Consider the following 72,089-nt stretch of genomic DNA (forward strand, 5'->3'; position numbering starts at 1 on the left):
CCTCTGAAGAGCAGGCAACAGGCTGCTTACTGCCTACAGTAGACGTGGGAGGCTGTCAAGGGCTGTTGGGACCTAGTGTCAGATCTGAGGTCACTGGAGGTCTCCATCAGAAGGTAGTTTTCAAAGTGAGGAAGCAGCTCCAGTGTTAAGAATATTCCTCAAACTGATCAGTTCCTCCCTGTTGCTGAAAGGTGCTCCTTGAAGTGTCAGTCCGGCTTAGCTATAAATTACTTGCTGGATATAACTGGTACTAGCCCGTGTTAGTACTGCCAGAAGCTGCTACAAATCCTATTTTCTTCTGATGTAGGAAAAGTTGGAAATGTTTTTCTATCATAGGTTTGTCTAAAACTGTGTCCCGCATTGTAGGAGCTATTTAGAGACATTTACAATTTACAAAACGAACCATATCAGTACTCAAGGATGCTGATTTCTGTTTTCTCATCTTTCCCCTCCTTATTAAAATAAGGACCAGCTGTCTCTGTGAGTACTGCTGCCTGCCATTGTATGACTGCTGGTATTTAAGGAAAGTTGATTCAGATTTGTTGTTTTCACTTATTTTTATGAACATGTGAGGATATTTTGCCTCCTAGGCAACACACTTCCCCCCCCCGCCCCCCCGCCCCCAGCTCATTTTTAGCTCTCCCAACAGTATTAGAGAATACTATTTAGAAACACAGAAGGAAAAACTGGAGAGCAGCTTGCTGAGTGGGTCCTTTAGTTTGAGACTAGACAAATCATTCCATATGAATTTATGATGTGATATGGCAGCATAAAGAACAAATGTAATTTCATGTTGCATTATTATTTATTGGATTTATAACAAAACTGCAATTACAGGGGAGCCTTGCTCATTCAAATGCACTGAGACATGATCACCATGCACACTAGTAAAAGTTTATACTATTGCAATGTAGCTGCTGCTAGCACAAAAATGGGTTCTTTAGAGATAGTGGCAAGGTTTTATTTAGAAATAATGAATCTGTGACTTAAAAATGCATGCATTTAAGTTTCAGAAAAATCTCTTGTGGTGGCAGTGGCCCCATAACAGTGGATGTGGCAACTGACCTTCAGCACAGTGACATTCCTCTAAATCTCTTCAAGTTACTTTTATGAATTGAGGAAACTCTTTGTCTACAGATGGATGTCCCATCTATTCTTTCGGCTTCTGCTTATAAATGGAATTGGTGACATTTCAGATCCCTTTCTACCTCTGCCCGCCCCCCCCCTCCCCCCCCCAAGAAAAAAAAAGCGCTCTACAATATATATGTGCTGAGATCACAGTTAGCAGAAAGGTAAAATAGTAAGACCAGTACAAAGGTGACATGAATTAGTTTTTCTTCCTGGATTCTCTTAAAATATGTCCACCAGTTTTTCAAGAATTGAGAGTCCACAATGTTGGAAAATGCACAGACAAACAAAATAACTTACTCTTGTAAATACAAATCTCCACTGCCTTCCATTTTCCCTTCAATCTTACATCTTAGTCAATAGGTAACAACAGAGGAAGGATGGAGACAACTATGGAGAAGGATCCTGGAGAAGATCAGTCTAGCAGCCTGCCTGCCTTTTAATCTGTATTGATTCTATTTCAATTACAATTATTTCATCTACAGAAATTACAATTGCACTGATCAAATACAACAGTGCTAGCTGACAACTGGCATTTGGGAAGATAGTCATTCACATGCACAATAGTGGCATGACTGTAAAGAAAGAGAAATCCTTGCTAGTTCTCTTCTTTTACTTTGAAAGGGCTGTAAGAGTAAGTGATGATATGCTCTGGTGTTTGGTTTTGGGGTGGTTGTTTTTGTTTTTGGTTTTTTTGAGAAATTGCACCTGAAGTATATTTTCACTTAGAAATCAAGATAGTAAGAAACTAGAAGGAGCTCACAGAAGGATAACGAAAGTCTTTCAACACTAAGGTTATCTAATTCTCCCTTTTCTTACAACATAGTGCTGTTGGATAACTAGAACATGGACAAACGCAGTGGATAGCAGATGTATAGGATCATTCCCGTGTTCAGCTGACAGCTCACTGCCAGAAATGCAGTGTTACTGGATCGACCTTGGCAGAACACTGCAGACACTGGTGCATCTGATGAAGGTGGGGCCATTGGCATGTGCTGAAAGCCATGGATGGATGCATCTAGACTGGAGTGGATTTGCATCTAGACAGCTCAGAGCATGGCTCATATCTGCAACCAGACCAGATAATACTCTCTGGGCTTTCATTCTCTGCGGTTTTGTTCTTGCTAAAAAATCAGCCCAATGTATGTAATGGAAGAGAAGAACATCAGTATGAAAGAAGAGTGAGTAGGCTCAGCTGGAACTGGTCATATTTTGTAAGTATAAGTTAATGATCAAATGTGATTGTAGGGAAACTCGTTTTCTTGAGAGCATACGTTTAAAAAGAGATATTAACACTGTAGCGTGGTAATCAGACACTGCAATATCCATGGTAAAATGCCAATGTTCCAGAGATCTGACATATCCAGCATTTGTTATTTACCTATCCAAAATACTTGGCTTTGAAAAAGCGGTGCCGAGTGCCAGCAGAAGGGTTTTCATTACAAATTCAACACAACATGCAGTTTCAGCATGGAGCTAACTGTAGGGGGTTTCTTTGGCTCCGCTTATAAGGTAGAAAGTATATTAATTGGCCCATAATTCAACCTGAAATAAGGAAAGGAGAAAGATAAGATGAGCTGTCAAGGGAAGCAGCTAGATTCGCTGGTGATTTTTGGGTAGCAAGTTGAGGGAAAGGAGCACTTACCCTTGAGAACTGCACAAAATCATTTGTAAAGTCATTAGTCTTATGAATTATTTTGACTGTTATTGTTATTAATTATTTGTACTGAAGTAGCACTTGGAGAAAAGAGTTATGCTAAAAATCCTATTCTACTGACTTCTGCAAAAGCACACAATAAAAAGGCAATCTTTCCCCTGAAGAGCTTTTAATCTTAATGCCACTCTTCATTCACACTGGGTTTTTTTTTCTCATTTTCATCATTTCATTTGGTATTTCCATCCTCTGTTTTATTCTGATACATGGCACCTGAACCTCTTCCTCAGAGCTGTGTTGGTGTTTGGCAAATATGAAATTCGTGCATCTGCACTCTTTTATGTCTCTGACTATCCTTTGGTTTTCCTCTTCTCAGCATGTGGTTCCTTTTCTCACAGTTAATTTTCCCCTTCTTTTGTTTTCTTGTCTCCTTTTCTGCTATTTCTTCTATTGGCTCAGTCTCCATTTTTTAGCCCTTCTCACATCTTTTCCATGCACTCTTTTTGTCTGACATTTTCCCCTCTTGATTCTCTTTCCAATTTTGGGGGAGATCTGGGAAGAAGTAACTCTTGTCTTTGTTTGTCCGAGCTGCACTTCTTCTGGTGAATTGTTCTACCCCTCCTCACTTTCCACATCCAACAAGAATCTGCCAACAAAAAAGGTTATTTGGGGAAAGCATACCTTTTAATAGAGAAGATGCTTCTGCACCACGACTCAGAGCTGTGCTGGGTGTCATCGATTGCTGGAAGGTCCAACTGCGGGGGTTCTGGTTCTGGAGGGTCTTCAGTGCAAGACAACTACACTAAATTTACTTGGGATATAGCCTGGATATTATAGTTTTATAAATAATAAATAAATAAAAGAGCTTACTTTGTGAGCTCCCTGGCAAAGCTCCAACATTGTCTATTGGATCATGGTGAAGAAACAGAAACAAGGCAAAAAGGACAAAGTTAACTGTCGGCAGCTTGTCCTTCTGCTCTGCTCTTAATTATGGTGGCTTGCCATAGTTTATGTTTGCAATAATTACAGCTATATTGCCAAAGTAGCCTTTAAACAGGATTGTTGTTGTCATAACTGTTATTGTTCAAGAACTGCATTTTTCAATTAGGGGAAATACATGAGATACATTATCTACAACAATCTCTTTTAATGATAACAACAGATATGGAAATTAGTCCAGAGTATAAAATTAAAGATATTTGAATAATTATAGTGTAATCAAGTCAAAATTACTGATGCCTTTATTTGAGGCTAGATTATGTGGAAAACAGCATAAGAAAATACGTGCTTTGAAATCTGAAAGGCGCCAGTATTTGATAGCACATTTGCATATCGTGCACCAAAAAAGTTTGGTTTATGTCTGTCAAAGATTTAAAATATAAATAACAGTCTCTAGGCTAGTTTTCAGAGGCTTGGGTATGTTGGCAGAAACTCCTTCGTGGTTCAGTTTGCTGGCATCTCTCAGATGTTTTGGTACAGTGGATTTGCAGCATAAAGGTGAATTTAATGGTGCTCAACAAAGTGGCTCAGAAATGTCTGCATTATAAATGCCTGTTTATTGGATTTCCTGGGAAAAGTTTCAAATTTTGTCAGTTCCCTTCTCCCCTTTCCTATCTGATGCTACACATACTCTTTATTAAATAAATAAACAAAAAGACCGGAGAGCCCAAGGGAGGTCGGAGACATCAGTTCAAGGGACAAATACTCATTTTCTTATTGTGTGCAAAAAAACCCCAAACAACCCAAACAAACAAACAAAAAAAAAAAACCTGCCCAAAACCCCCCAAACCCACAAAACACCAAAAAACCCCCCAAAACAAACAAACAAAACCAAAAATACCCCACCAAACCAACAACAAAAGAAAAACCAAACCCAACCAACCAAAACCCCACAGCCCGCCCCCCCTTCCTTTTCAGGCTTTGAAGAAAACAACCTCTTCTGTAATTCTTTACCTTTAATAGCAAGTGCTGACTCACCAAGCCAGAAGAAGGAGAAGGAACAGTTCAAAACTCTGGCAGGCTTCCAGCTGGTAAGTCTCAGGCACTGCCTGTGTCAAAGGAGAACTGGAAACAGAGCTGTGAACTCCAGTCTATTTATTTGTGCAAAAAGGATGGCAAGAAAATCATTTGTATCCTTTGACTTCATTGCAGAAGGTGATAAGGCTATATTTATGTTTTATTTTTTTGAGGGATTTAATTCCCAAACATAATGTGAAAAGTTGGCAGCAAAGCCTTTATAAGAATTTTAAATCCTTAAGCCAACTGGCAGATAATTGTGGGTTTTATATTAGCGGAGAGAAAGGCATTAGAGTTCAGCTACTTGTTAAGATCTAAAATAACAGCAGCGACAAGAAATCTTTAGGAAAGTTGCTGGTAAAGTCAAAGGGAGCCCTGAGATTTTTCCTGCAACAGGCAAAGTTGTCTCAAGCAATGAGAAGGCAACTAATTTAAACGAGACCTGGTGAACTGGAAAACATTTTCAATGGTGTTTCTCCTTGTCCTCTTTGGATTTCTCCCCCCCCCCCCCCCCCCCCCCCCCCACCTTATTTTCTGCATAGTTTTTTCAGGACATAAACATGTTAGGTATCACAAAAGAAAAATCTCAGTAAACTCTGCCTAATCAGTAAGAGTATGAAGGACATGAAAAAGGGGTTTTCAGTGAGGTTTTTGAGGAAAAGGAAGCAGAGATTTATTCTGTTAACATGTGTGGATAGGTAATACAGGATTCTCCTGTTTATGTCCGTTTTCCATGGTAGGTGGAAATTGGGCAGAAACAACTAAAAAAGAGCTCCCTCTCACCCATAAAACATTGTTGGCAATAACAATGTAGTTGTATCTGACGTCAGACTTATGAAATTCAACACAAATTTGAACTGCAAAAGGTAGGAAGAAATATGGAAGCCAGAGGTCAAGAGGCATTTTACTGCCTCATGATAAGCTCCTGCTGCATTCAAACAATTTTGAAACAAATAAGAACTTGGCCTAGTAAAAACAAGGCTGCTGTTTTTCATCTTTATTTAGTAAGGAAAGGTAGAGAATGAGGAAGATTTGGGGCTTTGATTCTTGATGCTTGGCTCTGATCCAGAAAGCATAAGAATAATTTCTTTGGGGATGGCCGAGCAGAAATTCTTGGCAGTCTTGGGTAGTAATGGGAAGAGATTTTAACTGGCAGTTAAAATTACTCTGAACTACAGTTAGACTTCCTATAGTGTTGCCTAATGAAATTTTCACGAGCCCTGTACGGTGATCTCCATGTATGGTCTTGTGCTGCATGGAGGGTTCCACCATGGTAATGCTTCATGACCTGTAATGTAGGCTCCTCACCTGCGAATCCCAAGAGTACTGAATTGAAAATGAGCAGGAAATGTTATGTATTAACAAATTGCATGACCTCTTTTTATAGCAGTCGGAACAGTTGTCAAAAGACTAAGTAGCAAGTTTTGGGAAATGGCTAAGAAACTTAATAAAGCCGAGTGGTTCATCGGTCTGGCTGAGGCAGCTAATATTGCGGATGCATTATAGAGATGAAGTTGATCCAAATGAGGCCCTTGGCATGTGCAGCTAATGGGGGAAAGAAGTAAGTGGCACTTCCAAGTTTAAGAACTTGAAGTTCTTATGATATTGTATATATTTAATCTGCCTGCAACTAATTTTAGGAATTACTTGTTTAAAATTTTATTCATTGCCAGTTAAAATAATTCACTAATGAACTCGGCAGTGAATCTACACTGGGCTATATAGTCTTAAATCATGTTATTGTTTTAGAGTATCTGAACTAGTGGATATTTAGGTAATGCCTTTGAAGAGCAAGAGGAAAATGGGAGAAAATATTTGATATTTTTATTTAGATTTTAGTTATTTGTATGAGAAAAGTTTGAAGTCTCCGTTCAGATCAAGTATATCAGGTATTACCACGCAAAGCCCGTTCCTGAGATCCAATGAGGTGATCTTAGTGAGTAACAGAAGATCAGAGTGGGACCAGTGCAAGGCACAGGATCGTGTAATAAACCTTGAATTCAGTTAGGATTATTATAATTAGAGTTTTTCAAGTTGGAAACCAATACCTGGTGTGCTGGGACGGTACCACTGGAAACTGAACGCACAAATAGCATTTGCTGAAGCACGGGATAATTTTCTGCAACCATCTGAAGAAAATCAGGAAGGTTTATTTCTGTTTATGCAGTTTAATCTCCCTCTTGCCCAGTTCCCCCTGCCCTGAGGTGCCAGCCCCCCAAGTGTTACACCAAAAATACATTTGTTTAAGTCAATGGCAAAAATTAATGTGAACTAATGTAAGAAAACATAAGCAGACTCCTACACCTAGACTATAAAAAGAAGATGATACGAGCAAACATATTTGTGTTTATGGTAAGATTCAGGCAAAGCTCTGCACAGCTTCCAGTGTCAATTCCACCACCTTTGAAGTGTCACGGTAGGCTTGAAATGACCAGGAGCAAAGAGTTCATTCCCTAGTCTACAGGAATGGGTTCAAGCCCAGGTTATAACCTCTAATATATCTGTGTTACTCTGTACTGCTGATATTATTTAACTCAGCCTCTTGACAATACATCGTTAAGGGACTGGGCTTCTGCTGCTTAAAAAGATATTTCATTCTGATAGAGAAGTGATTCTAGTGTGAAAAGTCAAGGAATAAGGGAAACTCCACTGTGCTTGTGGGTTTTCAGTAACTGCTGCTAATCCAAGGCGGTTTAGATATCACTAAAATCTTGTTTTTTCTTCTAAAGGAAAGTTGCTATTAACTATTTTGATTGTGTCTTCTAATATCTTCATGTGGTTAGAGAGCGCTGAAAAACATTTTAAAGTTGTTTCTGTTTTGCAGAGTTCAGATTAATCAAATGTGACTTTTTTAAAACAGGAACAAACCAGACTCCCTTGGAAAAGGGAAATGTTGGAAAAGGAAGGTATTCTGTTTCAAAGAAAGTTTGTTATTGCTTTACTTGAACCTAATTGTTAGTGAAGGAAAACGTTGCTCAAAATAATGCTTCAATAAGCACTCTATTTTTTCTTTTTTTGAGCTTTGTTCTTCCTTAAATCGAATCTCATTATTCATTTGAAATGCATGGATTGTTTTTATGAAATGTTAGAGTTAAGTGTCGGGTTATCCTGAGAGCATTATGTCACTGTCACGGATGTAGAGTTCTGTAGAGAGTAACGTTTAACCATGTCATATGCAGTGCTCTGCCAAATAGTCCTCAAGACCTCCTCCTTCCTCATCCTGTAGCAACAATTGGTGAGTGTTTATGAAGTGAACTAATTCAGAATTTATTGTTTCCTATTAAAAATGTGGTTTTCTTCCTTATAGTGAATTATGCAAATGAGACACCATTATTCCTTCCCAGAAAGAAAACAAAACAGAAAAAATAATGAAACGGACTAAAAAACTTGCTTCTCACAATGTGCATGTGATTGCCAGAGTCAGAAATATAATTGACGGAACAATTATACTTTCATTTCCTTGAACCATTCTTCCATGCCATTTCAAATCTAACTTTGGCAGGCCAAAGAAAATAACTGTGTGAGCCTATGTACTGCAATCAGGAGTCTGGCACAACCCTCTACCAAGAAGTCCCTTTGTAGGGGGTTTACTTTTCCACTGCATTTGACAATAATGTGGATGAGAGCTTTGGCTCCGTGTTGGCTTACGGTGGTGAGCCACTTATTTTTTCAGGCAGTCTCCTGTCAACTAAAGATTAAAAAAAACCAAAACCAAAATCCCTACAAATAGCACGTAATAACATTTATGTAAGAGAACTTGCTTCTTCCAGCGGCTAATCGTGTGTCAAACATGAGACATTTTTTAAGCAATGCCTCAATAATAAATGAATTTTTTTAAGCTTAAAGCTAGGTCATTTTTATTCATTTTTAAGTCAATTTCTACTGCTACAAAATGCCTACTTTGTATTGACAGCTGTGAAACAACCAAATGTCAGGTTTGAATCTTGCAAGCTTGTTTTACATAAATTTTCAATGCCCACATGTGCTGACTGAAGGCAGTGGGTCACGCGCACACAAATGAATCTGGGTCAGACTATTAAATTACTGAAGTCCAAATTCCACTCTCCACTAGAGCTGAACATGTCTCTGAAACGTGTGAAGGGCACAAAATCCAATCAGTACAGGTGAGTAGTGCTACATATTCCCGTCTATAACAGAAACTCTGGAGTTCTTCCCTCTTGGGGAATTCTTCTTTCTCCCTTAGAGACAGTCAGTCTTCAGCCTTCCTCTCCAAGCACAGCAGACCAGTGTTGGTACAGCTGATTTCTAAGCAAGGAAATGGGCTTCTTGCAAAAGGTACCAAGATGTGCTGGCACCATTAGAAATAAAATACAGACCCGTGTTACACTGAAATGACTTGGAGACATAGAACAAGCTTTCTCTTATCATGACTTAGATGACTTCAGCAGTGCTACAATTACACCAAAAAGATATTGGCATGCAGTGAAGTAAATAAATGTTGTTTCTATTTAGACTGAACCAAATCCTGCTGAGCTATACACAACATCAGTGAAATGCAGATGTTCGTTTTGCTCATCAAAAACGGTTGTCTCTTAAGTTCAGAAATAAAATTCACTTTCTTTCCATTTTGTCCCTCATGACAGGTACTACTTGTAGAAAGTATATACTTATTTTATGTAAAATTAAATGAAGCAACAACTACAAATGACCTTTTTACTCTCTCATTTGCTCGCATATTATCTTTATATATGTGATTTTGGTATACCTTTAAAATTCCTTTCTGGGTTTATTTAAAATATGAATATCTATGCAACTTATGTTGTAATTATACTGTCATTTAAAAAGTAATGCAGTATTGTATTTTTCCTCACTAAAATGAAGTGTCTAAATAATAGACAAAGTACTGTAGTCATATCTTGAAGCCATGAAAGTTTGTGACGATTAAGCAATTATAGTTGCCACACAGGCAAACACAGATCCAAAATTCCTTCCTGTCAATAGGTTTTGATTTATGCCCTACATAAAAATACATCCTTCACTAACATTTGTGGTGGTGCTTGTCTCTTAGGTACTGATGCCTGTTTACAACAGATCCAAGTTTTGAAGGTATGTTCTTCAAATTCCCATTTATTACAACAAATCACTTGCCATATGGGGTTGCTTCTGCTGTACGTACGAAAACAAATGCAGTGGTAAAATAAGTCATTTACATTCAGACTTAGCAGAAAGTGCCTTAAAATGGTGTTATTTGCATTGTCTGAGGAAGGAACAAGCAAGCTAGCAATAAGCGAACATACCAACAGACTAAACTGTCCTTCTGTGGCTGTGCCCTCCTTGAGCATCGCCCTGAGGCACCTAACCCCTTTCTTCTCACCTAGCCAGGCTCTAGCACTTCCCAGATTCAGGATAGCGAAACTGTTAGGCAGGTCAGGTAAGATTCCTACCAAGAGGTCCAGAGTTTGAGGTTAATGCTTGTCTCTCTCCCAGACCCCTTCTGTGGTGGACGTTGGGGATGAGCGTGCCTGTGGTGGGAACATGGACGTCTCCCGCGCAGCTGTCAGCTGAGCTATTGTGTCTATTTGGTCATCTGAAGCATTTTTTTTATTGTGATCACTGCTTTTCTTCAGCTCAGAAGAGTAGCAGTGTAAAGAAAAGCTTTTAGCATATACCTAAGTCTCTAATAAGTCAAACAGGACTTTAAATAATGCCCATAATGGAGTGTGTGGTTTCTAAATACAGATGGTATATCTTATACGTTAGGGACCTATGGTATCCAAAGGCCAACTAGCTTTCTGCAGAGTGTGTTTTAAGTCTTGGTGTGCCTGCTGGATATTGCATTCCCCAGAGTCCTTCTGTAAGAACAGCAGGAGAATTTTATTATGAAAGTAAGAACTAGGTGGCTCATTACCTTTGTAGTGCATCATTCCCCATAGGATCACCTAATTGGTTGCTGAATGATTCCAGTAGTTTTGCTCCAACACCTTTTGCCTGGGAAGAGATGCTCTCTCTAGATTGATGATTAATTGCATGAATAGGTTGACTTTTTTTTCCCATTGTATTTTCATCCTTTTTGAATTTTTTTTTTAGAAGTAGCTTATTACAGATTATACTCATATAAGTGACATGTAGTGAATTTAACTCCTATTACTTTTATCCATTTTTATGCCTCCTAGGCTTTCTGTAACTGCTTCCTCTTGGAGGTCGATTCTTTTCTAAAATCAGTGTAATTCCATTGACCAGAGTGCTTTCATGCCAGACAATGAGAAGTAAATTTTCTGGAGTCTGTGAAACTATGCTGACATGGCATCTGACCAGATTTACTTAGTAACAGCTCACAAACAGGGCATTAATTGGAAGAGCATGTCAGAGACTTGAGAACAGAAAGAAAAGCAGAAATATTTCCTCCTCTCCAGACAGGCTGAGGAGTTCATGACTCACATGGTAAGACTATGACTGGGCAGCAGTGACACAGTTTCCAGAGCAGTATTTATATACAGCTTCAAAAGAACAAAAGGAAAATGAAAAGTGGAGCTGAGCAGAGATTCTTGCCCTAATACTATTTTATTGCACAACACTTTCCCAGTTCCAGTGCGCCACTGGATTTCCCAGAATCCAAGTGTGCCACTTGGATTCTGCTGTTAAAACAGTTAAAATGTTGCTCTAAATGTCATACGTCCACGTCAGGGATCCTATGGGGCTGTGAGGACAAAGTCTGGTTAGCAGGCCTTCACAGAAATCCCAGGCAGGAGGTCCCTGTTGTCTCAGCCGCATCCTTATGTCAGCCATAGAGGTGATGACTATGGTAAAGGTTAATATACTGCTTGTGTGTTGCTGACTATCTTCCTATGCTCCTTCCTTCTATGGATCGATTTATCTTTTAGGGTTGTTTTTCTAAGCCTAAAGCAATCCCAGTTCAGGGAGAATTTGTCCCAGAATCCCTGTATCTAAAACCTTAGACTGTAACTTTCTGAAAACAAAGGGTTCTGAGATGACATCATGCTGGCAAAATAAGACTCTCTGATTGAAAGATTTTCTAGCTGGAATCTTTTCAGATGAGGAACGTAACGATATATTTATGCCCTATCCATGAAAGATTGAATAGGATAGCAATAGTAGAAGGTTATCTCTAGGGGCAGTCCAAGGACTAAGCTGTGCAAAATTACCTGCACTCAGTTTCTATCAGTGGGTATCCAGAGTAACTCATGGGTTGCCTAGCTCACACAAACTCGTACAAAGATGTCTGTAGCCCAGCCTAATACAAGCGGGATCTTATATTAACAGTGTATGTGTGGTGAGAGAGAAAGAGATTGTTTTAAAAGTATATATAAAATAGTTTTAATATAAAGGACAAGGTTCTGTTGCGCCCTGCTCTGGGTAGATGAACTTGCAGTAAAGGCAACTTTTGCCTGTAAACTGCCATGCACTTGCACAATATAAAATGTCTGGAGGTGTTTCAAATGCCTCTCTGACTGGAGATCTTATGTGGGCAGGTGAGATGGCAGACAGCAGTCGGGTTGGCAGGTTGAAGGGCATGGCCACCAGGTCCTTATGACACTGAATGTGGTGAGAAGTGCTCATGGCTCTTGGTTAATCTTGTGTAGGAGTGGTTTTGAGCTTGCCCCTCCCAGTCTTTCAAACAAGCCTGCCTTGAGAAGGATGGCTTGGAAAAGCTGTATCCTCTACTCCCATTAATATCCCTCTACCCTGTACTGCTCACAGGGACCGAATTTCGACCATGAGCATTCAAAGCTAGTTGTCTAACTGAGTCCAAGAACTCTCTAGTGGCAAACTAAGAAAACTGTAGAAGATACGAGTTTTGGACAGATAGCTCTCTCCCATCCCTGTCAAATGTTTTTAAGGTCAAACAGTTTGATGTTTGTCTTGTGAGCAATAACTAGGAACAGCCAAGTATAAGTCTCTTTATAGGAGTATGTTCTACTATTTCTGTGATGACTGGATATATTTCAGACAGTTTTAATTCACTTCAAAAATAATGCTTCTGAGTTGTTTTCAGCCTTTACCTTTCAACTCACGGATTTCCTTCTCGCTTTGTCTATAGGTTGTAGTGGCACAATCAGAGAAAGGGTCCCAAAAGCCTACCTCTGCTGTGTCTGTTACCTGCAAAAAGAAAATCAGCTTCAACCTTGGAAACACTCATCTATTCACTTAATTGTATGCACTCAAATTGTTCAAGTGAAGTGTGACTTCACTGAGAACACTCGTGTATTTTAAGTTGAGCATGTGCTTAATTACCTTATGAAATCAGGGTCCATATGCATAAAATTTAGCATGTGTGTAAGTGCCTGTGTATTCAGGGCCCTAACGGAAACCATAGTAAAATACAGAGTTGCATTTTACATTCATTAACTGAGCAAAAACCTCATTGAAGTTGGTAGTCATTTTGCTGAGTAAGGCCAAGAGGCATCTGGCCCATACAGCTCGCATCCCCAGCTGTGACTCTTCATGTACAAGAGTTAAAATAAAGCACTGATGCACCAGGCTGCAAGTGAGGAAAGAGAGGTCTAATCAGGCTGCCACAAAAATCCCACTGCAATTTGCCATGTCTGCAAGAAGTTCTAAAACAAGGTTTTAGAATGGAACAAAATACTCAATTTATTCAGCAGAATAAAAGAAAGCAATTCAAATCATGGGTTAATATGAACTTCTAACACAGAGATAGAGCCCAATGTTGTTTTATTGTAAGCAATGGGTGTCTTGCTGAGGGACAGCACAACTCTGACAAAGTACATCTAACTTATGTATAAGTTAAAAACCCCCCAAACATATAAAACAATGTGGGACAATATAAAATCACACCTAGCAAACACGGTTATAATATAATAATTCGATTCACTAACAGACACTTAAGGAATGCTCATGGAGAGAAGAGCTCCAGATGTCATTTTTATATATCTCTCCAGGTTCCCCTTAATATGAAAAATCAGTCAAATATGCCTATATCAATTCCCCAAATCTCAGTATTCTGCATGTACTGAAAGGCACAGAGCTTTTCTTTCTTTTAAATGCTGCTAGTGGGAGAGGAAGGTAAAGGGCCGATCTTTGAATTTGGGCTGGATGCAGGAGTACTTAATAAGTTTATTTCATAGAAAGAAGAGCCCAAATGGCTTAGGTCAATAGGTGGCACCTCCTTTTGCTTGGTGGTTAACCCACACCCCCAAGGTGTGGTATCTTGCCCAAAGAGAGGATCAGATCTCTGATTTAGGGCTCGCACAGTTACCTGGAGATGCTGTAGATGGTTCTGAAATATTCAGAGATAGATGTGTGTCTCTTTTTTTCCTGTTAAAGCTGTGCTGTGAGAAAAGTCTCCCTTGGTGGTAGGTCCACCTATTCAGGATAAACATGCAAACTCTCTCTAAGCTCCAGACAAGTTTAGCTAAGGATGCTATATGTGATAGCAGCAGCTTGGGACTGTCTCATTGCTAGAAATGGGGTGTGAAGGAGCAACCTGCCTGCAGCATTAGATATGACTGAGCAGAACTCCCTGTTACCAATTCACAAACAAGATTTTTCTGGTAAAATAGAAACTAGACCTTTGTAACAGATCAAAAAACAAAGAAGAAAACATATTATTTGGTTACAATTCACTTGGAAATATTACCACATCATATGGCCACAAAAGACTAGGGAGACTATTAAAAGTATATTCAATTGCAAAGAGATGATAAAAAAGGCAAAGGACAGAACAATGCTATCTGAATCTTTGTTATATTATGGTACTACCTTGTGACTATGCAAAGTCGTAAGAGAGAGAAAAGAATGTGATGGTTATTGTGTATGTGGAATTAGCATAGCAAAATTGTGATTTAAAGTAAAAGAATGATACTGTGTGAGTCACAGCAAAAAGAGCAACGATAGGAGACTGGGGAGACAGATGAGTCAGAGAAGCTGTTTGTGTCAGAAGTCTGAAGAAAATTAAAGAAATGCTGAAAATAAAGTCTCTCAAATATTAGTTTAAATCGCACAGTAGTAGTTTATGTAACATGTTACAGAGTTCATGAGGTTTTTTATATTATTTATGGTCCTTCTAATAATCATACAAGCATAATGTTTTTTTTTTAAAAACTATTTTCAACAATGCAAAAGAAACTGTTGAAACAGCAGGTCTAAGAAAACTGAAAGCAAATACTTATTAAATTCAGAGTAGACTCTCGTAGTTCAAAGACATCAATTATCTTGTTTATACTCTGTAATTAACATAGTAAAAGACAGTAATTCTCATTTTTGGAACCAAAGATGTTTCCATAAATTGTGGGATAGAATGATTTTTTTTTTTTAATGTGAGCTTCTAGTGATTCTTGTAGGTTTTTCTTATATTTTCTAATCCCAATATTAAATTAAAGTCATCATCTAGTTAAGGCAGAAGAGAGCAATAACTACAGGGCAAATGAATGATTTTTGCCCCCTCCATTGTCTATCAAAGGTGTAACACAGACCACTGGCATAATCTATGCTTCCAACCTTAAAAAAAATGGTTATAGTCTAGCATAGAAAAAGTCTAGCAGTTGTGACTCTCAACTAAATTACTTTCTGTCCTCTACTCTGAGAAACAGATTTCTCAGTTTGACTCGAGGTTGAAAAGCTCGTTGTCTTTGCTGGGAGTGGAAACTTCACAATATTTCAGTGTTTTCTCCTCCATAGCCCGCAGGAAGGAGAGATGGTGTTTCAGCCAGTAAAAGCTTTGGATGTTTCAGAGGGGAAAGGAGCAGCTTGTAGGGCCCACATTCGGCTCAGACACTGGGAGAGGTGCAAAGCCTGTGCTCCAGCCGAGGTAAAGCATACCAGTAGCAAAAGCACTGTCTGCAGTAGTAGGCTTAGAAAAGATCTAGCCACTGGTTGTAACCTGTAACCTGTAAAAAATGAGATAAACACTAAGTTTGGAAGGAAAAGGGAGGGTAGGAGTTATCAGTCAGGTAGCTTATGCACACAGAAAATTGATGCAGTTGGAGATGGTGGAGTAAGAAATAAAGCAAGAGAAGACACAAGGTGAAATGGAATCTAAGAGGAGGAGATTATTGCTGGGAGTTAGTCAACCAGAATATGGAGAGACAGAGGAGACGCAATAGGAAACAAGAAGAATCCTCCAGGGCACTAGCAAGAATATGCAATAGAATTAAAGAGTTAACAAGAAGTAATGACAGAGCTCTGTCTTCAGTTTGTTTGTTTGTTTTTTTCCATTGTAATTGTATTACTCTTTCTGCATGTTTTAAATTTTTGTGGCTGGCAGCAGTAAAATGCCAAAACTTGCAGTCTTGGCTCCTTTACTGCTGATGTGGTTATTTAATGTGCAATTTATTGCACAGTTATTACTAAAAATAATTGCAATATGGAACAAATACTGGTTTTATGGCAACCACAATGAAAATGAACAAGAACATAGTTTTAGAAAATGAGGTAAGGTTTCAAAGCAAGATGTTTCTGTGTGTAGGCAATTTGGCTTGTTTTACATGAGGATCTTCTTTCTGAGGACACCCCCCACCCCACCTCCAGTCTTTTGAAAGCAAGATGAATAACTAGTTTTCTCACAAAGAGACATTCTGTAACTTTCCCTAGATGCAAGTACGCTTATGAAAGCTTTGAATTACAAAGAGATAAATTGATGCAATTTATCTTAAATGCCCCTTTCTGCAGGTTAGAAAGTGGATCCCCTATTTTTGATGTGTCACACAGAATGGTATGAGACCTGACCTTTTAATGACTTTTTTCAATTCAGTTGAATAATTTCTACTCGGGGTTTATTTACTCTCTTTCTAGTTGCACTGTTACCTATGCTGCCACCATACTCCAAAGAAATTCATTATTTTTCCATTTCTTTACTTTAAACGAAATGTTTGCTGAACCTAATTGATGCTGCAATGTCTCTTTTTGCAGGGCAAAGAGAATTGTAAAAGAGTAATTCAGTCTATTGAGTTATTCACAGCCATTGTGTTTGACTGCGCCCTACTGACATTGTATTTTTTTCTGAAAAATATTGGAAATCATTTTCACTGATGGAACTGATGGGAAACGACGAGTCAATCACATGAGAGACAGTGGATTCAGCAAGCTCAATGGAAATTATTGTAGAAAGTTTTAAAAGTGTCTTTGTCCGTAAAATGTCAGTGCTTTTTTTTCCTCCTCAAGGTTACTTTGAAAGCAAATATTTGGAGGCTGCCATACACTTTTGATTATTCTGAGAGCCAGTGAAGAAAGAAAACAAAAATATCTACAGTAAGAGACAAGCAATGGGAATGACGAGAAAAGGTGAAGAGAAGTGCAGTCAGTTTTGTGGATTTCAGGTAAGTTGGTGTAGGGTTTTTAAGTCTGCTCCTGTAAAATGGGAACTTTGGGTCTTAGAGACCCTGATGGGCCTTTTAGATAAAAGGGGAAACAAAAGTGTTGCCAGTTTCTTGCTCTTTCACCCTGGCAATCCGCAAGAGCAAATGTTTTGTGCCAGTCAGCAACAATTCCTGTAACGCAATTAAAATGCAAATGCATAAGTGAGCCCACTGGCTACTCAGACTATCCTGTGGAGGTTTTGGTTTTGGCTAATGCTGATGTGCACTGTTAGAATTTGGTCCCATCAGTGTCATATTGAGCTCTGCTTGTTACAGTGGCCATGCCCGAAGGCCATGCCCAACTTTCCATCCTAAATTTCTCTTCGTATGAATGAATGCCTCATTTATTTTGGCTAAAGTTTGTCAGTGTGGTCTCAGTCCACGAGCAACTCATCTTCCTCTGCTCTTCAACAATTTGGTTCATTCAGGACATAAAGTCTGAATAAATTTCAGGTATTGGTTTTTTTATTAGTATAGCATAAATTGCTTAAAATATACTAGCTGTTAATTTTGAACGTTAGTTAATTGTACCTTGGTCTTTATTTTACTACGGATTCATAAAGTTAATGAGTACATCCCTATCTTGGTTTGACAGCATATAAAAAGTGAGCATTAAGTGTAAACTGTGGTTTTAGAGTAAGATTCCTTGATAACAGAGAACGGTTTTTATTTTGGTGAAGAGACTATCCCTGAGGAAGCAGATTAGGGAGGGAATTGTTAGACATGAGAGAGATACTGCTGTTCACTTTTCCTCACTGTCTACCAGAACAATCTTCGTGGTCGTGACTGCTGTAATACATTCATGTGCCAGGTATTTGGTGGTGTGAAATCTTTACTTACTTCTGATTATCATTTCTCTTCTCTTTGTAGCCTTAAAAAAAAAAAAATCAAAATTGATGAGAATCAAACTACAGAATATGGGAAAAGCTGAAAGTACACTGCCTTTCTACCAATCTCCTGACAAATGAGATACTGTACTCTTGAGTCTTTATTTTTCAGACAAAGGCTGTGAGAACAGCAAGTGGCACAATGTGAATCTATTCTTGTGTCAATTACGTTAGTGAAAATGGAAAATAGTGGTACCGCAGCCTGTGAATACCCTTGAAATGGTCAAGAGCTGCAAATGTATGAGACGCTCTGCTCAGCACAGCTGGTTTAAGTACTCACACCATCTCCTGAAAAACGCTCTGCCGAGCTCAGTAATTTTCTTCCCACTGTGAGGGGATGTTATAGAGGGTTTTTATAATAAACTTCAACAGAATTGAAAGCCAAAGTATATAGACACCTTGTATCAGAGATGGCCTTATGATGAAAGTGCACAGTACGCCTTGTTCTTGGGATATTTGAATATAGACTTCTACATTCAGTGAAGAGTGTAACAAGGCTGAACTACAAGAAATACCACAGCTCTCCACCCAGAAAAAAACATACAAAATACATAAAAAGCAGGCAATTTAACTCACCCTTCTGACTTCAGGCCTACTGCTGTTCCTTTACAATAGCAGGCTGCATAAGAATAAATGAAATTAACCTGTCATTAAGCAATTTTTCACAGCTCATGTTTAAAAATGACACCTGTATCAACAGGCAGACGTGAAGCACAGCTACTGCTGCAAGCCTGCGAGTCCGTAATCTTATGATTGTGTTGCATGACCATAAAATTGCCTGTGGTTGGAGTTCCTTTTTCTTGTCCTCTCATTTAACAAAGACCGAAAGCACAACACAAAAAGCTTACAAAGCTTGTTAGCAACCTTGTCTTTACGCACAATCTGATCTTTCTCTTTGTAGTCTTCTGAAATTGGGTATATTGGGTATGAAGCTCTTGCTGGCCTTTCAGAAGTAAACCCTGTCTCAATGACAAAGCAATTGTGATTTTCCTGGTTAGATGCTGCAATCGAGTCACACAGTGAGCAATAGTCAGCTAAATTAACACTTGGGCTACTAGTGCCTAGAACTTACCATTTTATTGAAGGAATAGTTTCCTAAGGATCACTAAAAAAGCAATTCTGACAATGTTTCTGGCTTAATAAAAAGTAGGAGGGCAGATAGATTCTGTTCTCAAAAAAATTTTCAGCACAGATTCAAACCCCACCCTGAAGTTCAAATTAAGTCCATGGGTGTTTCCAGTGTCTTAGGTACTTAAATTCTGAAACTGTAGATCCGTTAAATACAATTTTGGAATTACCCTCACTGGAACTAAAATCTCATCTTTCAAACCTCAATCATCTTTGGCTTCAGCTTGATTCTTTTTTTCAAAGCTTTTTCTGTTTGCTGCACAAGATGAAAAGCTGTAAAAAGAAAATGCATAAGGAGAGTGTACAGTAGACAAAGCGTAGTTACACAGCGGTTGAGTTTGAAAGATACGCTCAGTCTTTTGATGTCTGCTTCCAGCATCGTGAAAGACTATCCTCCGCAATAATCTCTTAAGTGCTTTATCTAATGCTGACACTCAGTGTTTGTTGGTACAAACAGTGCTAATATCTTGGCTAAACTGATAGTTGGCAAGTTCTGTTATGCATGTGAGTTCTCTATTGTATATAGAGCATTGCGGGGGGGGGGTGGGGGGGGTGGGCAGGTACCTGCCTCAAAAATGCTTATTCACACAAGAAATATTGAACCAGTCCAAAAAGTTCCTATTCTCAAATTTAAAAAAAGTTTTGAACTAAACCCAAGTGGCATGTAGGAGTTTTGCTGAATATAACTCCTGCATACACCTGTCATGTCCTGAAGCAGTGCGTAAATGCACTTAGAGAATTGTATACAGCCTTCTGGCTATGAAGAATGGATTTTAAGCGTATGATTTCTGATCAGAAAGTTCTTATGAGGACTTCATTTATGGCAAAGAGGAATTTTACAAATGAGGACTTTTTTCCTTCTCTAATAGGGCATATTTGGTTGTGCTATTTTAAATAAAGGCCATTGTGAAAGGAATACAATCAGTTGGAGTGGTAATAAGAAGGTTAGACCTTTTTTCAAAACAAAACAACCCTGGAATTACAATATATAGAATGTGTTTATAAACTGCCAGCAACTTTTACAATACTGAATAGTTCATGGTAAATTCCTCTTTGTGATAACATTAGGCCAAACTCTCTGCTTGTATCAGGGAATGAAGGTTTCCTGAGAGCTTTGGCCCATCACGGATTGTAAAAAAGCTTACTGAAGTGTCTACATTTATATATGTGCTTTAAACCTGGGATTTTATTAGATCAGTAAGGGTTTTGAAAACAGTAAAACTAAATTATGTTCCTGAGGGTCTGGCCCATTCCTTCTTCTTGAGGATGTTATCTCAGTGGTACTTACTGCTGTTTGAAAATAAAATATAGTTTTCATAAGTCATCAGAAATTCTGTTCTGAATGGAGAAATGGGGGACACTCCATTTAATAAGAAAACATGTCTTTTCGTATAGTCAGTTTTCAGTGTAGCTAGTTTCACTGCATGCTTCTGTAGTAGAGGGAAATGGAGGTAAATTAGACTTTCAGAAATTAGGTCCAGATCCAGACTTTCCACTGTTTAGCTGAACTCAGATTTGGGGTTTATACAAGCAGCAGTGACTTGTACTTCAGTTGAGACCTACTCTGTATCTATTTGGAGAATTGGGATTTTTGTTCCATCTTTAGTTGGTTGTGTCTTACAGCTGTGTATCTTGAAAGTACCTACATGGCTTTAAAATTATCCTAACTCAATTAATTGTAATAGTGGTGAAATGGGACTATATGAAACAGAACAGGGAGATCAGATAGCTCAGTTACACAACATTATATTTTTGGAGTACTTCATCCTTTTTATAACGTTGTATGCTTTCCTTTCTTTCCTTTATAGCTGACACTTAGGTGTCTGTTCTGCTTTAGTCTGTAATACATCTTTTGAGGCATGGTGTTCCAAAAAACTCCTTCTGCTGTAGGTATTTATGAGATCAAAGCCAGTACCTATCAAACATGCCAATGAAAACACCTTAAAACCAGTTTAGTGCATAAGTACATTTCGGCACGGGAAAAACCTTACTCAGCTAAGAGCAATAGTTCTCACGTAGAATGCAATGCAAGACAGTTGATATATCTACAGCACAAATTAATTCACTTTATGAAGTGGACTGAGTTAAGGGACATAAAAAGAATTGCATTATACTATTGTGAGTATTGAAAAGCCCTTTCAGGTAGTTTGCATTTGTAATTCTACTTAGAATATTAGATGTAGGAAATGTTCCTGTTGCTCAGTTACATTTAACAAGGCAAATTAGTTCAGGCAAAATATAGCTGCCCCATTCAATTCTAAAGTTAACTTTTCATAGAGTATCAAGGTGCTGCTTGTAAATCCAGACTACTCAATCAAATGCATAATTAAGAGCTGTAATGCTATGAATAAATACATTGCTCAAATGTGTAACATAACAAAGGTATAGCTCATTACTGTTTGCCTAACTTTATATTGTTAAGATTAACAGCATCTAAGCAACATTGCAAACACTACAAAATCCTAAATATTTCTGAATGAGGATTGAGAAAATATTACATGTAAAGTACATCCTGGATAATCTGTGTGGCTAAAATGTTATCTGCAAGTGGAAAATATGCCTGCTTTCAATTTTTTAATCTCCTCCCTAACGTCTCTGTTCTCTGTTCCCTGCATCTCGGTGCGCTGAGCTGGGCTGAATGGTTCAGTGCAGAAGGAAAGCAAAGGACAGTTTATGGGAGGAGAGAATAGCATGTGGTCTCCCTATTCTGTTGGTATATACTTACCATATCTCTATCAAACACAGAGAAATAAAAGAACTCCTAATAGCTCTTCCTGGATGATCATACAGCGCTAGTTGAAATTTAGTCTAGAGAAAGTGCTTCTCATGATACATAAGGAAGCGTGATCATCCTATCAAAACATGAGAGAATATTATTAATCTGTATTAAAAAGACTAATGAAATGGAGTACGATATCCTGCCAGCTGTGGTTTAGAATTCTCCCTTCTTTCATTTGAATTACGAAGCAGGAAAACCCATAATCAGTGCAGGGCATGGAAGTGAGGGAGGAGGAAGTAATTTAAAAACGTTTTTTCATTTCTCAGATCTGAAGGACCTGAGGGACCAGCTCAATTCTTGGTTTAAACAAGAGCAGCCATCTGACATGCTGTAGCTCTCCAGAAAATACAAGTCAAAAAAAGTCTGGGCTGTGGGAATAGAAAGCACATGATTTTTTTTTTTCTTTCATTTTGATCTTTAACGTGTAGGAATTTACTAATGCAGGGAGATTTTTTCCCATGCCTTGTAGACAAGTTACATGGGCACATGAAAGGTCTGATCCTGCATCTGTGAGTTTGTGTGTTCAGAAGCAACTGTTTATACACATACAGCAACTGTTTATACACATTTTGGCACTTCACAGTCGTTACCATCTTCTATAGCATTAAAACAGTTGAGAGGTTTTAGTGATTCTGGACCTTAACTGTGCGCTTTGCAATCAAATAAAAATGGCTTTCAGGAATGGCAGCCAGTATGAAATGTTGATATAGAAACTGTTTCCTACACAAAAAGTCATAACACCACTCTTGAGCATATCTATGTTATGCATTTTAAAGAGCACTGAACAAATATTCCAAAGGGAAAGGGCATATGTTATTGCAGTCCTGGAGCAATACCAGAGTTATAAGATTGATTTTGTTTGGTATTTATTCAGCTATTCTGGATTAAGTATATCATTACTCTGCAACACTGCATTATACAAAGCCCTGATATCCCATATAGTCTCTATCAAAATATACCTCAGGGTATATATATGCTCGAAATAAAGTCAAGATGTAATACCACAGGTCAACTCAACCTATAAAAACGTGCACCAAAAATATGCTGTAGGATTCCTGAACACAATTTTGTGAGACAGTTTGTTAGGTTTCATGTTTTGTCACTGTCAAAGTTTAAGAATGGTGTCCCCATTCTTCAAAATCCCCAGTCCCATGGCTTTTCTTCTAACAGGTTGATACCTGCTGAGATGCGTATAAATGCCTGGTTAATGCAAGTGAGTGGAGCTCACCAGGTTTGATCTGGACCACTTATGTGAAAGAGCACTTTACAAACAAGGCCACTGAGGTCAACAGCTGTACAGGGTTCATCTATGTGAAGTAGTTATGGAGCAAGGGACCCACCACTTCAGAAATGATGAGTCCTTCTCTTGAAGTTAAATATCCACAGTTAATTAAAAGGGCAGTATAATTTTGTGGCAAAATCCCAGGGCAGGTAGGACAGTGGGGGGAAAAAAGGAAAACCTGGAGGTGATCTTGCAAGTGTACTTAATGGTATTTGCACATATCAAATAGCTGATAAAGCACATAAAAAGCCATTCACGTCCTAATATCCTTTCACAAGTCATCACAGTAACTGCATCTGTATGAAGATGTACACCTGTGAGTTTTTCAAGCTTGAGTAGAAATACCTTCATACAAAAATCCCAGAATTACTGTTGGTAAGGGAAGCAAGTACCTTTGTGTCTCATTAAAAAGTAAATCACAGATGAGTGTTCCCCCTTCTTAATAAATCGAGCATCACATTAATGTTCAGAACTATCAAAATTTATTTCACTTTATTATTGCAACAGAACACCAAATTAAGATTTTGGATAAATTCTTTATTTTTTCTGTGTAATCCATGACACTTATTAAATTTCGAATGACTAAAATGTATGGGAGAAGGCTTTTATTTTATGAGCATTTAAAAAGAGAATCTGTTTCACTGAAATGCTGAAACAGAACGTAGGAGCTGATTAGACATGCCTGCCACGTCGCCTAAGCATGAACTTGAACTCAAGGAATCTGGGGAGATGTAATGCTACTGATATTATACATGGCAATGTTGTAACTCAGAAATTAAAACTTGTTTTCAAATTTGGTATCACACCTTTGTACAGTATAATTAGTAAAAACCACCACAACAGCAACTCCCTCCCCCCAAAAAAACCCCAATCAACCACTCCTACATCTATACAAACTTAAAGATGTTTATCTTGAGCAAAATGTTTTCCCCTGATGAATAACTAGCGTAATTGGTTGTCTTTCATTTTGGTGTTTTTTAATTCCACTCAAATCTGAGCTTCTGATATAAATTATTTAGATCAAGAAGTAAACTTGTGTTTCTAATGGATTACTCATGGAACAGAGCATGCAGTAAAATGAATAATGGAGGGGAATTTTTAAAAATTGCAAACTGACCTTTGAAATGTCAGAATTTAGACGTTTCCTGTAATCAACGTTCTGTGATAAATGAGAGCAGTAAATGTAAAGATCCTTGGTTCAAAAGTGTGTGTAATCGAAATCCAATGAGAGATCGATGGCCTTTTGGTGACCTTTTCTGAAAAGGTCAAATGACAACATTTACGGGAAACTTTTCTTGTGCTTGGAGGATGATTATAAATGGATTTATTGCATTTCGGTGTTCTAGTTGTGGAGGAAACCTATGCCTATATGTGTGTGAGTTCTATATATTTATATGCATATGTAATTTTCAGTTATTCACCCTTGTAGGTGTGTAAATTTTACGCATAAATACATGTATACGCATATCTTCATGTGTATATATATTATTTGAAAGTTTAAGTTGTTATTAATGTTCATAAATCAGTGAAATGTTACTTCAAACACATGAAATGTTATCTAGTTATTTTTAAGTTCTTAGGAAGACAGTAGAAGGATCTAACATGAACTCAGCGGGAAATTGTTTTCATTCTGCCAACGGTGATGTGTCGGAAATGAAATCATCAACAAAAGCTTGTATCGCATTGTCAGAATCCACATGACACATGGGAAGCAAGAGTCTCACTTGCAGAGGTATGTTTAGGAATAAGTCCACCGAGGCATTTTGGTCTGAGTAACTGTTGGAGAATGTTCTTGTGCTGATATTATGCAAAGTAGCACCAAAAAGTCCAAAATGATTCAAAGTTGTAAATTAGACACATAGTCATCACCAGGACATCAGCTTTTTGATGTCTGCCCTGCAGTTTTGTAGTTGAAATGATGAAAATATGCCATTCATTTTTTTGAATGATTGATATAAAATTTTTTTTGCGGTGAAAACATATACCTGTGTTCAGCTTTCAGTGAGGACCTGCACTACTTGATTTTTTTATCTCCTTAAAAATTTATGCTTGAAGAAGAGCTATTTTCCATGTTTCTGTGGAAAAGAATGGATTATAAGCTGTCTTACACTTCATTACAAAAGCTTCATAGGCCTGTAGCTTAAACATAATTGCTTAAAAAATTCAATTATTACATCAATCCTATCATAAATTACTGGGAAATCATCTAGCCAACATTAGCTTTGGCTGGACTGTGTTTTACAGTGTGTGAGAATTAAAATCAGGTACACTAGTTGCAGGAAATTAACATTTATTGAAATATGTAAGGAAATGATCAAACTAATTTGTTGTATATTTGACTGTCCAAGGTGTATATTGTAATTTGTAGTTACATGCTGTTACACTTTTACAATTTCAAAAGGTCTTCTCCAAATTCCCAACTGCCAGTGAAAGCATTTGACTTGTCTTATGTAAGATGTTATTTTAGAAAGAAATGGAAGGAGTGGGGGATTCTGCAGCGTATGGATGCTTTATTAGTAAAGCTTGTTCTTTTATGTAGTATCAGCTACGAAAAGATAATTTGTAAGGCATGTTACAGTTCTGTAACTTTTATGTTGCCTCCCAAATGCTGCATGTTCAATGAAAAAGGGCATCCAAATACACGAGAGAGTTTATTGGCAGTTCAGCTCTTATTAGACAGCAGAGCATCCACACAGAAATAGTCTCTTAAATTTTTTCTCACTGTGGAAGCTCAATGAGTATTTGCACTTTTGGACAACTGATAGTTGAACCACAGGGCATAAATCCACAGGGGCACGCTTTCAGTAGTTTTACTGTTCACAGAACTCTCTGCTTCCTTCATGGAAATTCAAATGGAGATCTGAGAGCCCAACTCAGTTGTTCTCTCCTTTTGCATCACTCATCATTAATGAACTAACATGGATAATAATATAATTACTCTGATCATAGTAAACAGGTTTGATGGCTCTGGTGACAAGTAACCTGCTCACACGCTCCTTGCTCTACTGGTTCTCTAAAAATGGGGTGAGGAGGGAAAAAGAAGAGATTTAACAGTGTAAAATATTAGCTATAACCGGACATAAAAATAAATATGTAGGAAGGTAAGCAGTTTTTACCATGACCCCCTTAAGAGTTGAACTGCAGTTTAAATTAAATAAAAAAGACTGCTTCCCTATGAGAAAATAGCAATGTGTCTTGGATGACATATTTCATTGATATGCAAGTATAAAATGCCAAATCGTAGTGATAAAAAGCACAGGTGCTCTGATCTTTAAGTGGCCTGTTCTATTAATATTTCTTTACAGTATGAAGCATCAACTATTTTTGGAACTACCCTAAACTTAAACGTGTCAGTTATTATTTCATACCGTTATTCTGCAATCCGAACCTTGAGCTACAAGTTGTGATGTCTTGTGTTTTTGTTTGCATTACCAGATGATTTGATATTGCAGACAAATGGGAGCTGGAGTCTAATTTTTCCGACATGGCTGACTGATGCATTTTATATTAAATACAGTCAGTAGAAACAGGCCATCAATATCCTATCTCATGATTATTATAACTTGTGATTAAAAGATGGGTTATGTTAAGACAGCTTTGTAACAGTCTTCCTTTGAAAGACAAACTAAATATCTTTAAATTCAGGCAGTATACACAGCAGGTCAAGTTGTCTTTCAAAGTAGTGGAAGGAATTGCTTCCTTTCTTAATAGTTTTGGTCTTCGTTATGAAATGAGCTTTCAATAAATGACTCCTTTAGCAAGAGCATGGATGAGAAAAATAAATTAGAAGAGTAAAAGTCAGTGAATAGGTTAAGAATGCAACCATTTATTCACTTATTTTTGTACTTTGTGTAAATTTTCAGCACTGTGTACAATATGCCTTTATTATGCTAAGGAGATTTGCATTTTAATTCACTGCACATAACAAACCTTTATAAACCTTCGTGTTTTGCCAAAACAACAAATGTCAGAACCTTGCACGCTCCAGCCTATTGTTTAAACAAAAAGGGATGAATATATTAAGACCTTAAATCTATCACAAAGTTACATACTTTGGTATTAACACAGGAGTTAATGTTAGCAATTATACATAAGATGGCATGTTGTTAGGACATTAAATTCTTGGACTGACTTGTCAGGTAAGGAGTAAATATTCAGAAGAATAGTGATGTTCTTCATGTGAGCTAATGTTTTGCATTTGTCTTTACAAATCTTAGTTTGTTTCTAAATATCAAAGAGTGAATCGGGCACTTGGAGATGCAGTTACTGAATTTTGCTTTCATAATTTAGTTTGCAAATGTATATTACATTTGCAGATACCGAGGTCAGGCCTTGACTTAGCTTTATAAATACCTGTCATGGTAAAATATTTGTCCTTCCAACATGAAATGAATTGTTCAGCTGTCAATGGAAAAGAATAGTTCAAAGACTCTTTTTGGCTGGTACGTTTTACTGATAAAATCAGGATGAAGTTTACCTGAGGAGATGTTCCATCAGGGATATATTTTGAAGTGGAAACAAAGAATTCTAAGACTATTTATAAAGTGCTAATGTTGTGAAACAGATTTGAAAGTCCTCCATTGATACATGAGAAAACCTGATTTAATTTATGAAAGTTTTAATGTTTATCTCTTGTTCTCTTCTAATCTCTTCAACCTCAGTGAACTCAAGGTTAAACTTTTCATGTTGCCCCACGTAAAAACTTCTGTCTGTACTAGAATAAGCATCAGCTGCTTCATTAGCTGTGTGAGACTGTCCTGGATTTTATGAACAAATCAATTCCGGTTCAATAAGATTACTATTGGGCTATCAGAAGCTGCCAATAAAGAGTGTAGCAATAATATGCAAAATTCTTTTAAAGTTGTTTTTTTTTGTTTGTTTTTTTTTTTTTTTAAGAAAGTGTACATGCCTTGAGTTAAGATTTCTCTCATAGATTTATAGGCTCTAGACTTAGTATTAGAAAGTGTGTGTTTTGTGAAAGTTCATCTAAAGAAACAAACCCCACCCAGTTGGCTGTTACAGCACGCATATCTGAAATATCATCAAATGCCATCATTTTGCCCTCCTGGCATGTATGTGTCCTTTCACTGTGTTCGGCCAAAGATAATTATTATGGTAGACTAAGAGTTATGGTTTTTTGGGAAGATGGTAAAGATCTGTGAACTAGTATAATCATAACATTTCTGCAGCTTTACCTGATAAAGATGTTCCAGTAGAAAAAAATACTGTTGTAATTCATAAAGGAAACTTTCTACTATCATTATATTTTCAATTGCTGAAAAGATGTATGACATTTAGAAACACCACTTTCAAAAGAGAAAGGTAGTTTCAGTTTTTTTTTTTCTTTTCAGTGGTTCTTGAGATACTTCCATAAAAGGAGTTTGTCATTATCATTTTCCTTTCATGAACAGAATTAAAAATGCTGATGCTACCACCTTTGTGGTCAACGGCTCAATGTCCAGGTGGAGATTGGTGATGAGTGGTGTCCCGCAGGGGTCCATATTGGGACCGGTACTGTATAATATCTTCAACAATGACATAGGCAGTGGGATCAAGTGCACCCTCAGCAAGTTTGCAGATGACACCAAGCTGAGTGGTGTGGTCGACATGCCAGAGGGACGGGATGCCATCCAGAGGGACCTGGACAAGCTGGAGAAGTGGGCCTGTGCGAACCTCATGAGGTTTAACAAGGCCAAGTGCAAGGTCCTGCACCTGGGTCAGGGCAAGCCCCGGTATCAATACAGGCTGGGGGATGAAGGGATTGAGAGCAGCCCTGCCGAGAAGGACTTGGGGGTACTGGGGGATGAAAAGCTGGACATGAGCCAGCAATGTGCACTCGCAGCCCAGAAGGCCAACCGTACCCTGGGCTGCATCCAAAGAAGCGTGGCCAGCAGGTCGAGGGAGGTGATTCTGCCCCTCTACTCTGCTCTGCTGAGACCCCACCTGGAGTACTGCATCCAGTTCTGGAGCCCTCAGCATAAGAAAGACACGGATCTGTTGGAGCAGGTCCAGAGGAGGGCCACGAAAATGATCAGGGGGATGGAACACCTCTCCTATGAAGAAAGGCTGAGAGAGTTGGGGTTGTTCAGCCTGGAGAAGAGGTGGCTTTGGGGAGACCTTCTTGCAGCCTATCAGTACTTCAAGGGGGCTTACAAAAAAGATGGCGGCAGACTTTTGAGCAGGGCCTGTTGCGACAGGACAAGGGGGAATGGCTTTAAACTAAAGGGGGGTAGATGTAGACTAGATAGAAGGAAGACATTTTTTACGCTGAGGGTGATGTAGCACTGGCACAGGTTGCCCAGAGAGGTGGTGGATGCCCCATCCCTGGAAACATTCAAGGTCAGGCTGGACGGGGCTCTGAGCAACCTGATTTAGTTGAAGATGTCCCTGCCCACGGCAGGGGGGTTGGACTAGATGACCTTTAAAGGTCCCTTCCAACCCAAACTATTCTATGATTCTAACTTTTAGCTTCGTAGAAATAAGCAATTCATATTCATACAACACAGACCTTGATGTAGAAATTGTAGACATCTATACATATGTGGTGGCTTGCTGTTTGAAGCGATATGCGAAAAAATGTATTCAGGAGATGCACTGAATTCTCTCAGGACCATTTCATCAGTTTGACCCACAGAAAAATTTCACAAAAGAAAATAAATACTTCCTGCCTATTTTATGCTTTTACCTCTATAAGCACAAGACTTGGCTCAGCTTAGATGGGAAACATCAGCCTGATGTAGTATAAATTTTTCATTAGCACAGAACAGTTGAAGAAACTCTTAAACAACTTCTTACAGGTAGGTTAGCACACAGAGGAAGCACGACTGATGCAAAGGGAAAATGTCCAAATACACGTATGCCACAAAAAGCTTTTGCTATTTCATAGCTATCTATTTTCAGCTCAAGTTAGTACATATGTATGTCTTTGCATGGGTTTTTGCATGAGTGTCAGTCATAGAGGGTAAAAGAAGGCTTGGGTTTTATTCAGGTGAAAGGCAACATGAACTTCTCTGAAAACTGTTAAAACCACGAGGTTTACGCTTGGCTAAGAAAGCCAATACAAAAGAACACACCCCTCTATACTGAATTTAGCACAGGCAAGATACTTTAGTGTGCACAGAAGTGCGGCTGTTTTTCTAAGTTTTAATCTCCATCCCTGAGCTACTGTTGTCCAAAATGGCAATAAAAATGACCTTCCTTACCTTTTGCTTCTCATTATTGAAGGTGAAAAACGACAAAGCAAACAAAACAAGTGGTTAGAAATCATACTGTCAAGTCTGACAGAACTATTTCATTTGACACTTTTACTGGAATCTGATTCAGAAAATACAACTACAGAGAAGAGGAAACACAAACGAAGTTAGGAGATACCATATAGTTTTAGGAAGGAAAAAGTAGGATTCTTTAAATTTTTATCTTTTCTTGGATGGGGCATAAGCAGTGCTTATATAGTCACATACGGCTGAGGTGATGATGCAGGTTAGACTGCTTATGGGGCTACCAGTAGAAATCGCAAGGATTAAGGCTTGAAGGACTGTGGACTGCTGCAATATGATCAGTGACTAGTGGATGGTGATAAAATGCTGCAAATTACCGTGTGTGAGATTTATAACGGTTTTCTTCAACTACTCAAAGTTCAGACCTGCAGCTGAGTGTGTGAAGCAGATGTTTGACTGCTCCTGTGATTTGAGACCAGTATGGTGATAAACCGTCTGACATAAAACGAGCAGCAGTGGATTCAAACAGGGTTCATGGCAGATATATATACAGTAACATATTATATGTGGGATGAGCAATTTACTGAAGATTCAGAGCTCGAGTTCTGACACTAAGATATCAATCACATGAGATTTGTATTGAGAGGTGTTTGCTTTCTGCCTACAGATAAAAATCTCCTGTGAGTGACTTGAGAGATTTGCATGTAAACCTGCTCTACAGCCTAAATGCGAGTCATGGGCTTTTCTTTCCTGCTTTGTCATGAAAAGTATATTTAAAAATATATTTGTATATACTTTATAAGAAGTATATTTGTATATACTTTATATATGCTTATGTACATAAAAGTATATTTAAATCTCAGCTTGGGTACTGTAGGTAACTACAGTGGTCTTTGTTGTACAAAACATAATGAGATTTTTTTGTTGTTGTTAAATCTGCTGTTTCTCTAAATATTCCACCTCGAAGATGTACCATTTCAAACCTCAGTTATTCTTCCAAGACTGTAATGTATGCAGACGGTATAATGCATCATGTGTGATGGACACTGAATCTGAATGTAAAGGAAAATTCAGATGTTTCATCTCTATATCCATGTAAAACTGTGGTATCAATATGCTGAAAATTTGGTAGGATTAAGTTTAATTTTTTCTTTTGTTCAGGGCTATTTCTGCTTAGAACTGATAAAGTATTATTCTTCCACTCTATGCTATTGCAATTCTTAAATTTTCTCTTTAAATCATTGATTTTGTATTTTATATTTTTATTTTATATTTTATCTGTGTACGCATGAGAGTATTTGAAGCACAAGGCATTCTCTTAATGTATTCAGCTGTGGAAACAGAAGCTATTACATTACTAGATTTGCTGTAAAGAACACTGACATCCATATTGGAGCAAAGGTAATAAAAATGTTAGTCTAGATTGTAAAAGATACGGTAGATTTCATTGACATAAAATCTAGTAATTGGCATTGTTATATAATGGCAATTAAAAAAGCACTATAAAGAATAAGGTCTGATTCAAAGACTACCAACAAGGCTAACTGTATGAGAAAAACAAATGTCCTGTGAAGGAAAGATACCACGTAAATGGAAAAAAGAGAATATTCCATTATTTAATATACAATCCTGTAGAAGACACAGCATAAGCAGAGCTTTCTGAAAGCTACGGCAATTTGAAACTACACCACGGAGAAATCCAGATGGGTGACAAAACCTATATACAGATCTGAGATACTAGATTGAAAAGTGTATTTACCTTCTGCTCTTCCACCTAGTTCAACATGATGGAGTATGGAAGTCAAAAGCATAGAAAACTGTGGCTTATTTAATATGAAGATGTCTGTACCTCTTCTTGATCTTTCTCTTAGCACGTATGTTTCTCACTGTTCCGATTCCCCCGCGTTCTCACACACACGATGAATGAATATGTAACTTTCTTTGAGCTCTTTAACTTTTCTACCATCTTCAGAGGTCTTTGAACTGACCCCTTCTAGGCATTCCCAAAGGACTTAGGCACTGCGAAGTCCTTTTCATATCTTTATGTGAAGATACTTTATCTCCCTTTTGTTGTTGTTCTAATCTGGTCTATTTCTATTATTCACACAGGACCTTTATCTGCTTTTGTGCCCAAGAGGTGGCAGATGAATGTAATTTTTCTGTCGCCTCCAATTCCACCCACCCCTATTATCTCTTTAAGACCTTAAGGATTTTTTACTTAATTCTCTTTTCATGTATCATGATCATTATCTTGAATTCATCCCATTAATTACTACCATATATCTTTATTGAACCTTATAGTCTGAAAATGAAACGTAGAAAAACATTGTGGGCTTGATCACAAACATACTCAGTTAAACGTAATCTTTTCATGTGATTTTCAGTGAATTTAGAATTAGGTGATCATCTCCCTTTGAAACAACTTTTCAACTAAAAAAAGTAGCTAGGTTTCCAGAAAAAGTTGTAATGTTATTTTCTGGATCAGTCCTGAAGTTCATTGTTCCAGCAAATCCCTGGAGGCTGGATAACTAAAGGAGCTTTGGATCAGCTGACTGAAACTAATGGCATTAAATCAATTGCTACAAGAATATATTTAGGCTGAGCATTAATAATATGGGAGGCTGGATGGCATAATGATGGAGCACTGGCCTAGGATTCGGGAGGTCTGGACTGCCTTCTTGGCTCAGCCAATAACTTGCTGGATGACCTCGGAAAGTCACTTTACTTACTTTTGCCGTATTAAAAAGTTCCACGTGGAAAGTGCTTTGAACTGTTCTGATGTCAAGTGTTATAACACCACCATATATATTGGAACCATGTAGGTGAAATCTATTAAACGTCAAGCAGAATGAAAGTGGTGACTGCCTGTGGTTAAAGAACCTTTTATGGAAACTGCTTGAGAATCCTGTCAAATCTGTGTTTCTGTAACAACCTCATACAAGAAGTGGAAGGAATATGAAGATGTTGAAAGGTGTTTTGAGTCTTGCAAATAGCCCTTTATTGTGATGAGTGGTTTAATAATGATATATGGTACAATGTAAGATAAAACTAAAAGGACATATCAAGTAGGATTCTGCAGGAATTTATCCTGGTTATTGTAGTAGTCAGCCTTTTCATTAGGGCACAAAATACGACACACCAGGAAGGAATATAGAGAGTATCAATGATGATGGAGAGTGCTGCTCTACTGTTTTAGATAGCAATTTTATTGATAGGTACCACTGAGAAAGCTAATGTACTTCATACCGTATTTTTTTTATGGATCAGAGTTCAACTGTCAGTAGGAAGATCAGCTGCACGTTACCAGTGGCAAAAAGGCAGGATTTGGGGCTACAGCAGGAGAAGAAATCATCAGAGAGAACTAAGCAAGGTTCGATTTTTGAAATTGGCTGGACTTGGTCTCTCTTCACTGGGAAGCTAAGAATGAGGTGAATCAAACGGAGCCATTAAAGGTTATCTTTGAGAAAGTGTGGAGGATTTATGAAGTCCCAGACCCTGGAAAAGGGCAAATGCAATCCTTATCTTTAAAAAGGGAAAAAGGAGGATCAGAGAAATTAAGGACCAGTCAGCCTTCCCAGAAAAAAATACTGAAGAAACAATCAAATAATTTGTAAGGAAAAAAAAACAAACCCAAAACAAAAACAACCCCAGAAAGTGTGAAACAACAAAAATCTGTCAAAAGCAAACTACCTGAGTTTCAAACCAACCTTTTTCTATGAAAAAATAGAGCAGCTCTAGTAGAACTAGCCAGTGTTGTGTACTTTGACCTTTGTAAGCATAACATGGCCGCTTCAAAAGTAAACTGGGAAAAGTTGCCTGTAATTAAACTGCCCTAAGGTTGGTACAAGACTGTCCGGAAAGCCATGTTCACAGAGAGGTTATTAATGCTTCACTGCCAAACTATCAAGCAGGATCCCCTGTACTCTGGTTGCAGCAGTACTCAATGTTTTCATCAATTACTTGGATGATGAAACAAAGGCTATGCTTATTAAATATGCAGACAATACCACCCTAGGCAGCTTCAGGCTTGTTGCAAAAATAAGAAAAAAATTCAAAGAACTTGATAATTTAGAGAAATGGCCTGAAAAATAGAGTGGAGTTGAATAAGGGCAAATACGAGGTGCTGAACTTACGTAACAATAGCCAGCTGTGCCAGTTCAGAATAAGCTGGGTGGCTTATTCCCTGCAAGGGAAGATCTGGGGTCTTAATGGCATCACTAGTGGAAACACTTAAACACTGTCAAGTTGTGGTGCAAAATACAAGCACCCACTGGATGCACAAGAAGAAACATGCCCTGCAGGATAAGTGAAGGCATCCTGGTGAAATCCTATGTCCATTTTCAGCACTACGCTTCATGGAGGATGAGACTGGAGAACGGCAAGTGTAATGCAATGAGAATGACTGTACTAGTGAAGATTTAATGAACTGGTGTTATTTCACCTAAAGAGAAAAGGCGGCAAAGGTGCTATATGATAACTGCCTTCAAATTCAGAAGAGATTTCTGCAAAGATAGGGAATAATTTTTCTCCATGTCCAAGTGAATGAGACATGAAGTAATGAACTAAACCCGAAGCAACCGATTTAGATTGGACATTAAGAAAAAGTTTCTAACAGTACGGGTAGTTCAGTGTGAGAATAGATTCTGTGCTCTCCCCAGACAATCCCCATAATTGGAAATTTTTAAGAACAGGTTAGACTAATGTCTGAGTGATCACTGTACAGTTGACTCGGGCCTAAAGCAGCCATACTGTCCACAATCCTACTTATCTTTGGGGAGGGTAGACTAGAAGTCGGAACAGCTACCTGGGAGTAGGATTTGGGGCTTCATTCATTCCAGTCATTATTTTTTTTCTGGTGCATATTCTGTCTTCTACTTCTGTTGCTACCTCAGTGTAATTTATATACAGCTAGGCTATGATAGTTTCATTAGAAGGGCAATGTAAATAAAAGTGGTGAGAAAAATATATTAATGTTTGTAAAGTATTTTATGAGCCTCAGCTGAAAGGCAGTATATAAGCACAAACATTATTATGGGAAATCAATGAATAAAGTAATAAACCAAATTGAAGAAAAATGAAACAAAACCCCAAAAAGTGCTATACTATGCACACAAAACCCATAAAATATATATTAACCTTAAATAATAACAGCCCATTTTCAGAAGTTGGTTTTTTTTAAGTAATTAGGTCTTTTTCATTTACCAAAGTTGAAACAATTAATCACAGACCTATGTAACCAAAAGTCCAGTTTATTTCTTATTACCTATTCATATTGCAATCCTAGCATTTGAGATGATTACATACTATATATAAACACATACCTACTATGTAATCATTTAAAGTGCTGTGAACAGCATATAGGTAGTTCAAAATGAACACCATATGCACAGCACAATACATTAATAGCATTCCAGAGTATGTCACATCATGAGAGTCTAATCTGTTCCTGAAATGAATTTGACTTATTCATTAGTGAGATGAAGAAAACTGATTACAGTGAACTATTTTCTTTTACATCAAACAAGGGATAATCTTATCCTCAAGATTTTGGGTTTTTTCCTTGAAGAAAAAAACATGTTTTGAAGAAGATCATGTTTTTAAAGCAGCTGCAACCAATCAATAACACTTGAATCCTATGGCATTATTTTTATTGGTGTTACTTAATCAGTTAATTTTAAGATGACCTATTCCACTTCATAGTAAATAAATATGAATTTCCCATTTCTGAAATGGGAGTTGTTTCTTTGGTACTTGTCCAGCACTCTTTGGATAGTTAAAGAAGCAATAAAGATGCAGAAGAGTTAACTGCAGAATTTTTTTAGTTGAAAAATTAATGAATAGTTCAGGCAACAGGGTTTGAAGGAAAAAGTAAAGGATCATAGCTTAAAATGAGCAAATTCATTAATCAGAAAGAAGGTAGACCGACAGTCAACCTTTGTTTGTTCATTAATGTTTGCAGGATATATAAAAATACACAAATAAAAATCCTGTGAACAGCCTGTTCTTTTCCTTTCATAGCCAGGTTATTCAAATCTGCACTTTGTCTAACACTAATCCCAGCTGTAACTGGAGACAGTTCCAGATGCAGCAGCAACTTAAGAAGGACATCAGGAGGGGGTCATAGAGGTAGTTTATGAAATGAATTAATGAGAGTTAATAATGTATTCTACATTTACAAGTCCTTTCATCTAAGGCTCTTGGAGCAATTTATAAACAATGCTGCACTGCTGCAACAGAAGAAATAGTTATTGCATAAAATTCTCAGGAGTACCTAAGCCCTATTGATGTGCTGTAGTAACTAGGCACCTTAGAAAAGAAGACTTCAACACCTGAATTTTGATGAATTGAAAAGCATTTAGATGCTTTCAATGCCTCCCAATTTTCTTTACTTTATTAAAGAAGATACACGCATAGAAGAACGTGGTTCTGTTCTCTCACCCAACTGGGAGCTGTTGGCACCAACAAAGCTTAAATCCGTGATGTGCTGAATGTCTTCATAAAATAATCAGTAGGAAATGGGGACATCTTGTACTTGCAGCATCTTACAGGATTTCTATGGTCAGAATCAGGCCCAGAAATACGACGTACGGGAAGTCACGTAATTGTGACAGAGAATCAAGACTATGACCATGCCTATACTTTTACCACAAAACTATCTTCCTGCGGTCACAGATTAATAAAATCCAGGGTAGGGCTTAGAGAAAAACAACAAACAGATTAGCTTTTAAGGATAAGTGAAGAAACCAAATACAAAACTTGGGCTACCTAGGCTTTTTCATGCAGAGAAACAACATTACTTGGAATACTTGACCATGTAAAAAGCCAAAAAGATTGAAGCAAAAGTAACAGGTATTGTCAAGAAATAATGCTGTTTGCAACAGTATTGTAAAAGGAAGCGAAAAAAGGATAAAAAGCCAGAATTATTTACTTTGGTTTCTAACCTTAATTCCAATATAAATACATTACATAACATAAGAGAAATTCATTATTTTGGTGGAGAGAGGATCAGACAAACCATTTCACTTTCTTTTGTTTTCTTGTTTCTCAGACACTTCCCAGAGGACTTGGGAGAACTGTCAGAACTGTCATGAGATGGTCTTTTGCCCTCTCGCATAGGAAGAAACAGGTCAATTGTATGTGTTCATCAAAGAAAGTTTAAAGATTTTCTTTTTAAATGAAAATTCATCTATAAGCCCGGTGGCTGTGGCCTAAAACAAAGGCAATGCCCCCAGTGAATGCCAGGGGAGGGCTACCTGGAAAAGAAGAGAAGTCTGTTGACATTTGGTGAAGGGAAAAAGGAGTAAGTGAAAGGATCGATAGGCAGATATGGAGCAAGGTTGTTTTACATATGTGTGGAAGCACTGACCAAACATAAACTGGTTACAAAGCTGTCAGGACTAGGTTCAAGAGCCAGTGGCAAGCCAAGAGGGCCTGGTGGAGCAAAGGAGACCGAGGCATAGGCAGTGGAGGCACTTCACAACACAAGCTCTGTAGCAGTTTAAATTGTTTTACTAGTGAACTCTCCAAATTTAAGCCTGGATCTTGTTGACATTTGGATCTCAGCAGTTAGGACTCCATGTATGTTTTAGGACAATGGCAGAGATACATACTTTGCACATAAAACAAAGGATGGGAAGTTTTATGATCTTAGGTCTGAGTGGTCATTTCATCACAAGTCCTAAACCAACAGCTGTTACGACTATCATCTGAAAGATGGGTTTCTTCAACAAACGTCATATAGCTTGAGGGAAGAAAAGGAGAATTGTCTCTGGAATGAAGCAGAATGACGACTCAAGGGGCTGTTTCTTGAGACTGTACAGAACAACGGACTGGATCACCGCTTTTTGGTTAAAATTTCTTCAAAGTATCATAATCTCTCAATGAGTGAATGCAATGAATTCTGGGAGCACAGTTGGGTTCTCAGCTGATGGAAATAGGCAGAAGGGGTCCATGCTGTCTGAGGAAGCTTCCCAAATGTCTGGGTTACTTGAAGTGAAATATAGTAAGACTTCTTGGCAGTATTTGGTGTTGGGCACTGATGTAGAGTACAGCTGCTCAGAACTGATGGTTTTATGGTTTCAAATAGTTCACTGGGATGCAATTTGGCTGGTTCAACAGGTCTTGGCTCAGGACTTTACTGTGTTACATCATGTTTGTACCAGTTCTTGCTTTTTGGCATTTAGCTGTAGCTTTTGCCCTCTATCCGGTAAAGGATAGCAGGAAATTGTGAAGATTTAAGTGGTAATGAATCAGCATCATTGTCTGGAAGCTTGAAAGTTGCTGACCACTGCCTCAAGCAGAATAGTCTCTTCAAGAGAGTGACTGGTTGTCAGACATCTTCACATTTAGGCAGAAGACCAGATTCAGGCTGTCATTTGTCCTGTGGGTTAGAGTGGAGATGACCCATGTTCAGGAAGAAATGTGGGGCAAGGACTTCGGGACTTCAGCATTTCCTGATCTGTCTGGTTGTGAGTCTGAATACTTCATCCCGATTCTGACACAGGTGTTGGTGAATTTCTGCATGATCCCCTGTACCAACCTATAAATGAGCATAACATCATCTCGATCTGGCTCTGTTTTTACTGTCAGGTGAAAGGATCGGAATTAAATGTCTTAGCTAAGACCTATTCTGGACTTGATTTATGCAGAGAACACAATCAAAATTGATTGAATACGACAGTGTTAATCTATTCTTCTGATGTTAGAACGTAATCCAAGACCCACAGTTTCAATCGGTATCAATGAAAAATGGGGGAATACACTGTGATTTCTTAAACTAAGATGCTATTTATCTGCATGTTCCTTTTGACTCAAATAATGTCCAAGCTCAAAAAAAAATCAGGAGGCTGTGCTTAATATGTCTAAGTCAACTACACCCCCATCCCTCTGAGGAAAGACAGTTTTACAGTTAAATCGCAAAAGTTTTTATGAAGTGTCAAACTTCCCTGTCAATACACTTTGCCTAGTGCTTGCTTTAATTCCTAACAGAGTAAAATATGGTGTTCCTATTTGATAATATTTGGATCAGACTTACAGTGAATCATAGTACTACAGCACAGTCTTTTTTTAAAAAAAATTCTTTTATAATTCCCAGTTCTTTTATAATGTTGACACAGTTCCATCTATCCTGAATTCCTCTCAGATACACAAGTCCTCTGTAAGGACTCTATATTTCTAGCACTCAGATGTGATGCTCTTGCTATTCTCCTGTGGCATCACATCCTAATGCAGTTTTCCCAGTAAGAGGAAAAGAGCTGCAGAGAGCAGAATAGCCATGCTTTCTCTTACTGCGAGGCAGAACTGAAAAGTAAAGTATCATCCACGGGCTGGAGGGAACAAATAGGCTTTACCTTGTAGTTCATTCTTCAGGCTCCTTCCCTACCAGTGCAACTGCAGAGCTGTCATCAATGTGGCACTGACTAGCGCACATCTGAAAGATGCTTTTTTTTTTTTTCTTTTGAGATCCACTTGAAGGAAACAAAACCCACTCTATTTTTTCACTTCAACGCGTTTACCGGTAGATGGTGCTAGCAATTGCTCTATTCACGATGGTGCCATATGGTACTGACATTTGAAAAAAGCAATGTTTTATGACAGTAGCAAGAATTACTTCTCTTTGTGAATCTATATTCTGTCAAAGAATTTACGTTAGGCCTTGCTGAAGTGCTGTCATTTTCATTTAAGCTAAAGGTCCTCTGCAGCAGTCAGCTGCACAAAGGGTCTCACCTCGTCAACAACAATTTCACACAAGTGTGAGATTAGCAGTGAAGCTGCTGAAACTAAAAGATACTTGTTAAATACAGCAAGGGTCAACTACAGAAGTTTGATGCTAGATGCTTCAAAAACAAGGCTTCAAGGTGCAAGGAAGAAGTGCAAACACTTATTAGGAGTGACTGCTGCCCATGCTAACTCGTGTGCTTTGGAAACCAGGAGTTTGGCAATGGTGCTCGGCAGCTCTCACGCTGTTCTTCAGTAGAGGTGGAGCACAGATGAGGGAGATATACTTAAATCAAAGTTATAGGGCAGGAGCCTGCTGATCATCAAGCTTCCTATTAATAGATGGCACATTTGGGAGGTGAGTTAAGAAGCCTAAAATCTCTCCCATAAATCAATACGCTCAAAACTGGCTGAGACAGGACCTTTCTGTGATGCGCTAGGAAGATGCTCAGCCAGGCCCTAATGTTAAATTCTCCGCAATTTTAAGGTCCTAAACCAAACAAAGGAACTGTTGTGGTTTAACCTCAGCCAGCAACTGAGCACCACACAGCCACTCGCTCACTGCCCCTGCCCCGGTGGGATACGGGAGAGAATCAGAAAAGTGAGAAAACTTGTGGGTTGAGATAAGAACAGTTTAATAATTGAAATAAAATAAAATAGTAATAATAATAAAAGAGTATACAAAGCAAGTGATGCATGATGCAATTGCTCACCACCCGCCGACCGATGCCCAGCCAGTCCCCGAGCAGCGGCCCCCCCGGCCAGCTTTCCCCAGTTTATGTACTGAGCATGGCCAAGGAATGTCCCTTTGGCCAGTTTGGGTCAGCTGTCCTGGCTGTGCCCCCTCCCAGCTTCTTGTGCACCTTCAGCCTTCTCAGTCGGTAGAGCATGGGAAGCTGAAAAGTCCTTGGCTAGTGTAAGCATTACCTAGCAACAACTAAAACTTCGGTGTGTTATCGACATTATTCTCATCCTAAATCCAAAACACAGCACTGTACCAGCTACTAGGAAGAAAATTAACTCTATCCCAGCTGAAACCAGGACAGGAACCAAAGCCCACAGCCACCCTTTCACCAAAAATCACAGAGCCACATTATTTCACTTACTGTTTGTGTAGGTGGAAGAAGGCAGTACAACGTACTGCCTGGGGGAAACCTACAGGTCCAGTTCTGAGGGCTAAGCACCCAACAAAGACAGACTACAGGGAAGGGAGAGGGAGGGCTAAGGAGATGATGAACCAAGATGGATTTTCCTTCTAATAATCGGGTCTGATTTTTAATAAGTACGCATTTAGCACCTGTCTACGTTCCCTAACCTGGTGGTATATTATTCTGGTGTATATTGAAATATTGTCTGGGCATATAAATTTCACAAACATAGTAAGGGAACCAGGTCTTTGGAGACCTTCTGAGCTTAGCAGAAAAGGTAGGAAAAAATGTTATTACCATTTTACAGGTGAAGTTTCAAGACTTAGACAGATTGAGAGTTAGGTGGGAAGCAAGTTTTCCTAGACCTCAATTTTAGTATCTAAATTTAAATTATCCATTTTCCTTTTCCTCCTGTAAGATAACCAGAGCTCTATTCTCCAACTAATCATAGCATTTTCAACAACTACCTCTTCATGAAAACCTGAAAATGTAATATCTGCAGTTTGCTGGCTTGATTTTTCAAACTGCGTAGCATTCAGCAGTTCTCTGGCGTTTCTGGGATTACTAGCTCCTCAGCACTACATCAAGCTTCTTATTTAAGTTTCTGAAGTGTGAGGTTAGGGTCCTAGTTTTAGACACAAATTTTCACATTGAAAATTGTGGTCAGCAACTGCATAGACTTTAAAAAAAAATTATCCTGACAAGGGAGTTCTCCTCCTGAGTTTTAACCCTGGCAAGTTTTTAATTTCTCTTTCCTCCTTTCCAGGGAAAGGATTCATTAAAGACACAAAGCACTATAAAACTGTCAGATCAGATGCATGATATGTATAATTAATGGCGTAGAACAAAGCGATAAACCCTACCCTGAAAATCCTAAATTTTTTTTTTTTTTTTTTTTGAAGTTGCCTCCTGCTTTCACCCTTCCGATTCCTGTAGGACTGTGTAATGTGGTTTAGATGAAATCAGTTACTTCAGGGCAAGAAAACAGTGCCAGTGTTTCAGTTTTCATCTGAACAGAAACATTTTGGACCCTGTGAAAGAATCACTACTAGTTCATGGCTTTCCCTTGGCCTGCACGTTCGCTTTCCTGTTTTCAGAAACTACTTGCTCGAGATGTGAACTGATTGTTGCTCTGCCATACTGTATCAGAAAGGTCACATTGCATTGCATTCCTGAAACACAACATGATGAAGGCAATCAAAAGTGAGGGGCTCATATCTAATGGCACATTTGACGGGTGCAACAGCAAATGTGGGCATTATGTTTTCTTGAAGGATTGCTGAGAAAGCAAATCATGTTTCTGATGCCTACCTGAAAGCCATATTATGAGCCTTTCATTTTTAATTAGCAGGTATTCATATAGAGAATCAGGATATAGATTTTGCATAGTTGATGAGTATATGAGTTTAATTTTTTTTTTTTATCAAATCTGAATTATTTTGGAAATCCTTGTTCACCAAGTTGCTTTGGTAGGCAAAGGGGAGTTTTTCTGATTCTTCTGGAGAGCTAGAAAAAGATCCCATTTAAGGGTCTGATGGCACATAATCAGCTCCTGTAGTTGTAGGTAAAGGTACCACTGGACCTTTATTCTTGTTTAACTTCCTGCTGTTCTTAGCAACTTTCAATAAAATATAGTAAATAAGGGGGAAATCACTCACACATAGAAAAATTATCACAAAGGAACCTGAAGAATAATATCCATCAGAATAATTACTTTAAAATTACCACTCAAGGAGTCAAGGTACCAAGCTCCATATGGGGAATCTTAAATTTGAAATGGTCTCAATCTGCTGAATAGTTTCATTCATACAACCCAAATGTGCCTTGCAGAAAGCCCAGCTGCAATCATGAAGATTCAAATGGAGAAGAAAGACGCAGTTTAAGGCCCGATAAATGAAGAAACATACAACCTACAGGGGAAAAATCCAGTAGAAAATACTTCATGTAGCCTACTAAAGCCTATTAAGCCTTTCATAATTATACTATGGGCCCTTACAGAATCACAGAATGGTTAAGGCTGGAAGGGACCTCTGGAGGTCACCTTGTCCACCCCCGCTGCTCAAGCAGGGCCACCTAGAGCTGGCCACCCAGGACCATGTCCAGTCAGCTTTTGAGTATCTCCAGGGATGGGGACTCCACAACGGTTACACTATGGTGAAACTTTTTGAACCAGGTATCAATCATATACCGAAGAAATGCTCACTTTTTCCTGACATGGGAGCTGCTGAAAAAGTCTAGTTAGTCTCTAGCATGGACTGAGCATAGCTCTCTGGCACAGTAATACAGCTGTGCCTGTGGGTATTCAGGTTCTGTTTGAAATTACTTTTAAAACTTGTCAGATGATAATTGTTTAGAGGAATAAAATAAACAAATCACAATGATGCTCTTGATCTCTTTCAGGCAACAGAACATTTTGGCTTGCATCTCTGAGGGAAAATTGGAAAGTTTAAGAACTTAATTTTCAAATGAACAGTTTGAATTTTTCTTTTGGCATAGATACTAATATATGCACTATGTGTATGCCAAGTGAAGTATTCTGCATGTCAGAGTATCATCGCAACCTTGGGAAAGAGGACTCCTTTTCAGAGAAGGGCTCTAGGGAGTTAGTTCGAATTTGAAAATTCTCTGTATTTCAGCACGGTTGTGTATGATATGGAAGGACAACTGTCCTGGTTTCGGCAGGGATAGAGTTAATTTCCTTTCTAGTAGCTGGTACAGTGCTGTGTTTTGGATTTAGGATGAGAACAAAGTTGATAACGCACCGATGTTTTAGTTGTTGCTAGGTAATGCTTACACTAGCCAAGGACTTTTCAGTTTCCCATGTTCTACCGACTGAGAAGGCTGGAGGTGCACAAGAAGCTGGGAGGGGGCACAGCCAAACTGGCCAAAGGGACATTCCATACCATGTGACATCATGCTCAGTACATAAACTGGGGAAAGCTGGCCGGGGGGGCCGCTGCTCGGGGACTGGCTGGGCATCGGTTGGCGGGTGGTGAGCAATTGTACTGTGCATCACTTGTTTTGTGTATTATTATTATTATCATATTATTATTATCATTTTATTTCAATTTTTAAACTGTTTTTATCTCAACCCACGACTTTTTTTCACTTGTGCTCTTCCAATTCTCTCCCCCATCCCACCGGGTGGGGGGGAGTGAGCGAGTGGCTGCGTGGTGCTTAGTTGCCGACTGAGATTAAACCACGACAACAACGACAGAGGCAATGCTACAGAATGGGATTATTTGTCTGTCTGCACCATAGGATCCAAAGTCTTGCAAGAAGAAGCACCATCCATTCTGTGAAGTATGAATGACAAAAATTCCTGACCTTGGGAAAGATCTGAAGTGAGTTACGTAAAGGAGATGCCATTGGCATCGCTTCCTTTCTTACATGACCTAATTGCATGGAAGAGGCTGACCTAGGGTTAGGTAAAACTGGAAAACAGTTGTGTAACAGTGTTTGATGTTGTTTAGTATTTGCTGAATTTGTTGTTTAGTGTTTCTGTTGGGTAGTAGACGTACAAAGTAGGGTATGTGAGCTAAAGGGAACGTTTTCTGATGCTCGATGCAGCGACAATAAGGAAGTCAGAGAAAGTCCACTCTACGCTTAAAATCTCAGTTCATGCACTGTCCTTTTGAAATCCAAGCAGGTTTTGCTAACCCGCTGCATTTAATCTCAGTATCTACTCTGTCATTAAGGCACCGATTTGTTCTTTCTTCTGTACTGAAATTGACACTGTTCTCATGGAAACTATCATCGCTTCTGGAGAGGACTGTATCTAGACTTCTAAACCTTTCTAAGTGGACATTAATGGCATTATATGACTTTAATATAAAATAAATAGAGAAATGCCATAGTTTAGCACAGGAAATGAACTGAAGCTTACAATGATTTAGTTTCCAAAACTTTGATCAGAGAATTTAACTTTGTTATGACATCTATTTTAGAAACTCATTTTGAGAGAGATGTATAAGCACACAGAGAAAACTAATAACCATTTTGGTCAGGAATGCTTGAAAAAAAATCTGCTTTCACAGACTTTTATTACAGCCAATATACTGAGAGCCTGTATTTGTGTGGCTGAGGAGACGTGTTTTACCTATGTTTTCTGGGGCAAGTGTGCAATACACTTTTATTTCTGACTGTTGTGGTTTAACCCCAGCTGGCAACTAAGCACCACACAGCCACTCGCTCACTCCGCCCCCTGGTGGGATGAACAGTAAAAGTGAGAAAACTCATGGGTTGAGATAAAGACAGTTTAATAGGTAAAGCAAAAGCCGCGCACGCAAGCAAAGCAAAACAAGGAATTCATTCACTGCTTCCCATGGGCAGGCAGGTGTTCAGCCATCTCCAGGAAAGCAGGGCTCCACCATGTGCAACCGTTACTTGGGAAGACAAACGCCATCACTCCGAATATCCTCCCTTCCTTCTTCTTCCCCCAGCTTTATACGCTGAGCATGACGCCATATGGTGTGGAATATCCCTTTGGTCATTTGGGGTCAGCTGTCCCAGCTGTGTCCCCTCCCAGCTCCTTGTGCACCCCCAGCCTGCTCGCTGGTGGGGTGGGGTGAGAAGCAGAAAAGGCCTTGACTCTGTGTCGGCACTGCTCAGCAGTAACTAAAACATCCGTGCGTTATCAACACTGTTTCCAGCACAAATCCAACACATAGCCCCATACCAGCTACTATGAAGAAAATTAACTCTATCCCAGCCAAAACCAGCACACTGCCAGAATGTCTGTTATTAATTCATCGAAACTAAAGGCAGAGCGAGATCTGGAAAAGCATTTTTTTAATGGCTGTAATTCAGGCATCTAAAAATAATACATCCAGGTTCTTTCTATAGCCTATTGTTTCTGTGTTTTCTTTTTAGTTCTTTCTTGAATGAGCTAGTAATTTTTTTCTGTGTTTGGTAAGGCTACTATTTCACTATAACTCTCTACATGAAAAAGTACTTAGAAACATCTGCTCTGAATTTGTTTTTTATTTAATTAACAATTAAATGCTTTTTTTTTTTTTTTGCGGTGAACATAGCAACTTGAGTTGACCTCGTTTATTCTATTCAAAAATTGAAGTACTTTAATTACATCACTGCCTTCCTCCTTAGATCATTTTAAGATTATGTAGTTTCAATTTGTATAGTCTCTCTTCATATTGTACATATTTTTAATCTGAGGTTCCAGTTTATTAACATCTGTACCACTTTACAGTGCTACAGGATGCTATTAGACAACCATGTTATGAGGACAGCAGACAGATTTCAATTTCCTCACCCTTAGAAACAGGGCTCCAGGTACCAGGGAGACATATTCCTCCTCCTTTTTTCAGACTCTTAGTCTTTAATACTCGGTACTTCATCTTTATTCCAGACACCAGTATAGCAGACGAGCAAAGTAATTGTAAACTCTTTTCATACAGGGCTTATCTTCCCTCCTTGATGTCTGCAGTTTATATCATACATCACTTTGTGGTCATAATCTGTCCTGGTTTCGGCAGGGATAGAGTTAATTTCTTTTCTAGTAGCTGGTACAGTGTTTTGGATTTAGGATGAGAACAAAGTTGATAACGCACCGATGTTTTAGTTGTTGCTAGGTAATGCTTACACTAGCCAAGGACTTTTCAGCTTCCCATGCTCTACCGACTGAGAAGGCTGGAGGTGCACAAGAAGCTGGGAGGGGGCACAGCCAAACTGGCCAAAGGGACATTCCATACCATGTGACGTCATGCTCAGTACATAAACTGGGGAAAGCTGGCCGGGGGGGGGGGGGCGCTGCTCGGGGACTGGCTGGGCATCGGTCGGCGGGTGGTGAGCAATTGTACTGTGCATCACTTGCTTTGTGTATTATTATTATTATTATTATCATATTATTATTATTATTATCATTTTATTTCAATTATTAAACTGTTTTTATCTCAACCCACGAGTTTTTCTAACTTGTGCTCTTCCAATTCTCTCCCCCATCCCACCGGGTGGGGGGGATTGAGCGAGCGGCTGCGTGGTGCTTAGTTGCCGACTGAAGTTAAACCACGACATAATCGTACAATGTACAAAACAACAGTTTTCCACTGAAAGAAAGTAAAATTCTTGCCTTTGTTCCGAGCAGGGCTCAAGCACACCTCTTAGGGTCATAAGCACCCCCTGTCCGACAGGACTTTGTTTTGCCCTTTCTGCATTTTGGGGGCAGGGGGTGCTATGTACCAGAGGGGGGTTCAGAATGAGGGGCTGGGGCGTCCCCACCTCGCAGCGACACTGTGCCACTTGTGCGCAGGCAGAGCGTAAAGGGTTACAGCTATCAAGCACAGTAACGGGTTCACTCACCTGGCAGCTGAGCCCAGCCAGCATCTGCTCCACTTGTCCTGGTGAATGCATTGAACTATTCATAGCAAGTTCATCAATTACTACAGAGGAGCTTAAGAGCCCTTCTTCCACCTAGTTACTTAATCATCCTCATCCCAGAGTGGGTTTTAGCTACAATGCCTGGAAATTTAGACAAGTAGTTTCACATCTTGTAGGAGATGAGATTGAAGATTTATAGCGTGAGCTATCAAATGATGAAAGAGGTGGTAGCGGTTCCTCCTCCTGCTATGTTGTGAAATCTAATCTTACACTTCAGTCTCTGAGAGCAGTCTGTTTTGTTCCAGGTCAGGCAAAATATTTTGTGTGCAAATGACCTTTTTGCTTAAGCAAGGAAAATGGATCAAATATATTTGTTTCAGATTGAACTGATTTAATTTTTGGTTCAGTTTTTGAACTAACCTTGTGGTATTGAGGACAAAATATTAAGCAGTGCAGCAAAGAAGGTTACACTGTAGTTACAATTCATGCCTGATACACATGAATTGGTATCAAATACTGGTACGACAAATGAAGCGTTAGTGACTGGACACCTTTTTAGTGACTTTCTGAGCCATGAATTCCACGTGCTGTGGGCACATATGGGTTTCTTAATGTGTGAGGAGCTGGCTTGGTTCCTTGTCCCATAGTTTTTAGGTGCATAATGAAATTAGAGACCTAAGAAAAGAGCATGAGAATGTATTTTTGAGTATCAGAAAATACAGCCTCAGTAGCAAGCCTTTCTGGGACTATTTATTTACATATAGTTAAGGTCTGCACACTGTGTGTGTTATGTGGTGATTGCTTGTAGGGAAAAAAATACATTTTTATACATAATGAAGTAGTGCACAGTTCATACAAGCAGATACGCTGGAAATTAAACCATGAAAGAAAGTATCTATCTCTTTACACTATTCTCAGCGGTGTGCTGGGAATATATGGTTTCCTAGATTATACCTGGGCATCTCCAATAGGTACATTATTAGATGTTTCATACAGAACTTCACTGGCTGTGCAAAAACCCCAGGACGTATCCTTACAAATGCAGCTTCAGTGAACTTTTTAAAAAAACACCATAGTTTTATGCTGCATTATTTTCAATTTATTTTCAGTTTTCAGTATAAATAGTAATAAAGAAAACATTGTTTTCTTTAATATCACTTTCCTTTTGTTAGCTTCCTTGTTCAGACAAACAACCAAGGCAGCATCACGGGAACAGGAGTAAACAAATAATAAAAACACCCCACAACTCCGTTCTTGTAAGCACGCTAGTTAGCTACGTACAATACCTTCAGCAGCTTTTGGCAGAAGGAAAGTAGATGATACATTTGCCTGCAGAATTTTTTTTTTTCTCAGACTGAATGCTTTTTTTCATTTAAGACAACTGAGTTTCAAAAGATGTTTTATTTCTATTCTTTTGCCCAGTATTGATTTAAGAAAAGAAAGCCTTGTTACAAAATAAATGCAAATGGCTGAAAAAAAAAAGTATCCCAATATGCTGCCAAAGAAGTAAAATGCATTATCAAGTGATAAATGCAGGAGATTTTTTTTTCTCTCCCTCTCCCCCCGCCTCCCTCATCACAATTATCTACTTATGAAGTGTGCCAGATTGACAGCCCTGGAGACAAAATGTAACACTGCATGGGCCAAAACGGTATTAGATACCTGCCTGTTAAGATGCTTCAGCTAGGAACAGAAGTGATCACTTCAGAAGTATGTCATCTCAAATCATTAATCAGACCCACTCAGCCCATGACTTCCCTTCCGAGTTGTCCAACAAAGACACCTTTCTACCAGTTACTACATCTGCTGGCATCAAAGAAGGTTTTGTGATGTGAATACATTTTTACTTACAACTGAGTGGAGGTAAACTTTTTTTCCCCCTAAATTTAATTTCTGTTCCTGCTTTTATTTTTCCATTTTGACACAGAATTAGAACATAATAATTACAAAAATACTCATGGCTGTCTATAGCTCTCTAGCTCCCTCTCAGAACACCACCATATGACATCAGAAAGATAAAATGAAATATTTTTAGATGTAGTATTTCTGTATCCTACCAGAATATAAAGAAAATATTATTTCTGATGAAGATTATTTAATCACACCTTATGTTTGGGTGTGTCCATGTGCATATGATCTCTTTTCCCCAGTATGATGGAAAACAGAACCATTAATTCATATCCTGTAAAACTGATAACGGTATGAATTCCATTCTTTCCTCAGAGTGCACAGTTGCACTCGTAGTTATTACTAATTAAGTGGTTCATTAGTATACAGAAGCCCTTACAAATATCTCCTCTCTGCTGGCAGAGCCGGGTAAACTGGGTATGACTGGGATTTGTAGGAGCCTTTCCTATACACCATTCTGCGTTCAGCCCTCTCCTGCAGTCAAGAGTGCCCCTTCCCTGGGTAAAGGATTCCTCCTGCAAGTGCCGGGAGCTCTGCCAGACCCTGTCAGTGTGTCGCATATACAGACCACCAAATTAACAGTACATACAAGGTGCTGGAAGTTTTCCAATCGTCCTTCTCTTCACTTCGTTTTGCTTCCACCAACGGTCTCCCTCCTATCAGACAGGGGCTGCTAGGCAATGAAAGTATGCTGTTTCAACGGGTCTGTGATGAGAGTTACAATGTGCGGTCCTGATTTTTAGAAATGACAGCCTTCCTTAATTCCAACCGAGGTCTATGGGTGTTACAGAAAAGCAGACCCTGCGCAAGCTCAGAAGAGAAAGCAAAGTGATGTCTATTTGTACCTTTCACTTCTTGAATATTTGCATGGATTCTATGACTCGGGTCAATGCAACCTTTCCTACCATCTTTTTTTTTCTACTTAAAAACAGCCTTTTTAGAATAGTGGGCTTTTTCCTTAGGGTCTTTGTTCCACATACGTGTTTGCACAGCCATCGCTGGTGCACTGGAGTAGATACGAAATTGTTCACAGTTCAGTGAAAAGCTATTTTAAAATCAGTCCTGGTTCCGCAGATGCTATAAACATCCATTTTGACCAGTTAAAAAACATGGTTGCTTTTACTAAAAGCAGTGTCTGGGATGATTTTGTTTTGATTGTTCAACACTGTTGGTGCTGAAAGTAGGTAGGTCAGCATTCGAAAGATGGTCCTAAGGCACTCAGATTTTTCTAGTAGCAAGCAAAATTCTCATTAACAGCAATTTTAAAAAGCAATAACATTCATTTTTTGGACTATTAAGCATACAGAGTGTTTATATTTCCAGCAAAGAATGAACTAATGGAAAATAAAATTCTGTCATGCACTAGTGCCACAGCATTGCAACATAATGTATGTGAGGCTGATTACAATTCAGCCTTTCAACAAGATTTATACATGATCAAAGCTTCTGGAGTGAGAACTATGTAACTTAAATGATTGAAAACCATTTTAATGTTTAAGTTTGTCTTCTTTCTTTTTCTTTCAAAGCAAAGCTTGTTTCTTGTTAATGATGTGTTAAACTAAAAAAAAAAACCTGTTGGTCTATATACCTTCCTAATTACAGGCAGACATGTTCGGTGTCACATCCATTCAATACAGAGCCAGCTCAGTTTTTTGCCTTAGGTGTGTGTTGCTGGTAGGATTAACCATACCAGCCTAAAAATATCTGCCCTTTTTGATGTCTAAGTAACAGATCAGCGCCAGGTCACGGAAAGGCAAAACACCGTTCTTCAAAGGAAAGTCCCAGCAGGTGGGACAGGAGTTCCCGCTCCCCGACAGGCGGCTGTACTTCCACCGAGAAGGAGGGCTGAACTCGTCCGCGGGGACTTGACTTTCCACGCTCACCTTCTGCTAACTGTGGTTTCTCTGAGAGAGTGATAATTCACTCTCAGAAGGCCTGGTATGTGGTTATCCATCACTATCAGCACATCTCAAACTGTCAAACACCTCCCATAGGACTCTTTCAGATGTTAGCTTAATGATTTTAAGCCACTAAAATTTCTTCTGAATTTTTATGTCCATGGGCACAATGCCAATGTCGAACAAAATTCTGTACTTTTGAAAAAACTATTAATGAGATAATGAGATAATACTAAACCTCTTATTCAATCAATTGTTAATCAGCATCCAAAAAAGACCCAGGAAATCAAGAGCAGTCTTTTGGTTTTGATACAGCACTCACGAAAACATAATCTCACTCTCTTGCTTTTCCTAGGACCTAGTATACATTTGATATCACTGTAGCAATGTTCAATATCTAGTAACTTTCTGGAGGGCCTGGTACACAATGTTGGTTAATGCTCTGAACATAAACAAGGGGCTTCACAAGGGTCAGAATATGTTCCTTTCTGTGACTACTTTCACAATCACATTGATTAATTTTTTCAACAAACTAAACGCGCATTTTACTTGCTGCTGCTTTAACTCCTACCAAAGCCCGCAAAGCAGAAATTTCAACTCATCTGTGCAATCCCTGTCTCTTAGTTTATTATCGCAGACCCAGATGTGCAGCGGTTCCTTCAGACTTTACAGGTGCAGCGCTAAGCTCTCGCCGCCTAGCAGCCCGCCCTTCAAAGAGACCACTGACAGAAGGGTCACTGCTCCATCGTACACCGTAGTTACAGCTTGGCTATGGAGAATTAATGTGGTATCAGTCTACTGCCTTTCCTCAATGTCACTAATCTTGCACATACGCTTTCGCACAATCGGCAGATGTGGCCGAGGAAAGACACAGACTCAAACTCAGTAGGAAATCTGCTTGGAAGTGATATTAATAGAAAAACCACATACAGGAATGATTTAAGTAACTTCACTTCCTTGAAGAGACAATACTGCTCAGTCAGGAAAAATTTCAAAAGCAAAATAAATGGTATTGTTAGAGACAGGAAAAAATAGTGTCCCCTTCTCTCCTTTCTTCCCCCTCCTTTTCCCGCCCCCTCCAATTTCATCCACTATTTTGATGGAGGAAAATACAAAGTATTTTGCCGTAATATCCATTAATCGGGTTGTCTGCCCTTTTAGCAATAGACACCTAATTTTTTTTAATTTTCCTCGTAAGAAAATTAGTTTTTGCTGATGGCCCCCAAATCTTCCTAAAAAGAAATTTATGCTATACATTTTTACCCAAAATTAAAGAAGAAAAGGACTATTCTGTTTTAGAACTGTTATCAAATATCTTTTCTCAAAAACCTATCACTATCAGAGTGCTTTAGCTGCCTATTAACAAGAAATTATGCTTAAACTTATGGACTAAAGAGACAAGTTCTCTAAATTAACACTTCAAAGTAGTTAGCTGATGTCAAAAGACACACAATTTGCACAGCACTTAACCAATGTATTTTCCTGGCTTCTAGATCTTTCTTTGGAAACCATTATGGAAAGAGTTGAAGTAGCAACTTTTGACGTTGCTATGTTGCAAAATACCTCCATAGCACATTCAAACTCCGCATAAACTTGCAGCCTATTGGTATGCATCAGTTAGAAACAGCAGACTTTGTCTATTCTCCTGCTTTTTTAGTGAGACTGCCCTCGAGGCAACTTGCAACATCTGCTGTGAACACATGAAATCCTTTTCCCACTGAAAAGTCAGCCTGCCGCTTGGTTTAATGGAGCCAAGATACTAGACTTGTTCAGTGACTGGAGTCAGGCACAGCTTGGACAGTCAACAATGTAAAAATCAGCCAGTCAACAAACTTTTGGTATGAGAAAAATGAGAGAATCAGACCCAGAAATTAATGCCACAATTTAAAAAAATATATAATAAAAACCCTGGCCCTCAGTGTTGTCGCAGCCACATAGAATTTATAGCTAATCAAGCCATAATCCCCAAAGTAACATTAATCAGCCTGCCAGCCCTTGCAACATACTTACTTCTAAAAAAATGCATTTAAAATTGTCCTCATTTCTTTTTCTGAAGACCCCCAAGATCCTGATTATGCTTTCACTGAATGTCTCTATAAAACAAACAATCTCTCTAGCCTAAAACAGGCAACACTACTGAGCAGCCTTTTTTCAGTTTCTTGTACAATAGCAATGAATCTTTAGATAAGAACGCTGGTATCACTTTTTTTTTTTTTCTTTTTACTTTCCTTAAACAATTTGTTAAGTTAGTAAACTGATAAAACTCTTGTTTGGTTCATTCCTACTTAAAATTAGTAACAGTTCTAGGCTAATGATTGATAGTTTAGAAACTAGTAATGTGGACGAACATCGCAATTCCCCCTGTGCTTTTATCTACTGGTGTGGCGTCCTTTTTTCTGTTCTGGGTCCACAGTTTGAAGATCTGCCTGAGAAGTCCAGTAAGACCAGTGCAGTTATGTTGTACTAATGACTTTCCTCTGAAGCACGTAACAGGAAAACACAGTTTAGGGCAGGCTTAGGATTGAACCACCATGGAAATTTGGTCCTACTACCGCTAACAGCAAATCGCACTCTGGAATGAGTCAATGACCTTAATTTCATTAGAAGCTACTTCTGGTTTGAGGCAAATTTGAAAAAACCAAACCCTCAGGATCCATAAACTAACCATATGTTTGATTTTTTTACTAATTGCTAATTTTTTAAAAAACTAGTTACTATTAGTTACCGTAAGAAACTGAACTTAGGAGGGAAAGGATTTTTTAAAGGGAGATCAGCTCTTAGCAGCTGTGTCATGAATGCAGGATGTCCATGAACTCGAGGAACATCTCCATTTTAATTAAGCCCATTTTCTCCTCCAAACAAAACATTGTCTCCCCATCACATAACAGAGACTACTGCCAGTCTGCCCTCCGTGTTCCAGTCTCTCCTTTTGATTACTTGTTTGGGTGCCCTTGTGCTACAGCACCTTTTACATTCCTCTGGTCATACTGGTCAACAGCGTTCTTAGCCACAAAAACAAGGAGAAGAGAAAATCGCTTGGTACTTTCTTAGGTCCGAGACATTCACCAGCAAGGAGATTTAAAGAGGATTGAGTAGTGTTTTCCTGTGCTGTAATACAGTGTTTCGTTCTAGCGTCTCTTAGAGCTGCTCTTCAGTGTTTCCATACACAAGCCACTCTTCACTCTTCAGCACACCATGATTTTTACACGGCACTGTACTTCCCAGAGTTTATCAGAAGGTCGACAGATTGAATGGTTATAGGTCTTTATGGCAAGAAAGGGTATTACAAAAGTCACACTGCAAGCACTGTACCAAGGGCAAAAAAGCAGCACTGGAAACCTCTTCCCTTACGGATGTTCCAGTTGAGACATAATCACAATTATTTTAGGAGGGAAAACATCACACACTAAATATGACTAATTATTTGGATGATTTTCTGCTTTGGACAGATTGTGACAATCTTACATAAACACTGGCACCAAGTGTTAGGGCAGTCTGATTTTTGACCCAGATCTGATTATTTTGCAGCACACACAACTATGCTTGCAGTGGAAGATTCCCCCATGTAAAGTTTCTAAACATGGTAAATAAAGCCATCTGTTGTGGAAGCTGGATTTTTAAATTATATGCCCTGTTAACCACTGTTTTGCACATGGAGCTATTCATGACTAAAGATACAACTGTATGCCTTTCTAAAAGGAATTCTGCTCTCCTGATATTACATATTTCTGGGCCAGATATCAGAGGTCTAAAATAACCTTTATTCTTCTTACATTTACTTGTATCAGACTGATTTCAATCTTTTCCCTTTCCATTGACCTCTCTTGTTTCTTTCCACCTCCTACTTTCTCTTGATCTCTATTATAAATACAAATGCAATAAATGTTTTATGAAAAGTTTAGTTAATGAAACTGGCTAATATTTGAAAATATAAATATGTTATACATGTTATATATAGTAATCAAAATATCTCATATGAAAGATCTCATCAGCCTCTAGTCCAATGTAAGCATCTTCTCTGTAGAGATGAGTGAGAAGCACTTAAAGGAATTAAGGGGGGATTTCCATGGTAAGAATATTCACGATTTTTTCCAGACCTTTCAATAAGTGTTTAAGAAAAACATTTTCTTCCCCATTGATAACTGAATTTGAAGACCCCACTTGTTTAGCTAAATTGTTGTTGAGTCAGCAAGTGATTACACTGCTATTTCCAGGACTATTCTTCTGCTCCATGCACTCTCTTTGGTCACGAAGAGTACTAGTTCTGGTTAGAAAAGCGGGGAGTGAACAGAAATTTGTGCTGCAAATTAGCATATGGAAGGAACACTATATGCTGTTTAATCAACCACTTTATCACTTATGGGGTCCATATGGGTTACTTCAATAGGGTTTAATATTTGTCCTTTTTATTCTTATGAGAACAGATATAACAGACCAGACACTGATGTCTCCTTAAGAAAATTGGGGCACCATCTTGGATTCACGCCAGCTAAGATTCTGCTCAGCGGGCTCACTTTTTATCTAAGCCCTAGAAAAGTTAAAAAAAAAAAATACAGTTTAACTTCTAAATTCTTTTGCGTGGTTTATTATTTGTGGAACAATGGTGCAGTATTTTCTATGCCAGTATCTTGCCCTGTTAGTCTACTGCAAGGCTTCACGGTTCTTGGTGATTTTGGGATTACGAAGTCTGCCAGTCCCGTGATTTGCAAACACGAGGTTAAATCTACGGAACAGTAGTGTGGATAACACTTACATATAAATAGACATACATTTAAATAATATATGTATTTTGCTAATGTAGAAGGCAACGCTGGATCTTGCATTGCAAACTGTAATTTTCAGCAGTTCGGTATGACTGAAACATTTGCTTTGATGACTTTAAAATATCAAGTATCTGTAGAGATGGATGAGACATATAGACCATCTTGTCTATCTTTTAGTAAAGCACAGGCTTCTATGTTTACCCTGATACCTCTGTGTTAGAAGTATCAAACACCCTAATTGAGGTTGGACAGCCTAATTTATGTTTTTTTAATAGTTATATTCTCATAACGCACATCTTCACATCGCTTTGAAGATAAAGATTATCGGAGCTTGTTTGAATGGTCAATTACCCTTGTTGTTAAAAATTTGCACTTGCTATCTACACGTATTTAAACTTTCAGTTTATGTCATATCTATTAATGAAAATACAATTTTATGTAGAAAATTGGAAACTGGAAAAGCGAAAAGAAATAATGAAGAAATGGACTGGAAGAGACCTGAGGCAAGGCTTAGAATTTCTGAATCTCAGAAATGGCAAGAACCAAATCGGCACTTTTCATGTGAACCACGTAAGTTCAAACATTTCTAAATTTTTTGACCAGGTGAATTAAAAAGGCACAAATTTATATCTTTAAAGTGGATTGTTTTATATTGTGGCTACCCTCACTGACTTCTATTTTAACCTGAATATTATTTCAGGATGAAATACACATTTTTCATTCTAGTCTAAAAAATTTGTTTCAAATTGATCATTTCAGAGAGGGCAGATAAAAAAAAAAATCAATGTCTTGATAGAAAATGGAACCAAATGCCCTGATTTAGTCAGATATAAAGAAGTGGTTGAAACGCAAACATAGAAAAATGGCTAACTTATTTGCCAGCTCTGTTTATTATTCCTTCTCATATTCTTTTTCTGTGTAATTTTGCTTCTTTTTTTGCTAAAGGCTTAATCCTGCTACTTTTAAAATGGTACATTACCTCCAAGATCAAGTGAGATCCTGAGGGAAGTATTTAAAAAGAAGGAAAATGGGGCTATTTATACTTCTTGCCATTTAGCAACTAACTCAAATGTCTAAATCAGATTAATAGTTTTCCTCAGTTTACCACATGACTAATAGAGAGAGGACATTCCAGTAGGCAATTCAAAATGCTAAACTATGTTCTTGCTATGAATAGTCTTTTGGAGGTCCTACATTTTTTCCCCTAGACTGCATAAAGAACTTACAGGGGTTAAGATAATTATTTAAATTTAGGTGATATTAATAGCCCTGAAAAGTATTGGTAGGCTCCTGAACAAATGATACCAGCTGATAACAAACAGTACACCATTATGACATATGGACAGTTAATCTAGAACTGCTAAGAATTTATTATGCTGGGTCTTGATAAATAAAGTCCTAAGTGGATATGATTCAACCCAACAATTTCTAGGAATTTAGTACTATTAAAAAGAAGTACACTGAAAATCTATATAGTGAACATTTGCCAATTGATTACCATGGTCTTCATTCTGTTTTTTTCACATAATTTTTGTACCAGTTTTTATTACTAAATAATCTACCCCGTGCATGAGAGACTGGAGGCATCTCAAAAAAAAGTCTCATTTCCGTAGAGCTGAGATGGTCCAGATTTAGTTAGATTTTCCTTTTTTTGCCTCCTCTCTGTTTCAAAGTCACCACTAAACTTAGACTATTATTGAGCTTTTTGATGAAATATGAAATCTTGTCCTCCAGGTCTTTTCAGCTGTCTTTTGCTTACCATGGGCCATGGTTTACTGTAGGCCTGGAAGCTGTCCAGTGACCACCCAGAGTGCAGGTTTACTTTCTTCTTCCTTTTAAAAAAAATGTGCAGCAAAAGGGGCCAACATTTCAGTAGTGGGTGACAGAATGGTAGCTCGCAGCTCTGTGCAAGCTGTTAAATTGAAGGCTTTCGTTTGCATGCTTACATCAGGAAACCAATTAGGCCCTTAGGCTTTCAACTTTGTATATATTTAAAGTATTTACTTTCTTTTCATTTTCCAGTCTTCTCATTTTTCCTTGTGACAGGTTGCAGCACTCTTCTGAACTTCTGCTTCATGGCAAATATGCCGCAAAACCAGCGCAGTGACTCAGAAAATAAAATGAATACATAATTTATTAAGCTGTGCAGGATGGGCTTACAGAAAACCAGATTTACTCCCTGTTGAATCAGTTTTCTAAACACTAGGATTATAGTTACAATGCAAAATAAAATTAACTGTTTACCTTACCCTACAGGACAGTAATGAACTTTTTGTTGTTTCTTTATATACTCTTGACCACAATGATCAAAGATCTAAAGCTCCTAGGTGAAACTGCACGCAAATAACAGTTTTTTCGGTGAATGTTAAAACAGTTTGCAGCATTGATTACTGCTGTGTATACTCAAGTTCTTGGAAATCATGTAAAAGAGCATATAGGCCTAAGCAGAGATTTTCTAGAGAGAGGATAGCTGTAAGAGGTTTTTAACCTCTCCCTTCTTTTCCTATTTTCTCGTCATGGTGCTGAAAACCTCCCCCATCTTTTGAAAGTTCTGTCACTTGTCTCATACTTCCAGCCAGTTACATGCGCTAACAGAGCAGGAATAAAACTGGTGCACAACACAACAGGCAGGTGAATGGGTGCGTCTCCCTGCTAGAATCTACCTGTATCATCTTGGGGGGCAAGAATTACACCCTCCCCTATCATATAACATCTTAGAATCATAGAATCATAGAATCATTGAGGTTGGAAAAGACCTCTAAGATCATCGAGTCCAACCGTCAACCCAACACCACCATGCCCACTAAACCATGTCCCTAAGCGCCTCATCTACACGTCTTTTAAATACCTCCAGGGATGGGGACTCCACCACTTCCCTGGGCAGCCTGTTCCAATGTTTCACCACTCTTTCAGTAAAGAAATTTTTCCTTACATCCAATCTAAACCTCCCCTGCCGCAACTTGAGGCCATTTCCTCTCGTCCTACCGCTTGTTACTTCGGAGAAAAGACCAACACCCACCTCGCTACAACCTCCTTTCAGGTAGTTGTAGAGAGTGATGAGGTCTCCCCTCAGCCTCCTTTTCTCCAGGCTGAACAACCCCAGTTCCCTCAGCCGCTCCTCATAAGACTTGTTCTCCAGACCCCTCACCAGCCTCGTTGCCCTTCTCTGGACATGCTCCAGCACCTCAACGTCCTTCTTGTAGTGAGGGGCCCAAAACTGAACACAGTATTCGAGGTGCGGCCTCACCAGTGCCGAGTACAGGGGCATGATCACTTCCCTACTCCTACTGGCCACACTATTTCTGATACAGGCCAGGATGCCATTGGCCTTCTTGGCCGCCTGGGCACACTGCTGGCTCATGTTCAGCCGGCTGTCGACCAACACCCCCAGGTCCTTCTCTGCTGGGCAGCTTTCCAGCCACTCTTCCCCAAGCCTGTAGCGCTGCATGGGGTTGTTGTGGCCAAAGTGCAGGACCCGGCACTTGGCCTTGTTGAACCTCATACAATTGGTCTGGGCCCATCGATCCAGCCTGTCCAGGTCCCTCTACAGAGCCTTCCTACCCTCGAGCAGATCAACACTCCCGCCCAGCTTGGTGTCATCTGCAAACTTACTGAGGGTGCACTCAATCCCCTCATCCAGATCATCAATAAAGATATTAAACAAGACCGGCCCCAGTATTGAGCCCTGGGGAACACCGCTCGTGACCGGCCGCCAACTGGATGTAACTCCATTCACCACAACTCTCTGGGCCCGGCCATCCAGCCAGTTTTTGACCCAGCGCAGAGTACACCTGTCTAAGCCGTGAGCCGCCAGCTTCTCGAGGAGAATGCTGTGGGAGACGGTGTCAAAGGCCTTGCTGAAGTCCAGGTAGACCACATCCACAGCCTTTCCCTCATCCACTAGGCGGGTCACCTGGTCATAGAAGGAGATCAGGTTGGTCAAGCAGGACCTGCCTTTCATGAATCCGTGCTGGCTAGGCCGGATCCCCTGGTTGTCCCACTCATGCCTTGTGAGCGCCCTCAAGATGAGCCGCTCCATAATCTTCCCCGGCACCGAGGTCAGGCTGACAGGCCTGTAGTTCCCCGGATCCTCCTTCCGGCCCTTCTTGTGGATGGGCGTCACATTGGCAAGCCTCCAGTCTTCCGGGACCTCCCCCGTTAACCAGGACTGCTGATAAATGATGGAGAGCGGCTTGGCGAGCACCTCCGCCAGCTCCCTCAGCACTCTCGGGTGGATCCCATCCAGCCCCATAGACTTGTGAGTGTCCAGGTGGCGTAGCAGGTCACTGACTGCTTCCTCCTGGATTATGGGGGGTTCATCCTGCTCGCCGTCCCCGTCTTCCAGCTCGGGGGGCCGAGTACCCTGAGGATAACTGGTCTGCCTGTTAAAGACTGAGGCAAAGAAGGCATTAAGTACCTCAGCCTTCTCCTCATCCTCGGTGACAATGTTGCCCCCCGCATCCAATAAAGGATGGAGATTCTCCTTGGCTCTCTTCTTGTCATTAATATATTTGTAAAAACTTTTTTTGTTGTCTTTAACGACAGCGGCCAGATTGCGTTCTAGCTGGGCTTTTGCCTTTCTCATTTCTTCTCTGCACGACCTAACGAGATCCCTGTACTCTTCTTGAGTCGCCTGCCCCTTCTTCCACAAGCGGTAAACTCTCCTTTTTTTCCTGAGTCCCAGCAAGAGCTCCCCGTTCAGCCAGGCCGGTCGTCTTCCCCGCCCGTTCTTCTTATGGCGTATGGGGACAGCCTGCTCCTGCGCCTTTAAGACTTCCTTCTTGAAGATCGTCCAGCCTTCCTGGACCCCTTTGCCCTTCAGGACTGTCTCCCACGGGACTCTCTCAACCAGCGTCCTGAACAGGCCAAAGTCCGCCCTCCGGAAGTCCATGGTTGTGGTTTTGCTGCCCCCCCTCCTTACTTCACCAAGAAGCGAGAATTCTATCATTTCATGGTCGCTAAGCCCAAGACGGCCTCCGACCACCACATCTCCCACCAGTCCTTCTCTGTTTGTAAACAGCAGGTCGAGCGAGGCACCTCCCCTAGTAGGCTCACTTACCAGCTGTGTCAGAGAGTTGTCTTCCACACACTCCAGGAACCTCCTAGACTGCTTCCTCTCTGCCGTGTTGTATTTCCAGCAGACGTCCGGGAAGTTGAAGTCCCCCACGAGAACAAGGGCTAGCGATTGAGAAACTTCTGCCAGCCGCTTATAGAACGCTTCATCCGCCCCTTCATCCTGGTTGGGTGGTCTATAACAGACTCCCAGCAGGATATCTGCCTCGTTGGCCTTCCCCCTCATCCTTACCCATAGACACTCAACCGTACCATCATCACAATCGTTGAGCTCTATACAATCAAAACACTCTCCTAACATACAGGGCCACCCCACCGCCTCTCCTTCCTCGCCTGTCCCTTCTGTAGCCATCCATTGCAGCACTCCAGTCGTGAGAGTCACCCCACCATGTTTCTGTGAGGGCGACTAAGTCATATCTCTCCCGCTGCACAATGGCTTCCAGCTCCTCCTGCTTGCTGCCCATGCTGCGTGCATTGGTGTAGATGCACTTGAGCTGGGCTATCGATTTCGCCCCCGGCATCGGCACGCCACCCCTCGGCTCATCTCTAGCGAGCCTGGTTTTATCCCCTTCCCCCTTCGAACCTAGTTTAAAGCCCTCTCAATGAGCCCTGCCAATTCATGAGCCATGATCCTTTTTCCCTTGTGAGACAGCTGGACTCCGTCTGTCACCAGCAGGCCCGGTGCCATGTAAACCTCCCCATGATCAAAAAAGCCAAAATTCCTCCGACGGCACCAGCCCCTGAGCCACGCGTTGATCAGGTGTGTTTTCCTGCTCCTTTCAGTATCCTTCCCTGCCACTGTAGGGATAGAGGAAAACACTACCTGTGCTCCCGATCGTTGAACCAGTCGCCCCAGTGCCCTGAAGTCCCTTTTGATCGCTGCAGGACTTCTCTCTGCAACCTCATCACTGCCAGCCTGTATAACCAGCAGCGGGTAGTAATCAGAAGGCCGTACCAAACCAGGGAGCTTCCTAGTGATGTCTCTGACCCGGGCCCCAGGGAGGCAGCAGACTTCCCTGTGGGACGGGTCTGGTCGGCATATCAGGCCCTCTGTTCCCCTCAGAAGGGAATCGCCTATGACAATTACCCTCCTTTTTTTCTTAGCAGCGGCAGTCGTAATGCGTGGGGCTGACTGCCTCACCCTAGGCGACCCCCCGGATGGACCTTTGTCTACATCCTCGTTTGCCTCGCCCTCAAGTTCCAGGGCCCCATATCTGTTGTGTAAAGGCAACCGGGAAGGTGAGGGAGGCCGGGCGGGGGTTCGCCTGGCACCCCGAGCAGGGACCCGTTTCCATCCCCCCCCGTCGCTTAGGTCCCCTCTTTCTACCTGGTGGCAAGAAGGCAGGGGATCCTCTGCTTCTCGCGGAGCGTCCTTCTGCTGCCTCTGCCTCAGGGACGGTAGGGTGCAGCTCCACCAATCTATCTCCCTCTCACACTCCCGGATACTCCTCAACCTTTCCACCTCCTCCTTCAGCTCTGCCACCAGGCCGAGCAGATCATCCACCTGGTCACACCGCACACAGGTGGTGTCTCTGCTGCCCTCCGGCACAGCTGACAGGCTCAGGCACTCCCTGCAGCCAGAGACCTGGACAGCTGTATGCTTGCGTGTGAGCTCCGTCTGGGTTGCCACGTTCCTTCTGGCGACGGCTTTCGGCCGAGTGGAAACCATAGCCGGTCCTCTTCTCGGAAGCCGACGATTACCAGTTGAGTTGGCCTCTGGAGCCGGGAGCGGGGCTGCGCCTTGCCCGCTCGCCTTCCCTGCACGCCCTGCCTGTGCGAACTGCCGCGCAAACTGCCGCGCCACGCCCTTCTGACACGCCCTTCTTGTCCCCGCCCACGCTGAGTCAGAGCTGCCGCTCGTCAGGAACGCCCTCCTCCGGCTCGGGGAATGGCGGTGCTGGGGCTCCCTCTCGCTCCCTGCGCTTTTGCTTTTCGCGGGTTTGGCCGCGGTTTTGCCGCTTCAGGAAGGGTCCTCCGTCGCGATCCTCCGCTCCGGAGCCCTTCGCCTCGGTGGCTTCTTCACCCTTTTCCTGCGAGGCTGCGCCCATTTTGAAGGAATAATTTGATCTAACGCATTTTTCATCATCAAAACCACTTTTCTACGGCAGCAGCAAATCCATTTTGAGAACATCTTTTGCAATAGAATAGAATAGAGAGAGAAACCAAATCAGCAGCTGAATTACTATTTCTGCTTTGAATAGATATGTGAAACTCTTGGAAAAACTTGGTTAAAGTATTCATGAAACCCATGTCACATTAAACATTTAACCAGATGTAGCTGACTCTCATTTGCCAAGCTGCTGGACATTCACACCAGCAAATGAATCATCTCAGTAAATGTTTACTTCAGATTTGTGGAGCTGTGTTATTTTCAGTTTCACTAGGCTTTTCTCTTTGGAATTTCCCAACATTTCAAAAACTGCACAAGAATGAGGTCTGTTTCTCACTTCACAAACTGTGTCAACTTTAAGGCTTCTTGTCTCTCACCCTTCAGGCAAGACCTAGTTTTGCATAATTTACACATTTTTACAATTCAGAAACTTTCTGGATGAAATTCCATCATGATGTTCAGCTCTTTTGTTGTAAAGATAGCTTGGTACTATTTGACACAAACATCAACAAAATCCCACCATGACGAATGATCGTCACTAACTCACTTTGGAAAACGCATTCCATAAAAACAGTCATCACTGTAAAAAAAAAAATTACTATGGGCATTAAGAGTGAGAATACAGACAGGGAAGGGATGAAGAATTAGAGAAATGAGAAAGTTCCGCTGTGCCCTATTAGTTATTAGAAATATTTCAGTTCATATTAGGTATATTTAAAGGACTCCAAGCTCAAACACAGAAAAATACTAAAGCTAACATGAGCTATAAAGCTAATATAGCAGAATGTGTTGATTTAAAGGATAGTTGACAATATAACTTCTGATTTTCCTTTATCATATCTTTATGTGACATCACTTTACCTGATTTTAAATGTAATGCTTATTAAAAATGCAAGATATGTCATACCTGAAACATACACAGATGTCCATGTTCTATGTGAAAATTTTAACTTTGCTTTGTGGTCACATATAATACAGCAATATGTATATTGTTCCTGTCCTCCCACTAGATGGATCTGTTCTGTTCTTTCTCCCATATGTATTCACATCTGTCATAGTGGGAGGTAACTGGTTTAGAAATGGAGAACAGATCCTTGGACTAAATTCTGATCTCATTTACATCACTCAATAATGGAGTTACCAGCCCTCCACGCTGAAAAGCCATTAAAATTGCTATTTCTACCCCCCCCCCCCCCAAGGATTTATTTTAGTTGGATAATTCACATTATAATACAGTTTCTATATATATGCACAGACAGATGAATCTCCTGTAGCATTATGAGATGCATGGAAATATTTGAAATATTTCTATTTTTAAAATATTGCCTTGTGTCTCCTGTTGAATGTAAACAATCCCATCTTTTAAGTTTCTTTTCAAATGACAGCCTTTTCTGCCTTAATCACTTTTTGTCACATAGCTTTTCCGATACTGGTCAATATTGAGAACACAATTACCACTGTACCTAAGTGCATTATAAATACTACCAATGTTAGTCTCATTCCTTATACATCTTATTATCTTGTTCCCCCTTTTTGCTTTCATTGAGCAGAGACCTTCACTGAACTATCCATGACAATTTTGTTCCATTTCAGAGTTGCTACAATTAACTGAGAATCCTTTTAAATCTTAAGAACCCTGAAAATTGTAGGAAATAGACTGTATGGACTGGACAGGCTGGTCATAAGTATTTGCTTCTTTGGTCCTCATCAGATAGTTTGAACAGTGTTGCTCTTTATTTCAGCCTTAATTGTAACTGAAATATTTGCAAAAAATTAGTAAAATTGAAGAAGAGTAGTCATATAAAAGGAAAAATTACTTCACCAGAAAATGCACAAAAGCATAAACAAATCATGTCTGCAGATCCTTTAACATTAAAAATGAGAGAAGGAAGGGCACTCAATGTGTAAGTCGCCTTGTACAGAACCTGGATATTGACAGCAGCAGAACAGTGGAAGCCAGAAATAGGGAGCATACCAAAAAAGATTAATTCTCAGTGGAAAGGTGATTTTCTCCTAAGAACAACCTTTATACTTGCTGTGAAGTTAAAGAAGAGCGTACAGCAGAAAATGACACCTGATAGCAACCACAACTTTGCTGCCCATAGAACTGTTAACTAAGCACACACAGTATTTGCAGCTCAGAAATGTGCAACTTTCCATAAAAATTTCAATCTGTGGGAAACTATGTATCTTGAAATTCATAGAAATGCTTACTCACTGCAAAAACGTTCCATGTCCAAATTAGATGCCTTTCACGAGGCAGTAAAATATTACAAATTCAGTATTTTCACATGCCCACTTTCAAGTTGACTTTACACTACACTTGCAATAATACCAACATTGGCAGACCTCCACCATTAAAAAAAAAAATTAGTATGGGAATACTGGAATCCATTTTTAAGTTCATGTAGTCAGTCACAACTGAGTACTGAAGGACATCTTTTTGTTGACTGTTCTTCCTCCCAGAGGCTGGATCTTTAGGTAACACACATGACAGAGGAGTGGAGTTTTTTTCCACATCTCATGTACAGAGCTGGTGAAGATCTGGGTCTGTGGAGAATCCCAGAGGCTTTGTAAGATTCCTGGTACTCTCAAGAAGCATATTGCTTCTGTAAAGGACAAGAAAGGTAGAAGAAAAGGGGTGATTTTCCTTCGTATCACCCTGATCCAGAACAACTTTTGAAGCCCTAACACCTGACATGCTTTGTGAGGCTGCTGGGCCGTTAGGTGAGCTCTAATTACACAGCCAATGCCCTGGGAACACCCACACTTGATGCTGAGATCCCCCAAGTCCTTCTAGCGCTTCCAGCAAGGTTGTCCCACCACATCCCCTCTATCACTTGCACCTGGGGCTGGGTGGGTTCCCACCGGCATCTCTGAGGGCCTGCAGCACCCACCAAGCTGGTCCCAATGAACAATGCTAATGTCCAGGTGCTGCTGCAGCAAATCAGAGCAGGCTCCCAGCCTATAGAACCTGGGGTGTGCCAATGCCCCTTTTCTCAGTCAGGATTGGCTCCTGCTGGAGTAGGTATGGTGAAGACAGAAGCATATCTTTCCTCTCTGAAAGAAGACCAGTAGCTCAAGCTGGAAGAAGCTGTGGTCTTTGTTGTGGCTATTAGCTTGTGGTAGTGCCCTGTGGTGTTGCTGAATGGAGTGGAAAGGTTAATTGGGCAGCTTTGCAGAAGCAGAGTCAGAGCATTTGTTGCCTCACCTGGAAGGGTGCATGCCTACCCTCACGCTTGTGTGAGCGTGGCTGTGCTGCCTGTGCCCGTCCTACCAGTATGGAACAGGTCACAGTGGCAGCATTTAAATACATAAGCTTGTAACTGGTTCCACTGACGTCTGGACAAAACCCATGGGGATGGTGTCCGCCGAGGGCTACGAAGCACACCGCAGCCACCTTTGCCTCAGGAGGTGCCTCCCGCGGGAGCCTGACGGGCGCGGCCGTCAGCCGCGGGTTCCCGCCGCTGTTGCTAGGACAAAGCGGCGGGCCGGCGGTTGGCGGCTCTGCCATTGGCCGCTGCAGCCGCCCGCGGCGGGGCCGTGGTTGCTGGGCGGATTGGGGTTGCCGGGCGACCGGCTGACTGGGCCCTGGGCGCGCAGCGGGGCCGGGCGAGCTGGGCCGCCGTCTGCGGGAAGCGGGGCTGCGCCGAGGGGGGGGCGGGACCGGGGCGCTGGGTCTGGGGTGAAGATAATTTAAACAAAACCAAACGCCCCGCGTGTGCGTGCCTGGGAGCCGGTGCGGTACGGGGACTTGGCAGCGTTTGCCTTGCTGCGAGGCACGCTGTGTAGCGTGTGAAGCGGCCTGTGGCAGACCACAGCGCCTCCTGGATGAGGCCTCGGGGTACGCTGGGGCAGTGCAGCCTGCTTGCAAGGCACGTCTTAGGGGATTTTTCCTACTAATAGTTTAAAATATTTGTCTTTTTCTGTATCTCGTGCTTTGGATGTTGAAAGTTTGGGGCTTGAAATTTTCATGGAATAATCACACAGAAACGTGGATTTAATTACATGTCATTATAAAGGAGTTCAGGAGAACACTCAATTTTTTTCTCTTAAGAATCCTCACTTCAGGAGAAAGCTTTAGTGGTTAATATGGTCACTAGCTCCTCCAGCTCTGGGTGCCAGAACATTTTATTTCTCTACCTATGACTAAGCTAAGTTAGAGCCCATGCTTTCCTTTTGCTTGCATGAGACTTCAATAAAATGACACAACTATACTCCAAAGCAATGTTACTGTGTATTTATCTTGCAATGTAGTGAGTAATTCTAAATGAAGGTCTCCCTGCAGTGCTCAGTGTGGGTGTTTCTCAGGAGATGGTAATAGCGGCGGGGCCTGGCACCAGCCAGTGGCAGGCCCGAGTGGTGTGTTCCCAAGGGACAGCGCAGTGCTCCAGCCAGGCTGATTACCGGTATTTTGTAAATCTCACATGCAAATACATCTACTGTGCTGTGACTGTTAGGGGGGGTGGCTCAGATGGTCTTTTAAGTGTGGTACTCGCTGTTGTCAAACTGGAAGCTATTTTTAGAGGGGAAGTTTGGAATAAAGAAGCTTGTGCATTGCTCTGCAGGATAATTTAGGTTGGAAGAAGTTTCTGGAGCTCACCTAGTTCAGGCTTGTGCTCAAAGCAGGACCAGCTTCAGAGTTGGACCATACTGCTCAGGTGGTGTGTGTTGACACTAGTGGGCAGCGAAGCACCACACAGCTGCTCACTCACTTCCACTTATACCCAGTGGGATGGGGGAGGAAGAAAGGAAGAACAAAAGCAAGAGAACTTGGGGGGTCAAGATTTAAAAAAAAAAAAAATTGTTTGATAAGTGGAAGAATAGAAGAAAGCAAAACAAGTGGTGCAGAGGCAATCACTCGCCACATCCTGTGGGTAGACCAATGCCCAGCCAGTTTCTGAGCAAAAGATGGCTAACCCTCCCAAACCCCGCTCTTCTCTCTTGTATTGCTGAGCATGATGTTATATGGTATGGAATATCCATTTAGTTCAGGTCACCTGCCTGGTTGTCCCTTCCCAGCCTACTGCACACCCCTCAATCTATTCACTGGTGAGGCAGAGTGAGAAACAGAAGGCCTCAATGCTGTGCAAATGTTGTTCAAAAGCTACAACATTATTGTGTTATTAGTACTGTTTTGGTAAAAATCTCAATCATAGCACTATATAAGCTGCTATGAAGAAAGCTAGCTCTATCCTAGCCAGGCCCTAGCAAAGCCGTCAGGGCCTTGTCCATTTGAGTTTTGGAAATTTTCAGAGGTGGCAATTCTTCTCTGTGCAGGTGGTGCCGGTCTGCTCCTGCTTTGCAATTCCCCTTTTCTTGTATGTAATTGGAATTTCTTTTGCTGCAACCTGTGATTGTTGCTTCTTGTCCTTTCACTGACTGTCCTGGGGTAAAGTAGGAGTCATGTCTTCTCTATAGCCATGCTTTAGGCTGTTGAGGACAGCAGTAAGATTCCCCTCTTAGAAGCCTTCTGATCCTCCAAGGTGAATAAAACCTGTTTCTTCAATCCCTTTCTACACTTCATGAGCTCCAGCCTCCACTTTAGTGGGGAGTTAGAGGTCCAGTCTGTTTTGGCCTCCACTGAGGGCCATTTTAGTGGCCTTCTGCTGGACTTGCTCCAGTTGTCAGTATTTTTTGTGTGTGGAGGCTCAAAACTAGGCAGAGTATTTCAGGTATGGCCTCACAGCTGCCAGGTAGGGGGTAGAGTCACTCTGCTTTCTTTGACCTTGCTGTGCTCTTGCTGATCAACATGCTGACTCCTGTTAAAATCCCTGTCCAGATGGGACACACCTCCCCCCCCCCATCTTTTTTTGCAAAGCTGCTACATAGTCCATCTCCTGACTGTACTGTTTCACAGGGATATTCTGTCCATGGTGCAGGGCTCTGCAGTTGTCTGCTTATTTTATCAGGTTCTATCTTTCTGCCTCTTTAAAGTGATAAAGTGGAGCAGCAGTGCAGAATGAGAGCCTCCAATTTTGATATTGGATGTTGTAACTTCCTTACTCTTCCATAGCAGATGCATGCAGAATATCTGAGTTAGCTTTAAAGTTTTGTGCCTCTTAAAAATGAGGGAGAAATGTCCCTTTCTCAAGTGTCTTTCAGATTACTTTGCAAACTGCAATAAACTACAATGCAAAATCTGAAATATCTGGTTGTGTGAGTTCAGTGTAATGTGCTAGTTGCTGTTATCTGCTGTGGTGAGTGGAACAGAAGGTACATCAGCCTGGCACAGATAATGATTCCCTCATATCAGTTTTGCTGAGGTACTTGGAATATCCACCCTAGTTTCAAAAGACTGTAAAATCTTACAACTTGCAGGTTTATATTCTGAATTTTTATCTATTCCTAGGGTCTGCCAGCTATATTGAAGTGATATTGTATTATGTATGGGGAAATAGAAAGCTATCATCTCAAAATAGACCATAATATTGCACCTTATTAAAAAATACAAGTGGATTTTCTGCCAGCAACCATGACTTATGATAATGACTGTTATCAATATGCAGTTACTTCTGTTACCATAGAACATATTGACATTCATTTATTTAAAGATAATGTAACATATTTGTATTCATTGAGGTAATCTATGGATATGATTAAATGTGAATGCCCATCTTATACCAAACAGTAAAATGAAAAAAAAATTGTAATCAGACCTTCTGCACTGCTAAAAATAGGCTGTATTAAATTCTGAAAATTGCATTTGAGCTTATTTGAAACACAGTGGCAAACAACCATGAAGAAACAAAAGCATAGCTTGGGTGATTACTAATTCAAACATTTATTCTTTCTAATGATACTGGGGAAACCTGGCAGTAAGAAGAAAACTTCAACTAAAACTGTAATCCTGTGTCTGTGGAACAGACTACAGAGTTTGTGATCTATGTGGAACAGAAGTCCATTTAAATGCTGAATCTTAGTGGAGGTAGAAGTCTATTTGAATAGACTGTGTAGATCTGTTTTGAAGATGCAGAGGTTGGCTGTAGCAATAGACAGGCATTTAAATGTGCTATTTAGGTTTTGAATCATCATTTTATTCCACAAATGCTTCTGTTTTAGTTAGAAGCCTGAAAACCCTGGGTTCTCTGCAAAATATATGTGTATATAGCACATGTGCTGCATAAGAGTGGTTCTCCAGTGACAGGTTGTTATGATAATAAACACTTCGAGGTCCACTTCTTCAAAGCCATTAAGCAAAGCAGTCTCAATATTCTGAGCTTGCAAGTACTTCTGTTGGCAACATTTAAGAGAGCGAAGCTCAGCGTGTTTGGTTGTCCAGTTATATGGTATAAAATGCTACATGCATTTCTACAACAATTTTTTTTGTCTGCTATTTGTCCAAAATATCTTGGATTTAATGAACTTTGAACGGAAAAAAACCCAAAACTGTCTGTGATACTGGTTTCTTGCTTGAAAATTAGGGATATCCCAGTGAACTGTTGGATGCTTCATAGAATCATAGGATGGCTTGGGTTGGAAGGGACCTTTAAAGATCTAGTCCAATGACCCTGCCACGGGCAGGAATGTCTTCCGCTGACTGGGTTGCTCAAAGCCCCATCCAGCCTGACCCTGAACACTTCTAGTGATGGGGCATCTACAACTTCTTTGGACAACCTGTTCCAGTGCCTCACCACCCTCATTCTGTGTGTGTAACCCCCCCCCCCAAAAAAAAAAACAAAAACAAAAACAAAAAACCACCCCCAAACAAACCCACAACACACAAAAAACCCCTTCCTTATATCAATCTGAATTGGATATAATCCAATCTAAAACTATTGCCCCTTGTCCTGTCACTACAGACCTTGGTAAAAAGTCCCTCTCAATCTTTCTTATAAGCCCTCCCTTATTTATTGAAAGGCTGCAATAAGGTCTCCCTGGAGCCTTCTTCAGGCTGAACATCCCCAACTCTCTGTCCGTCTTCATAGGAGAGGTGTTCTAGCCCTCCCATAATTTTCTCGCTCCTCTGACCTGCTCCAACAGGTCCGTGTCTGTCTTGTACTGGGGATCCCAGGGCTGGATGCAGTGCTCCAGGTGGGGTCTCACGAGAGTGGAGTAGAGGGGGAGAACCACCTCCCTCGACCTGCTGGCTACGCTTCTCTTTATGCCGCCCAGGATGAGGTTGGCTTTCTGGGCTCCAAGTGCACATTGCTGGCTCATGTCCAATTTTTTCGTCCATCAGTATCCCCAAGTCCTTCCCAGCAGGGCTGCTCTAAATCCAATTATCCCACAGTCTGTATCGATACTGGGGATGGCTCTGAGCCAAATTACTGACCAAGTGCAGTTTTCTTTCCAAATAACAAAGCTGCATTTTTGTCAGGTGTTGCTAAAAGTTTAGATGCATTGCTAGAATTCTTTCTTGAATGTATGTAGGTGTATAATTTTGAATTGTGCTTTGCAGAAGGACATGCTGCCGGTTTGTAGCTCAATATGATTAGAGGAGACTGTCTTCATTCCTTGGCTGATTCTGGCAGTAGCTGCAAAACAAACCAGTGATTTTAAAAGTCTGTCTCCAGAATGTTATTCTCCAAAGCAAAGAAAAATGAAGTTATGTTTTTCAGAACATCTTTTATAATCCAAGCTTACTGGAAGGCAGCAAAGAATTCTCATGGTTGCACTAATTCCAAACATTTCTCAATCAAACTAAGCTTTTTAAGTAAAGTTAACTACCTGTTGCTTTGAATAGGGCTTCACTGCAGTATTACTAATACTGTAAGTTGTTTCTATTCCAGATTATCTAATTATCAGT

General features: G+C 40.1%; 1 protein-coding gene across 1 annotated transcript; it reads left to right on the forward strand.

Moving 5' to 3' along the window:
• The first annotated feature begins 1,699 nt into the window (after positions 1–1,699).
• LOC143161507 (uncharacterized) lies at positions 1,700–17,042 on the forward strand. The gene is made up of 6 exons (XM_076340593.1): positions 1,700–1,762; positions 2,265–2,342; positions 4,745–4,812; positions 7,978–8,033; positions 9,828–9,865; positions 16,901–17,042. The coding sequence occupies exons 1-6, from the start codon at positions 1,700–1,702 to the stop codon at positions 16,961–16,963; spliced, it is 366 nt and encodes a 121-aa protein (XP_076196708.1). The 3' UTR covers positions 16,964–17,042.
• Positions 17,043–72,089: the final 55,047 nt, after the last annotated feature.

This window comes from Aptenodytes patagonicus, chromosome 6 (genome assembly GCF_965638725.1).
Source record: "Aptenodytes patagonicus chromosome 6, bAptPat1.pri.cur, whole genome shotgun sequence".
In the NCBI taxonomy this organism is placed as follows: Eukaryota; Metazoa; Chordata; class Aves; order Sphenisciformes; family Spheniscidae; genus Aptenodytes; species Aptenodytes patagonicus.

Bases quoted from the DNA above. Each gene is read 5' to 3' on its own strand.
- LOC143161507 (XM_076340593.1), top strand. From the start codon at position 1,700: ATGACTGTAAAGAAAGAGAAATCCTTGCTAGTTCTCTTCTTTTACTTT. The intron at 2,343-4,744 runs GTAAGTATAAGT...TACCTTTAATAG, and splicing joins GCTGGAACTGGTCATATTTT to CAAGTGCTGACTCACCAAGC. The intron at 9,866-16,900 runs GTATGTTCTTCA...TTCCTCCTCAAG, and splicing joins AACAGATCCAAGTTTTGAAG to GTTACTTTGAAAGCAAATAT.